The sequence below is a fragment of the Tribolium castaneum genome, chromosome 3 (assembly GCF_031307605.1).
Source record: "Tribolium castaneum strain GA2 chromosome 3, icTriCast1.1, whole genome shotgun sequence".
Lineage (NCBI taxonomy): Eukaryota > Metazoa > Arthropoda > Insecta > Coleoptera > Tenebrionidae > Tribolium > Tribolium castaneum.
In genome coordinates, this window is record NC_087396.1 from 9,065,906 (window position 1) to 9,137,994 (window position 72,089).

The 72,089-nt window shown below is 36.6% G+C and overlaps 1 protein-coding gene, 3 long non-coding RNA genes and 1 other non-coding gene across 5 annotated transcripts; 3 read left to right on the plus strand and 2 right to left on the minus strand.

Annotated features, from left to right (window-relative positions):
* Positions 1-6,573: 6,573 nt before the first annotated feature.
* On the plus strand, positions 6,574-7,851 carry LOC135265765 (uncharacterized). Its single transcript, XM_064355919.1, has one exon. The coding sequence runs from the start codon at positions 6,574-6,576 to the stop codon at positions 7,849-7,851; it is 1,278 nt and encodes a 425-aa protein (XP_064211989.1).
* An 18,017-nt stretch (positions 7,852-25,868) lies between these two features.
* On the minus strand, positions 25,869-30,420 carry LOC135265713 (uncharacterized). The gene is made up of 2 exons (XR_010333515.1): positions 26,736-30,420; positions 25,869-26,681 (listed from the first exon to the last, which is right to left on the minus strand). It is a non-coding gene; the product is annotated as an uncharacterized LOC135265713 (long non-coding RNA).
* Positions 30,421-40,335: 9,915 nt separating this feature from the next.
* Positions 40,336-41,084, plus strand: LOC135265629 (uncharacterized). The gene is made up of 2 exons (XR_010333360.1): positions 40,336-40,840; positions 40,899-41,084. It is a non-coding gene; the product is annotated as an uncharacterized LOC135265629 (long non-coding RNA).
* Positions 41,085-42,680: 1,596 nt separating this feature from the next.
* Positions 42,681-44,415, minus strand: LOC135265702 (uncharacterized). Its single transcript, XR_010333487.1, has 3 exons — positions 44,118-44,415; positions 43,100-43,205; positions 42,681-42,818 (listed from the first exon to the last, which is right to left on the minus strand). It is a non-coding gene; the product is annotated as an uncharacterized LOC135265702 (long non-coding RNA).
* An 8,641-nt stretch (positions 44,416-53,056) lies between these two features.
* On the plus strand, positions 53,057-54,347 carry LOC103314164 (uncharacterized). Its single transcript, XR_010333506.1, has 3 exons — positions 53,057-53,460; positions 53,513-54,036; positions 54,090-54,347. It is a non-coding gene; the product is annotated as an uncharacterized LOC103314164 (transcript).
* Positions 54,348-72,089: the final 17,742 nt, after the last annotated feature.

The following is a 72,089-nucleotide window of genomic DNA, read 5'->3' on the forward strand; positions in this document are numbered from 1 at the left end:
TCACATCGAATTTTGCATAGTTTTAAACGTTTTCGATACATTGTAGCCCGAATTTTTCATCGACGTTCTGCCTTTTTATAATGCTGAATAGTATGCTCGGCTTTTGTTATGAAGGTTTCATAAGAATTGATATCTTCATTAGTACACAAAACAGGGGTTACACAATTTATAGCGTCTTTTGTAGAAATAGATGGATCGGATGAAACTATAAAAAGTAATTTTCAGTTCCAATTACATAACAATATTTTTTGCTATTACTGGAAGAACAAGGAAATTCTAATGGGGGTAAGTTTGTACTGGAAACGAAGGGAAGTTGTACCGAGGGTGTGGCCATATTCAACAATCTATTGTTTGTGCCGAAGTCCTTGCTAATAAAATGAAGACTACACATAGTGTAGTTATTATTATAAACTTTTAGAGGTTCCAAAGTTTCTAAGTGCTTGTTACCCGCCTTTTTAACCCATTCCATAAAACGCCCAGGATATTTAATCGGATTTGGAAATCTATGGCTAGTTCCACCTGGTTTATAACAACTTTGCACGCTACAAATTCTCATAATTCAATAAAATTATTTGTGACTATTACGTCAAAACACAATTCTTTAAATTTTGGCATAAGTCTCCGCGATTTTTATCTTTATAAAACGGTAGCGACCCCTGGCCGCTTGTGGGTGCATTTCTATAGAACTGCGTTCTATAGTTTACTGTCTTGTCTATGAATTTTACTATTACCATACGACATCTACAATATTTAGCAGCACTACTCTTGTTAATGCAACGCGTTGCGAAGGAATTATAGGGACGATAATGTTGTTGGATACAATAAAACAATATATATCACACAGTAAGCGATTAAAAAAATTTGCTAAAGTGACACATGTATAATTTTGTAGTTGTATTGTTATTAATTTTGGATAAAGAAAATCAGATTGCAAAAAAAAACATAAGCGACAACATAGGGAAATAAGTAATTTTTAAGTTGTACAGTTTTGTAAGATTTGAGAAGCACACACTCACATTAGCGACAATAGGGAATGAGAGAACCAAAGGTGTTTAATAAAAATAAATTACGAAATGATCCGACTGGGAAAATAAAGGCCTGTCACGAATTTTACAAAAATTGGGACGAGTGTGGAAAAGCGTCCAAGGCGACGCTTCCATGCGCTTTTTCGGGGCCGCCGTCTAGGTGAGCGTGCAAGCGAAGCGAGTGCAGTATTTACCTATCGTTCAGCAGGTCGCAGAGGGACTGGAAGCATCCGTGACAGCTGCAGCACTGAGCACTTATTCTGGGGAGCCCGCGATATGCTCGCCAACCGCGAAAGTTGTCCGCGAACTGTTCGAACTTCCACTGATTCTGATTCAGTGCTGTGGCTGTGATGTTACCAATTGCAGTCCCATCAGTCTTTCCCAACCTTCTACTAATGTATAACAACATAAATTTTATTGCTATACAAGATAAAAATACTATTACTAAAATACTGGGTAATAACAAATCCCAAATTGAAACTAAAAAGTTCAATTGATTTAGTAAGTCTTTGGTTTAAGATAAGCAATTTTCAATGTTCAATTCAATCATAATTTCAAAAATTGTTTTTATTTTTTTCACAAAAATTAAACAAAATTTTTAAGCAAGCATACCTATGCAAGTGCTTTATTATTATTATCCGTAATTTGCGATGTAATAATAATAACTTCATATAAAAACACAAAAAATTACTTTTTAAACGTATACATATTGACATTATATCTTTTATAATGTTCATTACTGAATTCAAAATCATAACAACATATTTAATTGTTGTGCAAATCTCGTTTAATACGTAGTACTACTGCTTGAAGTAGAGATGTTGAAAGCTTATTTCGTTTTTTAGTTTTAATGTCAGCAATATTGGAAAGTATTCTTTCAACATCAGTATTGCCATGTGGGATACACAGAACAGTCAGAGCCAGATCAGAAATAGTCTTAAAAATGAGTTCATCATTAAAGTTTGTCAGTGTGCCTAAGTGTTTCCAAAATTGAACGATATCCTTTGGCAAAGTGGACTTTTGTTGTTCAGAAAAATAAATTTTTAACAAATTATTTTCTTTTACACAGTCATTACTTTTTCGGCTACACATTTTATATCAATATTTGTATCTGATATCCGATTCACTCTGTAAAACTGCTAGAGGTTTTTTCTGTGATTTCCACAGATATGAATATCTACATTACTACTCGATACGACAGTCGATGTCGTTAAACAATGGTTAAAAAACAATGGTTAAAATTAGAAAATGAAACATGCAAATTATTAATTATTTCATTTTAATAGCGCCTCTTAATAAATGTTACATTGCAAAAAAAAAAACATTGAAAACGAAGAAGTCTGTCATGCAAATTAAAAAAAAATTAAAAGTTTTAATTTTCAACACCTCCGTCGTCACCACTCTTGTCGCTATCCCTACTGTCACCGAGGTTAATAATGAATTTCTTAATTCCATTTGGGGCTATAACTTTTGTTAAATTTCTGTAATAATCGTCATATTGAATGACCTTATTTATCTTTTTTTTTAATCTTCTACAGTGATCTTTGCAACCTCATTTTGTATTAAACTCGACTACTTTTTGATCAAACTTCGGGAATTTGTTGTTTCGTATAATTCTTTGTTTTAATTGACTCCATGTAAGTTCAATTGGGTTAAAAATACAAAAATATGGAGGTAATCTTAAAACAGTATGTCCATATTTTTGTGCTATTTGCTCTATAGCATATTCCTTTGCAAACGTCCTTGTTCGAAGAACTTCTATTAGTTGTTTTTTTAGTGTAGTTATCTTCAAAGTATTGTGATGATCGCGGTATTTAAAATTTTTTTTTATTAACCAGCGCAAAATATTCGGAGTCAGTTTAAACGTTTAGTTCTTTGACAATATTAATTCAACTTCAATTCAAAAGTTGCAACAAATTTTAATTTAACTTATTTATTCCTTTGTTAGCATTAAAATGTTTAGAAAATTATCGTTCCCACGAAACTTTCCAAGAACTGTTAAAAACGTTATAAATCGCCAAATTGGGTGGTCGAAAGGCCATGTGTTTTAACAAGTGGATATGCAAAGATATGGGGGTTGGCGACGGCCTGGCTCTGCACCACAGTCGCCCAGCTAATCCAATGATTTTCTCACAAAAGCATAATTAATTTACTTTCGTTTAAAATAGCCAAAATTTATTGATAAACCTAAAATTAAATCCAAAATTTTGTTTAGAAATTAACTAGTCACGTTTCAAAAAGAAAGGAATTTATGAGCCAATTTAAGGCACGTTGATGATCAGTAAACAACTCGAGAAAGAATCAAAATTTCATCTTATTCAAAAATTCCCGTAACGTTTCGTACCAAAAAGTTGAGTCTTTATGCAGTGTACTCCAGTCATCAAATAAAATTGAATAATTTATTCTATTCGGCGTAATTGTTAACAAATTGTTGCAAAACTTCAAGAACGAATTGGTCGATTGAAATTCATGTCTGTTAACTAGATTAGTATAGCCAAAACGACGTTGGTCAAGTGCCGCTTGAATAGGGGGTGTTGACAAATTCGTTACAGAACAGAGCTTTTTAAAAGAATATCAAATTACAAGCACACATGTGCATTCCTTATAAGAAATTGCAGCGAAATTAACGTTTTCTTTGTTAAATCAACATCAGATCACGAAACCAGTAGTTTAGAAAAACACGCGAAATTTTTCTGAACATTTTGATGTAAAATTTAACCCTAATATTTAAGGCGCAGCCGTCGAAATTCGGATGTATAAATCATTCTATTTAATTAAATTATTGTAAGCAAAAAAATTGCATGACACGATTGCTGCCCGTTACTAACATAATCCTAAGAGGAAAGTAGACAGGAAAATCCCTAAGGAAATTGGAGAAAAACGCGGAAATGTTAAAATAGTACCGGTGTAGTACTGGGGGCGACATCTAACAAGGGGTAGTACGACCAAAATTACAGTTTCCTCACGGGGTTCTTCCTTATATTTTCTGTGTTATTTAAACAAACAAAATTTGTTGTTACACAAAATTCATTTCATTGTGTTCCCAAAAACAACTTCAGACCTGACAACAACCAATTTTGGAGTTTAATTTCTCTTTCAGGATATTTGGGGAAATTCCATAGCGTTCTTGTATTGTATTCAGTTCAGATCGACGATTACCAAATTTAATGTTTAATTATAATGAAATTGTTAATCGGAAAACACCCCAGCTGTTAATTAATAATAATATTTAGAAAGTTAAACAAGGTTTGATCAAATGCCAAGACATCATAAGAGTCAAATTTGCAAAATTTCGCATATGTGGAAACTACTTAACAAGGGTAGTGGGGTAAGCGAGTTAGTGTAGCTTACGCAAGATGAGCCCTTGACTTTAGGAGGGATTGGATTTTTGACGGTCTTTCGAGGTAGTCGATTGTCGTGTTGCCCTTTTAAATTTTTATAAATTTAAAAAACATCTTCGTTTACCTTTTAGTGCGTCTAAATTGTACTAAGTGCATTTAAGCGTAATTTTAAATTAAATTAATTTAAATTCTTGAATTAAGTGATAGCGTTAGTGATTAGTGAGTAAGTTAAAAACGAGACAAGTTTAGTGTTCGTTCGATTAGGTAGTGCTGCGAACTACAACACCTGGGAAGCAGCTAACCCCCTGCGTTAGGAGGATTAAAATTTCTAGGTAGGCCCTCAAAAGGATTAATTAATTTTTTATTCATTTAATATTATAATATTAAATCATTTAAGTCATTTCGAAATAGTGATCATTATCATTCATTTCATAAATTCTCTCGTAACCACCAAGTTATTAAGCATCGGAAATGCCGAAAAGACCAGTAATTATTTAAATTCTTGTGCTTCGTACTACGTCAGCTATATAAATTTTAAATAAATCATTTTCAACTTAAAATAACTCGCAACAAACAATTTCATATTTTTCAATTCAACCATCCCACCTTTAAATTACAATATTAAAAGTTCTTTATATTCTTTGCTTCTAACTTCTAAATCTGTTACGACAAATTTGAGTGAAACGGCATCAAACAAATATTCAACTACAACAAAAGTCTAAATCCAAAACCCACGGTGCTATTCAAACTGTTGTACACAGATAATTTAAGGTTGCATACACCAAAATATTACGAAATAGAAGGATTTGTTGCTAGTTAAGGATAGGTTTAGAGTAGAACGATTTCTCTTCCGCAACGCGTTAGGCGATAAAGCAAAAGAGTGTTTCTCTTTTGCGTCCAGATCAGAAATTACAGGCTCGTGAGTTGGCCATCTTCATGGGAAGAGTCGTAGTCCCCGGGGACGCTCTTCCCCAACTTTAACAAGGTCTAAGACGCGGTGGCAGGTCGTAGTTTCCGCCCGTTGTACTTAGAATGGACGTTGTAATTCCCGTCCCAACGGCAAGTACTTCCACGTACTTGCAGGCTACTACGGACGATCGAGCAGACATAATCATCCGTGATTATCTGTAATAAACTGATATCGCGACATGGCAAAGTTCTGCACAAGTCTTTGTCAAAGCTCGTGGACGGAAAACTTTAGAGAGAAATTACTTCTACATTTATTCAGATTGATTTGTAAAAGCTTGTATGTCCGGGTTTTATTCGAAATTCATTCTAGGTGTTGATCACCTGACTTTTACCGGAGACGGAATTTCGGCACTAGGGCGCAAAATTCAATGCGATGCACGTATCAAAGATTCCGCGAGCATGTTATAATCCGCCTTTGGTACAAGTAATTTAGAAACGCGTTGTCAATTGCCTAGATCCTATGAGTTCGAACAATATCATCTGAAACGTAGGTTAATTTATTTGGACATTATCGAATTAAATTAATTCATGTTAAATATTAACGTCATATCATATCAATAAAACTTTTTCGTATCACTCAGCAACTTCGAAACTATTTACTTGGAATTTCAAACGAATTGTGGTTACGACTCTGAGATATGTTTTGACGACATTACTATACAAAAACAAATAACAATTGGCCAAATTTGATCAAACTTTCATAACCATTGATTATTGTAATCCATCCAACGGAATATTCATTATTCTTGTAATAAATAACTTTGGAGGAAACTTGTGGTTTAAATTTCTTCTCCCATGCGTTTTGACACTACTTTGAATCCGGACTTGCGTTACGGATAAATCCGGAACCCTTTCTGATAAGAATTAAGATCAAATTACGATATCATTATAAGAGTGACTTCGTACATCAAAACAACACAACGTAGGTAAGTGAAATGATCATGTAGCGTATCAATTAACTAGACGAGCCAAACCATTTCGAAAAAAGAAAACAAAAGTAAAATTCAAGATTAATTAAATAAATCAATTAAAATAAGTTGTAAATCATTTAAACATCGATCAACCATCATCAATCACGGTCTCACTACATTTTTATTGGTGCCGTGACCAGGATTCAAAGTCATAAAGTGTCATTTCCGAGGGGAAAATTGCCGTAAATAAGATACTGCTGTGTTATTAAAATTTCTAGGACTCCAATTTATTTGATCGTTCGATACCCGAGATTGAAGGTTGTCGACATGGAAAACAACAGGAACACCGGAAACGCCGGAGCCCCACCGCAAGAAATGCCGACGTGGTTCGTTCGTTGGTTAAACTCCCAACAACCAAGGAATGTGCCAAACTTCGCGGCGCCATCGACGTCGACAGCGGTTCAAAGACCGCAAGCCATCCTTCAGGTACGTCCAAGTACCAGCGCCGCCGCTGATGTCGATGGTTGGCAAGTCACTCCACTACCTAGCGACGGGACGACTTCGCCAGAACCCGACCCGGAAATTCCGGTAGCTCCGGAACCAGCCCCTCTTGCGAGCCCTCTTGTGCAAGAGCCGGGAAGTTCGACCACATCAGCGACTTCGGGAGCAGTGATGGCCTCACCACCTATGCCAATCACAACAGACAATGTGGCCGCAATTTCCGGAGTACTCCGGAGCTTGCTGGATCGCCCACTTCCAGCTCCTGAACGACCATCTTTCGAAGGCCTGAAAAGGCAAAATCCGGTGAAATTCTTACGAGCCATTGAAGAATATGGACGTTTTTTCGGGCTCGACTCGCAGCGTCTTTTGGGAGTCGCCATGGATTGCTTGAAAGGCAATGCCAAACATTGGACGGGAATATTCCAGAAGAAGTGGCGTGGTTACGAGGACTTTCGACGGGACTTTCTCCGGACCTACTGGTCGGCCAAGCGTCAACGGGACATCAGATTTCAAATCGCTACAGGCCGCTATGACGAAACCAGGGGCACGATGCTGTCGCATTTTGCTTATTACGTCGACATGGCGAACATGTTAACAACACCTTTATCGGAGGAAGTGTTGCTGGATGAATTACTGCGTCACTTCCCCGAAAGAATACAGTCGTTGTGGGTATTAGAGAAAATCTGTACCACCACGGATGCCGCCGAATTCCTGGCAGCTCAAGAAATTCCGGGACAAAATCCGGGAGAGAAAACCAACATCGCTCCCAGGGAACGACCCCGCGCAACAGACCACCAGCGGCGTAACGAGCCAAAGCGCCCGCGGCCAAACATTGACCGCCACGAAGTAACTCGTCCTGCGGCTCCTGCAAATCGTGGAAATGGTTTCCCAAAACGCTCAAGTGACGAACAACAATGGCGCAACAACCAACCCAGCACCAGCAACAACCGTTGGCACAATAACAACGGAAACAACAGCAACAATCACTGGCGCAAAAACAACCCCAACGACAACCGCAACAACACAAGTTCGAGAGCGCAGGGTGAAACATCACGAAACTCCAAGAATTCGGGAAACGGGGGCGGAGTACAGGACGGGGCCTAAAGTACTCCGGCCAGCAGCACGGCCCACAAAGCGACAGCAGGAACCAACAATTGAGGACGGGAGAGAAACGTAAACGTTCAACTTCGTCACAGTCAACAGAAGGGGAAAACGATGCTCGACCGCGAGCATCCCAGGTTAAGTTAAATGTTTTTTCTATAATTAAATCCGCTGCCGCAGGTAACAACAACATACAAAGGGTCGTGCCGGAGATTAAGATCCAAATCTCTCAACAACAATCAGTCACCGCGCTTTTGGACACCGGAAGTGAAGTCAGCTGTATTTCCGAAGAAGTTTGGTCCAAGTTGATCGAGACCGGAAACAAACCGCCCACATTACCGGTTACCTCAATCCATCTTCGTGGAGCCATCGGCCAGCGAAGTTGCCAGGTTGTTATTCAGTGTTACCTGGAAATCAAAATCGACGAACATCTCTACCCCGTCGTGGCGCTTGTCGTTAAAAATTTAATCAAGCCAACCATTTTGGGAGCAGACTGGCTAAATGAACAACGCGCGGTCATCGATTTCGATAACAACGAAATCCTTTTGAGAAACGGGGAGAAGCACCACAGTTTTCCGTTTAGAAAAACCACGGAGATACCACCGGAACCGGAGGATTATGTGGAAGATCTTGTTGGTCACATCGAAGTCAATCATTCGGCGCCGATCACGACTTGTAACAAAAAGCAACACTTAGAGTCACCCAGTGCCCTACAAGCCAAGGTGGACCCATTAAAAATTCCTGAGGCCGAGAAACGGAAATTAATACACCTGCTGCAAGAGTACAGATGTATCTTTAGTTTGCGTCCAGGGCTAACACACAAATACACTCACGAAATAAAACTACACGACAAGACTCCCTTCTTGAAACGACCGTACCCAGTACCTTTTGCTCTACGTCCTGCCGTCGACGCCACAATTCAGGAAATGTTAGACTTGGGGGTGATAAAACGTGAGGCGTCACCTTACGCAAGTCCCATGACGGTAGTGAAAAAGAAAGATGGAACGGTGAGAATTTGCCTCGACGCCCGAATGATCAATTCCAAAATGATCGCCGATTGTGAGTCACCACCCGCTGCTGACGAATTATTACGTCGATTTCACGAAATTCGCTACATGTCCACCATTGATTTGAGATCGTCGTACTGGCAAATCCCACTTTCGCCAGAAAGCAGACAGTACACCGCCTTTCTGTACAACGGTCGCAGTTACACATACCAAGTCCTACCTTTCGGGTTAAAAACTGCTGTGGGTTCATTCAGTCGTGCAATGGACGTAGTGTTAGGAACAGAAGTTCGCGAATTCGTCGTGAATTATATCGACGATTTGTTAGTGGCTTCCGAAACGCTAAACGAACATTTGGAACATCTCCGACAAGTTTTCGAAAAATTGAAGCAAGCTAGAATGACGATAAATCTCGAAAAATCCAATTTCATACAAAAGGAAGTGAAATTTCTGGGGCACATTCTCACAATCAACGGTATCAAAGCCGACCCGGAAAAAATCAGCGCCATCCGAAATTTTCCGGTTCCCCAGAAAACTAAACACGTTCGAGCCTTCCTGGGACTTTGTAATTTTTATCGAAAATTTTGTGCTCGATACAGTGCAGCCACACAAGACTTAAACAAACTACTTCGAAAGGGTGAAAAATGGAGATGGGGACGAAATGAACAAGAAGCTTTCGATCGTGTGAAAGATCTGTTCCTCGAAGCTGTGTTGTTACGTTACCCCGACCTGAATAAAATATTCTACGTCCAAACTGACAGTTCTGGTTACGGATTGGGGGCGGAATTGTATCAAATTCAGGAAGACGGTTCGCGAGGTGTGATCGCTTTTGCAAGTCGCTCTTTGAAAGGACCCGAACTCAACTACACGACTACAGAAAAGGAATTACTCGGCGTCATTTTTGCCTTACACAAATTTCGAATCTACATCCAAGTCACAAAAATCATCATCCGAACCGACCACCAAGCTTTGAAATTTCTGAGCCGTTGTCGTTTGCTCAGTGAACGCCTAACTCGATGGACTTTGATACTAGGACAGTACGACTACGAAATCGAGTTGGTAAAAGGAAAGGATAATGTAGTTGCCGACATCCTGTCACGATACCCGTCCGACGGTGAAGCCAGTTATGAATATCCACGTGAACAACCAATAGTTGCAATGTTTGAAGTCAACAACACACCTGAAATTCTCCAACTGATGTCCGATCTCAAACAACACCAATCAGATGATCCTGTTTTGAGTCAAATAATTGCCAACAAACAATCCGGTGCAGCTGCTCCAGATGCGAGAACTCAACGGGTTTGGTCCCAATATAATTTCACAAATAATGTGTTAGTTCACAGATCTCAAAATTCAAACGACGTTTGCCTGGCCATACCTGAGAGTTTGGTAATTAAGCTCGTGGATTACCATCACCAACTCCTGGGCCATTTCGGGGCAACCAAAGTGTACAATTCCATGAAGCGCGAGTACTACTGGCCGAACATGTATCGTACAATTAAGAAACGTCTACGAAGTTGTGACCTTTGTCAGAAGACAAAAAGTTCCAACCGTCCACATCAGGGTCCATTAACGCCAATCCTTTACGACCACATTGGAGACCTAGTTTGCGTCGATTTCTATGGGCCTTTACCAACAGGTCGATTGGGGGCGTCCTATGTATTTGTGGTCATTGACGTCTTCAGCAAGTTTCTCAAACTTTACCCACTGAGAAAAGCCACCGCCAAAATCGCTGCCAAACGTCTCATAGAGGATTTCTCTGGGTACATCAAACCCAAATGTGTGTTAAGCGACCACGGGACACAATTTATTTCGAACACTTGGCAGAATAGTTTGAGAGCTGCCGACATTCAACCAACGCTCTCGTCGATTCGTCACCCAGAATCGAACCCTAGCGAGCGCGTAATGCGGGAGCTGGGGAGAATTTTCCGAGCGTATTGTAGAGAAAACCACACCAGTTGGGTCAACCATTTGAGCAACATCGAAGATTGTTTGAACTACGTGCCACACATCAGTACCGGATTTTCTCCATATGAAATCCTGTACGGCAGAACACCACCAAACCCACTAGATGCAGTCACATCGGGTTTACTGCCTGTACGTCCGCCACTCACGAGAGAAGAAATTCATGAAAAGGCTCGCGAATACTTGAGACATCACGCGAACTTACGGCAGAAAAACCAAAAGGGTGAAGTTACCGTACTGGAAATTGAAGATTGGGTCCTACTGAAGAACAAAGTGACTTCCGATACCAGAACCCACCAATTCGCCAAGTTCATGCCTTTGTACAGTGGTCCGTACAAAATAATCGCCAAGCCTCATCCAAACACATACCAAATCGCCGACCCAGTGACGAACGAAATTAAAGGTGTATACAACATGACAAATTTGAAATTCTACCACCGACGAGACGACTAAAATAAAACCGCAAGAAGTTCATGAGGGCCAATCTCGAGGCGTATCTACCAATTCGAGCGTTTCTGACATTATGGGCGCATCCACCATCTGGTGATTCCACCATTCCGACCACCAACCAGAGGACAGCAAACCTACACGCGGTGTCTTACGCTGCATCTACGAAGCAACGCAAGACAGGGGGCGAATGTGATGATCGCGGTATTTAAAATTTTTTTTTATTAACCAGCGCAAAATATTCGGAGTCAGTTTAAACGTTTAGTTCTTTGACAATATTAATTCAACTTCAATTCAAAAGTTGCAACAAATTTTAATTTAACTTATTTATTCCTTTGTTAGCATTAAAATGTTTAGAAAATTATCGTTCCCACGAAACTTTCCAAGAACTGTTAAAAACGTTATAAATCGCCAAATTGGGTGGTCGAAAGGCCATGTGTTTTAACAAGTGGATATGCAAAGATATGGGGGTTGGCGACGGCCTGGCTCTGCACCACAGTCGCCCAGCTAATCCAATGATTTTCTCACAAAAGCATAATTAATTTACTTTCGTTTAAAATAGCCAAAATTTATTGATAAACCTAAAATTAAATCCAAAATTTTGTTTAGAAATTAACTAGTCACGTTTCAAAAAGAAAGGAATTTATGAGCCAATTTAAGGCACGTTGATGATCAGTAAACAACTCGAGAAAGAATCAAAATTTCATCTTATTCAAAAATTCCCGTAACGTTTCGTACCAAAAAGTTGAGTCTTTATGCAGTGTACTCCAGTCATCAAATAAAATTGAATAATTTATTCTATTCGGCGTAATTGTTAACAAATTGTTGCAAAACTTCAAGAACGAATTGGTCGATTGAAATTCATGTCTGTTAACTAGATTAGTATAGCCAAAACGACGTTGGTCAAGTGCCGCTTGAATAGGGGGTGTTGACAAATTCGTTACAGAACAGAGCTTTTTAAAAGAATATCAAATTACAAGCACACATGTGCATTCCTTATAAGAAATTGCAGCGAAATTAACGTTTTCTTTGTTAAATCAACATCAGATCACGAAACCAGTAGTTTAGAAAAACACGCGAAATTTTTCTGAACATTTTGATGTAAAATTTAACCCTAATATTTAAGGCGCAGCCGTCGAAATTCGGATGTATAAATCATTCTATTTAATTAAATTATTGTAAGCAAAAAAATTGCATGACACGATTGCTGCCCGTTACTAACATAATCCTAAGAGGAAAGTAGACAGGAAAATCCCTAAGGAAATTGGAGAAAAACGCGGAAATGTTAAAATAGTACCGGTGTAGTACTGGGGGCGACATCTAACAAGGGGTAGTACGACCAAAATTACAGTTTCCTCACGGGGTTCTTCCTTATATTTTCTGTGTTATTTAAACAAACAAAATTTGTTGTTACACAAAATTCATTTCATTGTGTTCCCAAAAACAACTTCAGACCTGACAACAACCAATTTTGGAGTTTAATTTCTCTTTCAGGATATTTGGGGAAATTCCATAGCGTTCTTGTATTGTATTCAGTTCAGATCGACGATTACCAAATTTAATGTTTAATTATAATGAAATTGTTAATCGGAAAACACCCCAGCTGTTAATTAATAATAATATTTAGAAAGTTAAACAAGGTTTGATCAAATGCCAAGACATCATAAGAGTCAAATTTGCAAAATTTCGCATATGTGGAAACTACTTAACAAGGGTAGTGGGGTAAGCGAGTTAGTGTAGCTTACGCAAGATGAGCCCTTGACTTTAGGAGGGATTGGATTTTTGACGGTCTTTCGAGGTAGTCGATTGTCGTGTTGCCCTTTTAAATTTTTATAAATTTAAAAAACATCTTCGTTTACCTTTTAGTGCGTCTAAATTGTACTAAGTGCATTTAAGCGTAATTTTAAATTAAATTAATTTAAATTCTTGAATTAAGTGATAGCGTTAGTGATTAGTGAGTAAGTTAAAAACGAGACAAGTTTAGTGTTCGTTCGATTAGGTAGTGCTGCGAACTACAACACCTGGGAAGCAGCTAACCCCCTGCGTTAGGAGGATTAAAATTTCTAGGTAGGCCCTCAAAAGGATTAATTAATTTTTTATTCATTTAATATTATAATATTAAATCATTTAAGTCATTTCGAAATAGTGATCATTATCATTCATTTCATAAATTCTCTCGTAACCACCAAGTTATTAAGCATCGGAAATGCCGAAAAGACCAGTAATTATTTAAATTCTTGTGCTTCGTACTACGTCAGCTATATAAATTTTAAATAAATCATTTTCAACTTAAAATAACTCGCAACAAACAATTTCATATTTTTCAATTCAACCATCCCACCTTTAAATTACAATATTAAAAGTTCTTTATATTCTTTGCTTCTAACTTCTAAATCTGTTACGACAAATTTGAGTGAAACGGCATCAAACAAATATTCAACTACAACAAAAGTCTAAATCCAAAACCCACGGTGCTATTCAAACTGTTGTACACAGATAATTTAAGGTTGCATACACCAAAATATTACGAAATAGAAGGATTTGTTGCTAGTTAAGGATAGGTTTAGAGTAGAACGATTTCTCTTCCGCAACGCGTTAGGCGATAAAGCAAAAGAGTGTTTCTCTTTTGCGTCCAGATCAGAAATTACAGGCTCGTGAGTTGGCCATCTTCATGGGAAGAGTCGTAGTCCCCGGGGACGCTCTTCCCCAACTTTAACAAGGTCTAAGACGCGGTGGCAGGTCGTAGTTTCCGCCCGTTGTACTTAGAATGGACGTTGTAATTCCCGTCCCAACGGCAAGTACTTCCACGTACTTGCAGGCTACTACGGACGATCGAGCAGACATAATCATCCGTGATTATCTGTAATAAACTGATATCGCGACATGGCAAAGTTCTGCACAAGTCTTTGTCAAAGCTCGTGGACGGAAAACTTTAGAGAGAAATTACTTCTACATTTATTCAGATTGATTTGTAAAAGCTTGTATGTCCGGGTTTTATTCGAAATTCATTCTAGGTGTTGATCACCTGACTTTTACCGGAGACGGAATTTCGGCACTAGGGCGCAAAATTCAATGCGATGCACGTATCAAAGATTCCGCGAGCATGTTATAATCCGCCTTTGGTACAAGTAATTTAGAAACGCGTTGTCAATTGCCTAGATCCTATGAGTTCGAACAATATCATCTGAAACGTAGGTTAATTTATTTGGACATTATCGAATTAAATTAATTCATGTTAAATATTAACGTCATATCATATCAATAAAACTTTTTCGTATCACTCAGCAACTTCGAAACTATTTACTTGGAATTTCAAACGAATTGTGGTTACGACTCTGAGATATGTTTTGACGACATTACTATACAAAAACAAATAACAATTGGCCAAATTTGATCAAACTTTCATAACCATTGATTATTGTAATCCATCCAACGGAATATTCATTATTCTTGTAATAAATAACTTTGGAGGAAACTTGTGGTTTAAATTTCTTCTCCCATGCGTTTTGACACTACTTTGAATCCGGACTTGCGTTACGGATAAATCCGGAACCCTTTCTGATAAGAATTAAGATCAAATTACGATATCATTATAAGAGTGACTTCGTACATCAAAACAACACAACGTAGGTAAGTGAAATGATCATGTAGCGTATCAATTAACTAGACGAGCCAAACCATTTCGAAAAAAGAAAACAAAAGTAAAATTCAAGATTAATTAAATAAATCAATTAAAATAAGTTGTAAATCATTTAAACATCGATCAACCATCATCAATCACGGTCTCACTACAGTATAAATCATTTTTATGCAAGAATTCTTGAATTTCTGATTTACGAGAAGTGGCATTGGGTATTTTATTCAATTCAGTCTTCCATTTTTTTGCAACATAATTTAAGAGAAATATTTGGTAAAATGCGACGTTGGCGTTTTTATAGTTTTGAAACAGCTAATAGTTTGGTATGAAACACTCTGCACACCAGGTCCGGTCTATGTTCATACTTTTGTTTGTACGTGTATTTCTGGTACTTTGGGTTGCATGTCATCGTGATGACATCGAATAGATCCGGTTTGCCGTGTCTCGCTACTAAAAGTCATTGTATCAAGATATCGTCTCCTTTGTTTCTCGTGGGCTATTAACTAACAGGCGTTGCCGGTGAAATGGTAATCTTGCCAATTCTTGCATTTTCCCTCACCGCTCTGTTTTCTAGATACGATACCGCCTTATCGCTGCATATTCAGCAACTCTTAGTTGTTTTTGGTTTTGCTTTATCCACCATAAATAGCATTATGACTGCTCTCACCCAGGCATCATCATCATCACCATCATACTATTGAAATAGCTTGCCGTTAGTATGTAAAATAGGAAATTGCTGTCCGACTTGAAGACGGAATCTGTAGAATTCTCTGATTGTGACCCTGGTTTTTCTGTTTGTTCTCATTCGGTTTTCGTTTTCTCCTTGTTTTTGTATGCCTTGAGAAGGTGTCATAGCTTAGGCTTAGGCGTCTTCTAATTGCCTTTGTACGTGTGCAGTAAATTGTAGTTGTATCCCATTTCTCCGTATGGGAAAAAAGTGTGTAAACCCTGGAATCAGCAATCAGTTTTAAATTTTTAATTTTGTGATAACGAAGGGGTGCTTCTTTTGGGTACGGTGTCAAGTTTGCTCAAAATGGGGGTTCGTCTCCGACAAAATACAGCCGCAATATTACTGTGACTTGTCGGAAGGTTATGTGCTCGTAGATAGTTATTTATTCTATCTTTAAACGCTACAACAACGTTATTACTTTTTCATCGTCTTCGTTCGTTGCCTGCAGTCGTCTTTCTTCTAAACACTTCCTTAATTGATTGTTTCGTCTTAATACATGCTCTAGTAAGGCAATTGTGTTTGCTTTCAACCGTTCTCTAATAAATGCGGTCCTTCTTTTCATTGCGTCTGGGGCGTCCAAAAAATATTAGTTGTTACTATTTTTTTGTTGTTTTCGGTTTGTTTGTTAAAGTAGTGGTTCTATGAAACGGTAAATTTGTTCACAGACATTTTTTTCTTTTAATAAATTATACAGATTTTGTTCTCCTGGTTTACTACCTTTACTAAAGTACTTATTTTTATTATTTATGTCTTTGCAATGATCGTGAAAACCCAATATATTTTACGCGTTGAATTTATTAATGAAATAATAGAATTAACATTTAAAGATTTTTATTATCGTACGATACAACTAAGTTTGTGGGTAAATGACTACTGCTGCAAAAACTAACAAAAGCGACCAACAACTTTAGGAATCTTAAAACTCACCATTTCCACGCCTACACTAATACCACTTTTCCGTAACATACATATATGTTTCGAGCCATTTAAAATCTTCTTTCAAATTTTTTATTTTTAAATATGTTGGTAGATTATTATTTCTTCTGTGTTTTACAGCACTAACTATGGCTGTTCTAAATCTCAAAATATTATTTCTTATAAATTTAAGTTTACCATCTACTCTGGACGTTTTGCACAAATCTCGAATTTTATAGCAATATATATTCGTATGACAAAACAAAGACAACAGTACATTGTATATAGAAGAAATTACAAAGCTTTTATGGTAGATAACCAAGTTTTAGCTTCTGGCGACAATGCATGAATTTCATTGAAGTCTCCTTGAAAACTTGTAATTTGGTATTCTTTAACAAGATGTTGAACATTTTCTTCTACATGACCACATTGGCAATATGGATTTTCAGTAGCCTTCCTTTTAAACAACATTTACTTACATCTGGCATAGCCAGTTCTTAGTCTGTTCAATTTCACCCAGACCCACCGTGATTGATCCATTCCAGGTACCCTTTTTGATGGATCTTCTATTAAATCTTTATTGAAAAGTTGAATATTGGACCACATATTGCGACATTCATTAATAACGAAAAAGTTTTCGATGTTAAACGTTTCAAGTCACAAAGGTTTTCTAGATTTTATTCGATTTTCGGGGGCAATCAGGTCAGACCATATTGGATACTCTTGGGGATGTCTTCTATATTTGTTCCACAGTTTCTTGTCTGAAAGTTTTCTTCTGAGTGCAGGTGGATTAATGTTAGACAATACTGGAAGCCATTCGGTGGGGGTTGATTTCAAAGTGCCAGTTATGACTCGCATAGCAGTGTTTAATTGTGCATCAACTTTGCTTGTATGTGAACTGTTCATCCAAACAGCACTGCAATATTCTGCCATTGAAAAAACTAATGTAAGAGTCGTAACACGAAGAGTTTTAGCATTAGCACTCCAAGTCAAACCGGCCAACTTTAATAAAATGTTGTTTTTTGTTTTCCGTTTTTGTCGTAATTTTTCGAGGTGAAACTTGTAGGTGAACGAACAGTCAAGAAAGACACCAAGGTAGACTGGGTGAAAGTTATAAGTTGTTCCTCTAATCGATGAAATTCTTTATGTTGAAAAGTCAGTGCGATATCGTCAGCATACACAAACTTTCTTGAAAGCGTTTCAGGGAGGTCACTCGTGTATACTTGAAGAGTAATGGAGATAATACCACCCTGAGGAATTGTTGAGAGTTTGGCTTTGCTTGATTTTCTACCGACAAAAACTCTAAATTTTTTGTTTGTTAACATGCTCTCGCTAAGACTGACAATTCTCATGCAAGGCTCAACTTTATAAAGTTTGTGTATTAAACCATCCGTCCAAACTGTATCATATGCGGCAGTAAGATCCAAAAGAACAACACCAGTTTTCAAGCGTTTCTCGAAACCAGATTCAATGTGGGTCGTTAAAGTTAAGACTTGGCCACAATGTGGTCGAAATTCAGCTTGTTCAGAGGGAAGAATATCTTCAACAAGAGAAGAAATGCGCTGATAAATCATCTTCTTTCTCTGTTTTTGAACCCTTCGTTTCATGTCCTACTTTGCGGTTTTTTCTAGCTTAACGAAGTTTGACACGTTTACTAGATGGCTAGCTACAGCATTCGGACTGATAGCAGAGACTGCTTTATGTTGTGCGATGTTCGAAGATCCAAGTTTTTGCAACAGCTTCCAACTACTGCGACTACTGTGTGTGAAATTTATATCTTCCATTAAGTTGTTCCATTTTTCTTTCCTCGCCTTATTAAACGAATTTAATACAGCATCGGCATTTTCTGGGTTAAGATTAGAAACGTATGCATTGTAAAAGCTCTTTGTTTCATCACTTCAACAGGGAACATAATTCTTTCTGAATCCTCGGGGAATGAATTTTTTAGCAGCATTCTTGATGCCTTCAACAAATCTGTGGTAATTTATTGAAGTTGGTGGAATCCAACGAAGATCACTATCCATTTGTTTAGCAAACTCATTCCATTTTGCTTTTTGAAAATTTCATCTAGGTTTTAGTTCCATCCATGAAACAAGAGCGTCGTTCTTGTCGTTCTCCGCATAACCCCACAAATTGTGAGGACCATTGAAATCGCCAATGTAAATAGCTGGATGATAATTCAGCACCAGATTTTCGGGCCATTGGTCTTTAGGGGGTTTATAAACGTTAATAATAAAAATCCCAGCAATTTTGACAGTGAGAAGAAAGATGTTGTTTTCCTGTGTCTTGGCGATGGACTGATAGTCTTCGAAATTGGATTTAACATATGTTTCACAATCGTAAGAAGCATTGTTGATGAAATCTATCAAGGTGTAACCAGGAATTTGTCCACGGGGGAAAAGGTCACACTTATTCTTTGAAATTCCTTCTATATTCAATTGACAAACTGTCAAATTTTGAGGAAGTTTCAAAATTTCGGAAGAACTTCGCAATCCAAAAAAACCAGACGATGACCGAGAGGATCTTGTAGATCTGGATCGGTCGTCCAAGTGTCGGTAATTTCTGGGTGGCGAAAAACCACCCCTAACGGACCATAATTAGAGAGACTTGGTCTATGGACTTGGTTACCGAAATACATCAATCAAAGCTCACTCTAATTAATAATTTCTAAGAATGTGATTTCTACACTCTATTTTCTAGACAAAATAATTTGGTCCCTATGGTTTATTTTCCTTAATTTTTTATATAAGCTACTGTCACCGTCGCCTATTATTTTCGTCTATTTTATAATCCGTGCATTTTTAGGGAATACAAAAACCCATCAACAAATATTCCATGGAGGTAGACGTTTTAGTCCAACTTTTCCCGTGTATTAGAATCTCCGTCTTTTTGTTTAAATACTTATAACATTTATGAGAGATTTTTTTTACGCCAGCATATAAGATTGTATAAGCATTATAGTTTGACCATGCCCCATCCACAATCACTGAGATTTGTGGTGTACCATCTACGTCTTCATCATCTTGTGTCTAAAGCATTAAACAAATCAGTGGCGCATAGTCAATTGATATAACATAATTTATAGCACCACATTGTTCTTGGTAAATATCTAATATATACGAAATGTTTCCAAACCAAAAGATTGCTAATTGTTGTCAAAGTTTTAATTTTATACGGGTACTTTAAAATACCATGTGATCAATTCAATTTATAATTAGAGTAGGCTTTATCAGTTTTTTTCTTTTTTTATTTTATCAATCATCACACGAAAACAACAGTTTTTGAATTTTGAATATTATTTTCTCAAACGACGTGTTATTGGCAATTTTTAGAATGGTAACATGTTTTATTAAAAATTAATTCATTGGAACAAAGATTTAAAAAAAATCAAAGTTTGTAAATGTGCCAACACTGAGTACAATTTTCTAGGAAACCGTTTTAAAAATAAGCATGTAAACATTTCTTTACCACACACCATTGAATTGGTGCACCGGTTTTTGAGCCTCCGGTAGAAAATACAGGATATCTCAAAATTGACGCTCGTGTGTTAGGAATTTGACTCGGGAGGTTAATACAAATCGAAAGTTAAGAGTAAAAATATTTCCAATTGTCTTTAGTTTTCGAGTTGTTCATAAAAATGTAATAATAAGCTTTATGCTGTCTTTCCAATTATTTGTGGAACATAATTCGTTCGTTGATGTTGGCGACGTTAAAATTCTTTGGATCACTCTATCTAGTGAGGAGTATTATTAATTTCCTTCGGTTTTGTATGTTTAAAATGATACGATATTACTACATTATTACATTCGAGATTTTATCGATTGTTAAAAGCTCGTTTATAATTTAAAGGTGTTTATGATGGCAATGCCGCTACAGAGACTAGGGCATATGCGGAAAAGTTTTTAAATCGCATTGTAGCGTATTTTGTGACAACAAATTTGGTAAATTCGCTTTTAATGAAATTCATTGTTTAAATTTAAAATTTTAGTTTCGTATCAATAACTCGATAATGAAGGACAATCGGACAATTTTCCACTCTTAACTTTCTATTTGTTTTAGTCTTCTGAAGCAAACCCTAAAAGCACGGGCGTCAATTTTGACACACTCTGTATATACAGTACTCCAAGCGAAATAGTGAAGATTGACTCAACCACTATTTCATTGCAACAATACAGTTGGGAACAGAAAATAATATAAAATGCAAATTAGGGTTTCTTTGAGTAAGGATGCTCGTTGCTGGGACGAGTCGAATTGGTTCCCAAATTCTGTAATCCTCTCTAATTATAGTCGAATTGGTTCCCGTGGATGGTCGAATTGGTTCCCGTCGGCACCATCACTCTTTGTTGAGAAATGTTATTTGGAGGCGGCATTAAATCACCTAAGGTGATAAAAGCTATTAAAATTACACGTTAGTTAATGATGCATTAAATTATTTTAAACATATAAACTGTATCGTCAGACTCAATGTTTCTTTCAACTGTTGTTATTTTAGGTGACATGGTGATATTCATGTCTTCGAAAGGTGACGATGCATAATCAGTTACAAAACTTTCATTTTATTTGCGTTTAGTCTTTCATTTTTTTGTTGGTGGTGAACTTGAAATATCCGAATCGCCACTGACATCCACCCTTCATTTTTCTGGTTATAGAGGTTCATGATACGTCATATTTACTTCACTTAATTCTTTTACCGGCCAAGGTTCCCAGTCTTCTTGCCTAAAATTGGCCTTTCTAATGTTTTTTCTAGTTTTTAATTTGGGCCAAGCAGGCACATACGTCTTCATTATGTTCATTCGACAACCACTGTACTAGTACTGTGAACAATTCACTCGTATCGTCTTCTCTTATGAACTCCACAACAATCCACTGAAAGCAACTTCCAACATTTTTTTGCACTTTTTTCGGAAACACTTGGCAAAAGATGATACCAAACACTCAAATTTGAAATATCCTGCCACTTGTAGTAGCTAGTATTGGGTACATTACCATAAGATCATATAAAAAAAAATTAATTTAATGAATGAAAACATCTCAGCGACTGATAATTATTTTTACAGAAATTAACGCTGTACGCTGTACAACATAAGGGTCAGAATGAAGAAATTGCAATAAACTGTAATGTATACTAATTGTAAAAGTAATGTTTAACGGTATACCGCTGAGGAGGACGTAAGAATTTACAAGTAGTAATGATTACGGATTTGATGACTACAACACCTGCTATTCAATAAAAAACAAAATGTGTTTCCGCCGCGCCAACATAAGTCTCCGACTTTAATTTTTAATTTTTTAAATTCACAACACAAACTTGACCATTTATAATTACTAATTTGCTAAATGTTACTCATAAGTGTTAATTTTCAAATGTTTTCTTTTTTATGTGATAGTTTAATTCTGAAAATGCACCATTTGCATATTTTGTTTTATGAAATTGGACACTTATTTTGGAACAGAGGAATACTTAAAGTCCAATAACAAATTATTCTTTTTTTTTTTTCATTAAAATTCATTAAAACTCGCTGCGCTCGTGCAGCAAACAAAGTACTCTTATGGGAAATTGCACTTTCCAAACTCGTTACATAAATAACTATTACACAAGCGGCACGTGCAATAAGCTTTCCTTTAGCTCAAATTCCAAACAGGTACAAATTAATTGCATACTATTTTATTTAAACAAGTATTTTTGATCAGTAAAAATTATAAATGCACAGTAAATATAAAAGTGATCAGAAAGTCCTATCAAGTAGGCGTATCACTTCAGAACGTGTGTCCGGTGTCGTGTATTAGTTCAGCCTGCTCTCAAAATTTAAATTGAAATTACCTCAAACTGTTAAATGCCGTAAATTCGTGACAGAAATAACACCCGAACAGTAAATGGTGTCTATGAGGTAAAACTGATTCCAGCAATAATTTAATTTGCTTAATTTTTTTGACATTTTTCTTTTAACATTTGGCTTGAGTTCTGCAGACATACGTCCTTTAATTTCTAAGCTTACTTGATAGAAGGACTTTCCGATCGCTTTGTAGTAAATGCATAGTAAAAATAATAAATGCACAGTAAATAATAGCATCTCAAAACTAGAGAGTGTAGAAATTCCACATTACGAGTTTTATTTTTTCGAGTTTAATCGTTCGAGGGGTATGTTTCCTTTTAAATTGCTGGGGCGAAGCTGTAGCCTGTAGGCTAGCTACTGAGCGTTTATTATTTAACTGAAATAGATACTGTGCATATACGTTTTTTTACTGGGCAAATTTTAATAAAATACTGTCCGTGGTTTACTTGTAATTTAATTTTTTTACTGTGCAAAAATGTATTAAATAACGATCATTTTTTATTTTTTACTGATCAAAATCGAACTTATTACTGATCCCTTTATTAATACCCATTCCAAACTACTGACACCACCTTTCAGCAACATTTTTTAAGGTCAACCTACTTTATGAATGATTTATATAACATGTAATTCCGTTCAAATTTCATTCGCTATTCGTTCGACGTTTAAGAACGCAAAATGAATAACAAAATCATTAGATATACCGAAATATTTTTTAAACTCTGAACTTTGCGAATGAGTTGACACTGCAATAATTTCTAGTCAAAGAATCAACTACCTAGTTGATTAACACGTGTACCTACGTGTTAATCCATATTTTAAAAAATTAAACTTATATGGACAAAGAACATGCAAAGTCGATGTTTTCTTGTTCATTACGAGTATTTCTAGTTAACAAATCACATAATTTAATCTATAGTTTTAAATCTGTAGTTTTAAAAATTTCACCTAGGGACTTTGTTGAAAGTAAAAAGAATGCCCAGGTTAAATAAAAATTGAGTAAGAAATCTTTATTAAAAAACAGTCGTTATCATTGTTAGAGGTGGTTCCATATCATTTTATTACGACGCCTATGGGCAATTTTTTTCAATAGTAAACTTATTATCCGTTCACGATTGTTTTAAATTCTCAGCAGGCGTAGATATATTTTTGTTGGGTTGGCCTCAGGTCCTGTCCGGTACTGTCTTTATGACGTTGTCTTGTCAAAAATTCGCTGTGTTGTCAGTTCTACTGCTTATTAATTTAAAATGTCGAAAATAATTTCTGTTGATAATAAAGTGTGTATCAAAAGATGGTTTGAAGGATGCAAGAAAGACAGACCCGACTTTTTTAACTAATAATAATGAGTAGAATAACAATAAAAACGTATTCAATTATTTATTTAAAAAACGAAGCAAACTGACAACAGTCCTTGGTTGTCATCAAAATAAATTTCTTATGACAACTCACAGTACGGCCAAATAAAATGTCAGATTTTCATAGAGAGTCCGAATTTAAAACAATCGTGAACGGTGTATATGTTTAATGCCAAAATTCAGTCATTATTGACAATGTCAGTTCGCCACCAGATTTGGAATAAGCTCTATAAATTGTTGAATTCTTGTAAGAAAAGCTGTCACAGCGGGAGAAATTTTAAAAATTAGATTTAGTTATAATCCCGAAACTTTCACTTTTCGACAAAAATGACTAAAAGGATTACATGTTGCAGGTATAATTTTGAACCTATAAGTAGTATTGTTTATTTGTTTTTCCCGATTAGTCTGTCGAGTCTTCTATGTGTAGTAATCGTGTCTGTTTAGTGATGTGATTATTGAGTTTTCAAGATGGGTGCTTGTGAACTAGCTGGTTACTCGCTAATCTAAACGAAAAAATGAAAAAAAAAATTGAAATGCAGGTAAGTTTTTATAAATATTTTTTTTTTGATACACACTCCTTAAAATTGTTTCTTTGGGAACTGTTTTCACTCCGCAAAATGTCATTTTAAAAGGAACTCTGATTTTAATGGACAAGTACTTAAAGTCGTCATAGCAACACTTTGCAGACTAATTTATTTATTACTTGACAAAACAATAATGATTGTTTCAATACATCTTTCGTTACTGTACAGATATTTGAATACAGATTTTGAAATTTGAAAGTAAGAAAGATTAACATTCATCGCTTTTCATTGAACAAGCACGACGCCTGCTATTGTCAATCGATTCGTAATCGATTGCTATATTGAATGCCCCTAATTTTGCAATTTTGTTGTTTTAGAGAGCTGGGTACCAAAAAAGTTTGTATGCAACTCTTTCGTCGCCTCGTTCTTAATCTGATTCGTCCGCTAAAACTCTGTTTTGCGGACTTGTTATATAAATAACTATTTATTAAATAAATTAAATAATACTTCTTGTTGAATTTTCTTGGCATGGAAATTAACTAATACAAAGTTTAAAAACCCGACACACCTGAGGGTGAATAAAATTATTGATCATTGAAGTGTAGAAGATAATAAAATAAAATTAAAACGTAACCATAATTATATGTTTCAAATTCAAGGATTATTGGGAATTACAAATTGAAATTATTGTAATTTTTTTATTTACACATTTTTATGAAATCACCGAAAGAGATAAAAAAAAATTGGGATACTGAAATCAAAGAAAAATTGGAAAGAAGTTTCCCTGCTTATTTGTCAGAACTATTAGATCTTAAGTTTGCAAGAAATATGCCTTTACGAGACATTAATTATATTAATTATATTACGTGTAAACATACCTACCTGCTTGTAACTTTTAATTTCAGTTAAGTATTTTTACTCAGTTCTTGTGATGATTATGGTATTTTGTTGACGCATATGCGTAACCAATAATTGTTTTAGTTGGTTTTTCAAAATCTTTTTTTTTCACTGAACACTTGTTCATTAAATAAAAATGGACAAATATTTTCATGTGGATGAATTCATTTATGTCGAAATGACAGATAATCATCTGATCATTAGAACTCATTAATGGACGCATAGAATGGACGATTCCTGTTGTAACAACACAGGTCACTACGAAAACTGATACATAGAACTATGCTAATGTTACAGGCGGATATTTAATTGAATTTATTAGATTTTTTACAATGCACTTGTAATATAAAACGTCGTATATCACACGTGATCGAAATGCTATTATAAAGCTCGTAAGAAGTGTTCCACTCGCATATAATGATGGATTTCTATCACTCATAAATATACTATTATTCCACCAGTGAATAATATATAGGTCATTTTCTATGCTTCATAAGTGTGGATAAAACTCCAATTATAATGTGATTGTGGATAATAGTATATTATTACACGAGCAAGTAAAGAAGGTTTTTATCCACAAAAATGAAGTTTGCTGCACGAGCCGAAGGCGAGTGCATGTAATCATTTGAGTGGATAAAAACCTTTACTTGCGAGTATAATACTATACTTTATCTACGATCAAATAACCAAAAAAAAAAAACACGAATTAAAATAAATTCTTAGTTGATCAATTTTAATTCTTTTGAACATTAAACTATAATTTTATCTACGATTAAATAACCAAAAAGAAAAATACATTTTTAGTTGGTTAATTTTAATACTTTTGGATATGAATATATTAGTTAGTTACATTGTTATTTTTATTATAAATGTTAATGGTAAAGTTAGAACAATTATTGAAAGTAAAAGGAGGATCCTTGCCAAGATTAATTTCGCAATTATTCTTGGTTACAGCTGTGGTACTGTCAACTTTTGTAGTAGTACATTGAACATTACTTACAGATGTGCTTGTACACGGTCTGTTAACTTCTCTTAAAATTGTATTACCTATTTGAAGTTTATTGTTTAAGTTGTTATCTATGTACCCCTCAGCCACGCTTGTTGACCGCCATGCCCCATGTCGCTTGAGGGTGGTAATATCAGCACCTCCATCAACCAAAAGTGTGGCAGATGATCTCCGTAGGCAATGACCTGTATATAACTGAGGATTTTGAAGATTCAAAAAAGTAGCAACACTCTTCGGCATGGCAGCTAGCTTGTTAATACCTATTTTTTGCAATGTACACTTATTATTTTGAAAATTCAAGAAAAAATATGAACATTGTATATTGGTTGGACGAAGATTCATATATTTTTTGCAAATATAGTAATATTCTCCCGTTACTGTAAAACTCCTAGAAACTTTTGTTTTGGTATCGGGAATTTTGACAAGCAAAGCTCGATCTAAATCTTCGATGTGCTCTAGTTTCATTGCATGCAATTCTTGAGATCTGCAGGCACCCATTATACCCATTATTACAGCCACCTTGAAGAAATGCAGGTATTTAATAATTTGTATATAACAGTTTGTGTTTTTTACCTTCGTTACAAGATATTTTTCATCTGGTGCTTTCTCGATAAACTCCTTTATATTTTCAGAAGATAAAGTTTTCGATTTTTTAGGTTTGTATGTCCCAGATTTGCGCTTCAAAAATGCTTGAAGTTTTTTATAGTTCTCAATATGTATATCGTGACGAATGACTAACGTACTTTTAAGCATTGAGTAGTAACTCCAAAGAGAAGAAGATGAATACTTTTCTGCAAGCATCACAAAATAACTTAATATAATATTTTCAGAAAAAGAAGTTGTATTTTTTTCTGCGCGCCATTTTAAAAACCTTTCATAAACACACTCATATTTGTGCCGCGATTTTTGTGGTAGAAGATTTTCTATTGCACTCGTTGCGATATTGCGAATGTCAGGTGGCGTGCAGGTCATTTCATTCTCTTCTTCCAACATTTTAAATAACTTTCTGTCACAAAAAACTGCTTGAACAATCACAGATTTCACTACTAGTTCCGACTAAATAATTAGCTGTTTGTTTTTGTTGTCAGCTGATTTGGCTTGTTTGGTTATATTGCTGCGGTTACGGCACACAATTGCCAACATAAAAGTGGTGGAAAAGATAAAATTCCAATATTTTCAATTTTGATTGGTCCCAATCCCAATGGATAAAAAATTCTGTCAATTTTACCCATGGGTGAAAACCAATCAGAGACTTCTTTTAATTTGTCGATGGATAAAATGAAAATTTACAGTGGAACTTTCACATCAGTAATGGTTATATTATTTGATGATCGTAGATAAAGTAATTTATTTATTAAATAAATTGTAAGCGACTAAATTCGTATGGGCAGTTCAATTACAAGAGAGAAAAAAAATGAGAGCGGCGAGCTTGGGGTGGTTCCTACCTTTTGGCGTCTTTGGAAAATTCTTCGCCGGCCGGCTTGTACTTTTGGAGAGAACCCACGAAGCGGAACGAACTACTCTTTTTAAAAACTAAGAACTCAACACCTCTTCAAGGTCACGCGCGCGCCACTACTTAAAACTAAAAAACCACCCTTTGCGAATCGCGCATGACCGCGGGAGAAATTCAAAATAAAACAAACAAAAATTCTCTGAGCCCAAAAAATAAATTAAACTAAATTCTAACATACCGCCCACCTAAAAGGCTCCGCGTTTTACGAAACCGTAGGAACAGGTAAAGGGCAAAGCTTTACCACTGGGCGCTTGAACGTACCCTGGGAGGTACGTACTGTGGCAACTCTGACGACCCCATCTGCACCAGGATGCACCGCGACGATTCTTCCTAACTGCCATCTTAAAGAGATAGGCATTCATTTTTAACAATCACTAAAGTATCAGGAACGATTGGTTTTGAAGAAGTATTCCACTTACTTCGTTGCTGAAGAGTGTGTAAATATTCCTGATGCCATCGTGACCAGAAATCTTGGTGCAAACGTTGGACTAATTGTCAGCGCGTTAATTGATTTATTTTCAATGACGATAAGTCTAAATCAGGAGGTGCGCTAAGAGGTTCTAACGTCAAGAAATGGCCAGGGGTTAAAACTGAGAGGTCGTTAGGATCAGCGCTAACCGGGCAAAGAGGACGCGAATTAAGTACTGACTCAATTTGAGTTAGAACCGTATACAATTCTTCGAATGTGAGGATTTGCTCTCCTATAAGACGATGTAAATGGGTTTTAACCGACTTAATGCCGGCCTCCCAAATCCCTCCAAAGTGAGGGGCTGATGGGGGGTTAAAATGCCACCGAAGACGTTCACGTTCTGCGGCTGATTTCATATGACGATTAAGCTCGCGATAGGCACCAACGAAATTAGTACCGCAATCTGAATAAATATAAGAACAACGTCCTCGACGAGCCACGAATCGCCGTAAAGCGGCCAAAAACGCTTCTGTGGATAAATCCGACACTAATTCGATATGAATAGCTTTAGTACTAAAGCATAGAAATACACAAATATAGGCCTTCTGCGACTTTGAGCCTCGAGTTCTACCTAAAGTGATCTTAAAAGGACCACCATAATCCACTCCAACACACGAAAAAGGCTTGATTTGAGAAATACGCAGCGACGGTAAATCTCCCATTGGAGGTTGAGGAGAACGAGGGTTCAAACGCCAACAGCGTAAACAACGAGAAATTATTTTCGAAATAAGTTTTTTAGCCTCCAATATCCAAAATCTCTGAGACAATAGGAAATGGAGGGTTTGAGTGCCGGGGTGAAAATACCGAATGTGCATATCCTCAACAATTAGCTCGGTTAAACGATGTCCACGAGGAAGTAACATCGGATGTTTAGCATCGAAAGAAAGACCAGAGTGTTTGAGGCGACCACCTACACGTAAAATCCCTTGAGGATCTACAAAGGGCGCCAATTTTCTGAAGGGTTTGGAACAAGATTCCAGATTTTTAACTTCCGAGGCGAATACTTGTTGTTGGACATGTTTAACGAGCAGGGTCAATGCGTAGTTTATTTCATCCTCACTTAAGGCCTCAAAATTTCGAGTTTTAGTTTTAAGATTTTTGACAAACCGTAGCCACACTGCGATAATGCGTAATATTTTTCGAAGAGAAGAGAAGGTACTCAATATGCGATCAAAAAAACTTTCTTCTGTTTGAAGAATTAAGACAACCTTGCGTTGTTCTTCTACCATTATCGAGTCATTTTCCAAATCTGGTATCTACGATTTACCTACGACCAAATCAAAATTGCGTAACCAAGTGGGCCCCGCCCACCATAGCGGGTGCTGCAGGAGATGCATTGGACTTAAACCACGAGACGCGCAATCGGCGGGGTTGTCATCCGACGAAACGTGATGCCAAGTAGCAGTGGGTGCTAACGATTGAATGAGAGCAACCCTATTGCTAACAAATACCTTCCAAAGGTGAGGAGACGATTGAATCCACGAAAGGGCTATGGTAGAGTCGGACCACGCGTAAACTTGGTCAATCTCTATGACACCTTTAAACGTGGTAAGGGTGTAATCTATTAACTTGGCCAATAAAACTGCCGCACATAACTCTAGACGCGGAATGGAAATTTTCTTCAACGGCGCTACCTTTGACTTTGCACAAATGAGACGAATTTCTATTGCATGGGTAACTGAGACGCTTCGCAAATAGACCACTGCGGCGTAACCAGACTCACTAGCGTCGCCGAACTTTTTCTACGATAATTTTTCTGGGAATTTGCAAAGTCGCTAATTGGGGAAGTTCCGAACAAAATTGCGTCCAACTCGAAATAATGTCGTCAGGAGGCGAGTCATCCCAAGACAACTTCAACGTCCATAGATACTGAATCAAACGTTTTGCGTAAAAAGTTAAAGGAGCCAAAAACCCAATAGGGTCGAATATGCGAGCCAATTCAGACAAAAGCGATCGTTTTGAGCACGGACGATTGAACGGTTGAATACTATAAGAAAAACTATCGTTACGCGGGTTTCATTGCAGTCCCAAAACTTTAACGAAAAAGTCTGATTCACTATTGAACGCAAGAGCTTGATCTAATTGATGTGAAAGAAGAATTTTATTTAAAACGGTAGGGTCATTGCTAGACCACTTTCTTAATTCGAAACCTGCAGTACTGAGCAAGTTAATTAGTTCATCCCGCAAATTATGAGCTTCAGCAATCGAAGAGCAACCTGTAATAATGTCATCGATATAAACATCGTTAACCAGGACTTCGGAAGCGAGAGGAAATCGAGTTTTTTCCAAAGATGCAAGTTCGCCTAATGTGCGAATTGCCAAAAAGGGAGAAGACGACACTCCGTAGGTAACGGTATTTAACTGATATTCCTGAACGGGTTCCTGTGGGGAGTTTCTCCACAAAATTTTCTGAAATTTGCGATGTTCAGGAAGAATCAAAATTTGACGATACATCTGTCGTATATCTGCGGTGAACACGATGGGATGAACTCTAAAGCGTGAAAGAATAGTCAAAATGTCCTTTTGAAGTTTTGGACCTACAAATAAACTATCATTGAGAGATTTGCCTTCTGACGAAGGACAGGAGGCATCGAAAACTACGCGAAGTTTTGTGCTAGGACTATCAGCCTTTATAACACAGTGGTGGGGAATATAATATCCATCCGACGAATTTCCATTTGTAAGGAGCTGCATGTGGCCAAGATCTAAATATTCGTTCATAAAGGCCTTATAGTCTTCGTAAAGCAAGGGGTTTTTAATGAGACGACGCTCGATTGACTGAAGTCTCCGAAATGCGTTAGCGAACGAACCGGGAAAAATAGGATCGTCTTCTTTAAACAACATGGGAACGACAAATCGACCAGAATTATTTCGATAAAATAGCGACGCAAAGTTATTTTCTGCTAATTTATCTTCGGGTGGCAAAGTAGCATCCAAAGGTAAATTAGGCTCTTCAATTTCCCAAAATTGTTTGACGATGTTTTCGAGAGGTATTGTGTCGAATGATTCGATTGTTGCGCAAAAACTATGAAGGTGTGGTGAAGAGCTGTGCTTCTTATGCGTATTTGACCGAAATTGACCCATAAGAATCCAACCAAATTTTGTGTTCATAGCAGTGGGAACGTCCGAATTTCCGAGAAGGCGACCAGATTCTAAGATAAGAGGAAAAATATCCGCTCCCAATAACATGTCAATACCACGAGAAAGATTAAATTGACTGTCCGCTAATGTCAAATTAATTAGGTTGGTCCAACCGGAAGTTGAGAATGATACGCTTGGCATATCATCGCAAATTTTGTCAAGAAGAATTGCGTTAATTGAAAAACGAATAGATGGCTCATTTTTCGATCGAAGAGTGCATGAAACCTCTTTTGAGGCCTTATCATTCATGCCTCCCAAGCCTTTAATTATAAAGGTCGAGGTTTTGCGTGATAATCCTAAGCGCTCTGCACAATTTTTTGTAATGAAATTCGCTTGACTAGCGCTATCTAAGAGGAACTTCTTGGAACTGTCCTAACGAATCCTGGACTTCAACTACAGCGGTAGACAACAATACAGACTGCGACGGAATCAAATTAGTGAGCGAATTAATGCGAATAGGCGAATCTAGCGATTTAGGGGAAGTATCTATTGGAGCGATTGGATTTTCCGAAATTGTTGCGGGTTTGGACTGAGTTGAGAGCGTATTCGAACTAACAAAATGCAAAAGAGAGTGATGGCGTTGATGACAGTCTCGACAAGTCGACGACGAGTTGCAATTGCGCAATAAATGTTTAGCACCAAGACAATTAAGACACCACTGTTTCGACTTTACTATTTCATAACGAGATTGTGGTGATTTTGCGAGAAATGTGGGACATTTATAGATGAGATGATCGCGATTACATAAGGCACATTTGGAGTTTTCCGAATTTACAAGGAATACCGAACCTTGTCGAGGTTTAGCAGGAGAAGAAACAATTTTTGGAACCTTTTGCGTTAATTTCGACGTATTTGGAGTGACATTTTGAGAAACATTGTCCGAGGCTTGCGACATTAAAAGCAAAAATTCACTTAGCGATTTAAAAGTTGGGACAGCGGTTGGCGAATCTTGACCGAGTTCGAAACGACTAACTAACGACGAGCAAAGCCTTTTCAACAACATATTAAATAACACAAAATCCCAACTTTCGACTGGAAATTGTAACATTTTTAATGCCGCCAAATTTTCCTCAAATGTGGACAACAATGTTCTAAGTTGCGACGATGTATAATTCTCTGTCAACGAAGGGACATTTTCGATTTGGTTCCAATAGTGCGTCGCAAGCAATCTCTTGTTGTCGTATCTTTTAACGAGAGCATCGTATGCGATTTGATAATTAGTGCCTACCATAGGAATACGACTAACAATTGATAGTGGCTCCTCACTAAGAGACGAAATTAAATAACTGAATTTTTCCACGTCTGACAAGGACCCATTCTTATGAATTGTTGAGTTGAACATGTCCAAAAATGTTTTCCACGTTTTTAATTCTCCGCTAAATTTATACAACTCCAACCGAGGCAATTGAATGTGATCTTTATTTGTGGTTTCAGACTGATTTGACTGCGAACGTTCAACCTTTGAATTAAAAACGCGCTCGAACACCATATGAACAAAATAATAATCATTATCAAATGCAGCCTGAATTTCTTTTTCTTGGGTTAACTCCTCATCACTGTTTACCAACGTACCAATTATTGTGTTATGATATTGATAAAAATCCCCGTATATGCGTTCAATAAATTTATAGCGAGCTTTAAATTCAGGATAAGAACTTTCGTAAAGCACTTCTTGACGATCAGCCACCTCCGCTACCTTTTTTAACTCGTTCATTTGCGTAATAGCGGTCTCCCGAAGAGCACTACATTTTTTTATGGATTTAGGGGCCATATTCAAATCCTGGATTTCAAATACGAAATAAAAATAAATCGATTTAACAATTCGAAACAACAACGAAAAGAGCGAGAAAAAGCGATAACCCGAAAGCAAAAACCCAGCGATAAAGCGAGATAACCAATACCTGTTCTAGGACGCGACAAATTGAACCGAAAAACTGTAATTACGAAACGACGAAACAAGCTCAGAGAATTTACCCATACGAATTTGCGAATTGAAACGAATTTAAACTAACAACAATGGTTCCGAATGCACTTTGCATCCGGCTCGAAGGACCAAAAAAAATGTAAGCGGCTAAATTCGTATGGGCCGTTCAATTACAAGAGAAAAAAAAATGAGAGCGGCGAGCTTGGGGTGGTTCTTACCTTTTGGCGTCTTTGGAAAATTCTTCGCCGGCCGGCTTGGTCTTTTGGAGAAAAAACCACGAAGCGAAGCGAAACTACCTGATGCGCTTTTCAAAACCAAGAACTCAACAACTTCTTCAAGGTCACACGCGCGCCACCACTTAAAACTAAAAAACCACCCTTTGCGAATCGCGCATGACCGCGGGAGAAATTCAAAATAAATAAACAAAAATTCTCTGAGCTCAAACTAAATTAAACTAAATTCTAACACAGTGTTATCCCCACCATTTTTGTGTAACACTGGAAGATAGAAATTGTAAAATGGGCATTACGGATTGAATTTTTTTTGATGGCAACCGCATTACATTTGGTAACACGTTTATGACTATCTAAAATGCTGTTTTAAATGGTAAATAGAATAATTAGACCTAATTTCGATATGAGTACAATGTAAAGCATGCACGACATTTGGAAAAGCAGCAATGCGATAAAAATCAGCATTGGTTCTAATTTTCTTTTACGCAGTGCAAGGAAGTTTTATAAATCCCTTCGGAAAGAGAAGCAGTTGCACGGGAAATTTTTGGGATAATTCTTCCCGCCGTTGTGGGATGCATATGTCAATATGGCTCCCAGTAGCCAGGTATCGGAGACAAGTCAGCAGCTGATTAATTGGTGATACGCAGTTATTGCTAAAAATGTGTCAATTTTGCTGAACATGTATTTAAATCTTTATTTAGAATTATATTACATCTGTACTGGAAATTCTAGTACGTTTTCCAACATCAGCAAAATAAACATGACAATTTCGTTCGTCAAACGGAACCTTTTAAAAAACGTGTAATCTGGCAAATTATTAATCAGGTCGTTTCTAATATTTATGGCTCTTGATACACTAAACTCTATCAATTCCATTTCGTCGATTTCATCGAACAACTCAACGTTAAATGTTAAATCCATAATAACTCTTGTGATTAAAAAGTTCGAAATTCACTCAAAATTGTCACTCACAACACTTTTTGACGCTAAACTGTAGTTAAGCGGCACCCAAGGTATGGTTTAGTTTAAACCAAGCTTTAGACTACTTTAAGTTGCACTTATTTAAGGTGCAGTTCATTTGACATATTTAAGCAGAGCTTATGTTTTAAGCCACACCGGTGCAATTAGGCCTTAGTGGCAAATGAGCCATTTGGCTTTGGAAACATTGACCATTTGCAGACAAAACATGTAGCCACCACTCTGCTTAAGAGTTCCGTGTATGTGGCGACAAGAGTGTCGTAAATTAGGAATTTAATATAACACCAGAGAAAAAATCCAACGGGTTAAAGCCGGACCTCCTGCAGGCTAACTGCGACAAGTCCTCTGCTCCCCGGAACTTACAGGATGTCCCAGAAAAAGTGTAGGAGCCGTTTACCACAAATTCCTATGTGAGTTCTAACAACAAAATTGAAAGAATAAATATTCAGGGCCTAATAGTTTTAAATTGTGAAAGTTTTAAATTGACCAATTATGAATAAGATGCAAATTAAATTTGTAGGTGTAGTTTAAAGAATTTTGCTGTTTCTTGGTAACAAAAAAAAATTAAAATTGTATTTATTTGTTTGGTCAACTTTACAAACTGTCTAGAAAATTTTCACTAATGTCACATGAAGTAATGGCTTGTCATAGTCAATAAATCAAAAAGAAACGTTATTTCTAAGAATGTTTGCGCCCTATTGGTACAGTGAGATGCATGAGAAGCTTATGAAGCAGCACTGGAAGGATTTCGGGAGTATGCTAGACGTTTCCTTCAAAGAAATCAGCTTTAAGCAAATAATCACTAATTTTACCTTTGGTAGAGAGAACTGTGTATTTAATAGGAACTTTTTTTGAACTACAAGAACAAGATAACTAAAGGAATTGCTCAAAATGCCTTCCTTCCATTTCGATGCAAAGCGCGGCGCGTCTAATGAAACTTCGTGAAGTATTTTGGAGCATTTGCGGTGTAATAGTTGCTAATGCCTCAACTAGCCACCCATCTAATTCTTTGACACTTTCAACTGGCTCAGAGTAAATGTAGTCTGTCAAATGGCCCCAGAAAAAAAAATCAAGAGGCGTTAAATCGGGGGATCTTGCTGGCCAATTTATGCCCCCCCGCTTCCTATTCATTGGTTAGGATACATATTGTTTAAAATATTTCTCACATTTAAAGCAAAATGTGGGGGGGCACCATCATGTTGGTATCATTGAGGTAATTGTTGCAGTGGTATATCATCTATCAGTTCCTGCAAATTGTTTTGCAGCATATCTGCATACATTTCCGCATTCAGCGTACGTGAATAAATAAAAGTTTACTTTTCCAAAAAACAAATTAAATGTAATAACTTGTTCTCACTATACGATCTAAAATTCCGGCCCATAAATTTATGCTAAATTTGTACTGAAAAGAATTTGGTCTAATGACATGAGGATTTTGATCTGCCCAAAAATGGTTATTATGAATGTTAAAAACTCCTTCCCGTGTGAAAGTTGATTCATCAGTAAACATTATGGTTTTAACAAAATTTTGATTTTCCGCATGTTGCCTCAATAACCATTGGCAAAATTCCACTCTTGCCGCATAATCTTGTGGGTGCAGGTGCTGCACACGCCTATAATGGTAAGGGTGTTGCCTATTTTCTTTGAGAATTCGTTGGATTGAATTCCTAGATACGCCATGAAGACTAGAAACTGTGCGGATGCTAGTGGTTGGATCTTGGAAAAAAGCCTCCATCATTTGCTCCTCAATTTCTGGCGTTCTGGCTCGTCGTCGCGCTCCAACAAGACCCTTTTTTTGGGGCAACAAAGATCCTGTCCGTTTTGTCCTTTCTACCAAACGTAGGAAGGCATTTGCGGAGGGTTGTATTCTTTGAGGAAAGCGCCTGGAATATTCCCTGGCTGCTTCATTGCGTTGCGATTGCATTGCCCATAAATGATTAGCATCTCACAATACTCATCGGGAGCAAACGTTCTTAATTCTTAGTATTAAGATCAGACAAACCCCTAGGACAAACCTTACTTTATGTGACAGTTTTCTAGACAGTTTGTAAAGTTGACCAAACAAATAAATGCAATTTTATTTTTTTTGTTACCCAGAAACAACGAAATTCTTTAAATTATACCTACACAAAATTAATTTGCATTTTATTCACAATTGGTTAATTTAAAACTTTTCTAATTTTTAATAATAATAATAATAATAATATTTATTTTCAACAGGTGAAACATTCAATTACAGAAAATAAACTTAAACTTAATGATCGTGCTGCATTCAAAAACTAATAATTTAAATAAACTAAAACAAACTAATAATAATACTATAATAATAAATTAAGAAACAAGAACTAAAATTAAATTTTACCTAGCCACTAAAGTAACTAATTATATGATTTTTAATGTAATTAAATGAATGAAAATGAATATCACAACTACTGCTAATTTTGTTAAAATTACTACACATTACATATAAAGGTGATTTTAATAGAACATTCGTATTACAACTGCAACTGTAAAAAGTCATGGGATGCCGTGAGTTAATTCTAGGAACCAGAAAAATTATCTTATTAACAAGAACAATACAGTCAATCTTGTTGTTTAGTAATTTATGTAAAAATGCAATACTTGAGATAATTCTCCTAATTTCTAGAGAATTGATATTAAATGTCCTTAAAAGAACTAGTTGGTCACATCCCCTATCGGGGTAATTTTTAAAAGAAATATACCATAGCAGCTTCAAAAATTTTCTTTGGACTGATTCAATACTATTTATGTGTGTGGCATATATAGGTGACCAAATAATTGCACATTATTCTAACTTGGAGCGTACAAGGGCAAAAAATAAGACTTTTAAGGCTCTTAAATTAGTAAACTCTCTACAGTTGCGATAAATAAATCCTAAAGTTTTATACGCGCTATTAACAATATTTGTAATATGATTCACAAATAAAAGTTTGTTATCAAAGGTAACTCCTAGATCTTTAAATGTGTCTGTTCTTTGTAAAATGTGACCACTAACATTATAACTATACATGATCGGAATTTTCCTATTTGTGTAAGACATAATAAAGCATTTAGATATATTTAGGTTTAGCCTATTAGCTTCGCACCACTGGAGGAGATTGTTGATGTTATTCTGCAAGACTTGACAATCATTATCGGTTTTTATGATATTATAAAGCTTAAGGTCATCAGCAAATAGATGACTGTTACAAGTTACTGCTGCAGTAATATCGTTTATAAATAATAGAAAAAGTAAAGGACCTAAATTTGAGCCTTGCGGCACTCCGGAAGTTGGTACGAAGCTAGAAGATAAACAATTCCTGTATCTAACAAAGTATTCACGATTAACAAGATAGGAATTTAAGATATTAAGTAGGAGACTACTGAAACCTATGTGCCGTAATTTATCGAGAAGTATAAAATAATCCATTTGGTCAAACGCCTTCTGAAAGTCCGTGTACACTACGTCGACTTGCCCATTTACATCTAGCTCTACAGCGACATCTTGAGTGAAATGTAACAAATTTGTCACGGTAGACCGTTTCTCCATAAAACCATGCTGAGTAGGCGTTATAATGTGTTTGATGTTTGGGTAAATTCTTCTGTATAATACAGTCTCAAAAATTTTGGCAAAGTTAGATAGCAGTGCGATGGGTCTATAGTTATGAACATCAGAAATATCACCTTTTTTAAATACCGGGCAAATAATAGATTTTTTCCAAACTGCAGGAAAAGTAGAGGTTTTAACAATAAGATTGAATAAATAAAAAAGAGGTTTGACAAAAATATGAGCACAGTCTTTGACGAGGAAACTCGGAATGCCATCAACACCAGAGGTAAACGAATCTTTTGACCGTACTAACGCTTGGAAAATTTCTTCTTCAGTAATGTTATCTATAGAGACCGTGATGTTATTAATCGGTGAAGAAGCATCGTTTTTGTTTACAGTCTGCTGGGACTGAATATACACACTACTGAAATAGTTACTGAAAGCATTAACTATGGAGAGCGGGTCATGTAATTCTTGATTATTGTACTTCATAAGACCTGGGATCCTGGTTGCACTTTTCTTTTGTTGAACAAATTTCCAGAAATTTTTAGGGTTATTTGTTAAAGATTCTTGAGTTTCACGGATATACGTTTTGTGGGCAGAAGATATTAGTGATTTGGAGCAAGAACGATAGTGTTTGAAGAGGTTAAGAATATCATCCCTTTTAGTTTTTTTGTACTTCTTGAAGTAAAAATTTTTTTTACGGAGACAGTTGATAATCTCACCATTAAACCATGGAGGATAGTGATATTTGCCGTTTTTTTGAGATGAATACTTCGGCACATGTAATGCAAAGATGTTGTTTAGTGTGTCATAAAACAGGGAACATGCTTTTTCGATATCACTATAATTATTTAAAAAAGACCAGTCAATAGAATAAAGGGATTGATACAGTAGAATAAAATTTGCCTTTCTAAAATTAAACGTATCAGAACTGCATAGCGGGAAATTTGTTAACGTTTTATTTTGTAGAAGAAGCTCGATGTGCAACGCCGGATGAAAATTATCTTCTAGAACAAGTGGAGACATAGATCTACTTAGAAGACACCTGAAGTTAGAAAAAACAAGATCTAGTGGAATGGAATTATTGTAACTGTTAGAAATAGTATTAAGCTGATTAACATTTAGCATATTGCTAAATGTAGAGAGAATAGAAGCAAATCTATTGTTGAGATCAAAAATAAACGAAGGAGTATTAAAATCACCTAATATTATGTAGTTGTGGTTAATGTCAGCGCATATATTAGTGAATGTATCAAAAAACATTTGAAAATCGTGAAATGGCACTGAAGGGGGTATATATAGAACAAAAACCGTTAGTTTTGAGTTATTGTTAAATGTTAGGGAAACCCCAACTAAGTCAATGGAAGGAACAGTGTTGATGACTGTTAAGTCAAGTTTGGATGAAACGATATTATTATTTACAAGTATTGTCACTCCACCTCCCCTTTTAACATTTAAAGCGGAAAAATTTCTATCACACCGAAAGACGGGAAAATTATTGGGAAACAGCTCAGTACTATATATATCCTTAGATAACCAAGTTTCACTTACAGCAACAATGTCATAACACGAAGACGACATGTATTGGAAAACCTCATTTGTTTTGGTTCTTAATCCTCGAACATTTTGATATAAACAAGAAATGCAATTGGGTGAACTTAATGGTTTAAAGAAATAATTTTGGGAGATCCATTAACATATTTAATTTTGAAATTACTTTCGCCTTTGTTAGTGCGGTCGTTTAATTCCTGTTGAATTTGTTTGTAGTAAGCAATTTGTCTAGGTGTTTTGTCCATAGATAGTGAAATATTGCGATAATTAGCGTGATTTTTCAGTTCTTTATCATTGAAAACTACGGCTTTAACTTCATCCTCATTATTAAGAACCACTTTAACTGCTCGTGGACGCACACCTTCTCCAGAATAACGTCCTAATCTATGAACCTGAATATTATCTGTTTGTAAATCTGGCTTGATGGTATGTAAAAGAGTGCTGATAAAATCTTTCTCTTGAATTATACATTGATCCTTATTGGTGACCTCTTTGGGTTGCTCACTTACACCGTATACAATGATGTTACGTTTCCTTTTTTCACGCTCACTAACTTCTTGTAAGATCTCCTCAAAATTAGTACTATCCAACTTAGTTGCACCCACTTAATAAGGTACGCTTTTAAGAGTTTTAATGTTTTTATTCGGAATTTGGTGTAATAAACGTACCAAATAGAACAAATAATCAGGTAACGACTAATGACTTTTTTGTGAACTTTTGATGAATTAATCAATCAAAAATGCTACCAGAATAGTTTAAATTTGTTGTAGGTTAAGAGACTGAACTAAACCCTTTTGTTAAACATTTTCAATTTAGAGGCCCAAATTATCCAAAGGATGATGTATGATATATGGTGTCACAACTCCCTTTAATTCCCCATATAAAAATGTCAACTGAACGCAATGCTAGCAACATGGCAAGGTCGGGAACTTTTTTGAACATTGTTCAGCAGATGGAGCTGTTCTACAAATTTTTGACTATTTTTCAAATTTACGTCATAATGACACATATTAAATTCTGTGGTCTAAGGCTGTTTACGGTGTTTACGACTATCTACGAACCTGTGCCAGGAATTATATTAGTTAATGAATCACAAGTATGGTCTTTAAAGGAAAATTCATTTATTTAGCAGTAAAATGTTTTCACTACAATAATCTCTTGAGTAGAGACATCAGCTATCATAAACATAAATAAATTCATATCGGAGGCCCGAAAACAACTGTGAACGCATTATAAGGTGATTGATGTCTGTACAAACGGTAGTTGCACTTGAGTTTTCGAAAGTGTTAGAATACAGCAACGCCAAAAACAACAAGGTAATTATATCGCTTAACACCATAGACAAAATGATTTTGAACTATGTACTATTTGCAGTTGTGTAGAAAAAGCATCAATCCATCGAGTAATCTTTGTAATCAAACCCATTTGGATGTAGGAACCAGCCTTGTTTCAATGATTTTAACTGAAATTCCGCATAACATAAGAAATGAGAGTAATTAATAAAGTTATTAATATTTTTAATCAAAACTACAGATGAGAAGTATAATACACAATTAGCAATATCAGTCTTTTAATTAATTACAGTAGGGTGTGAGTCTCCTAGGTATGTAAGTGTGTGAAATTGTATTTGGGAGCCACTTTTTGCAAAAATTTTACATACACAAGTACCACTGAAAACACAAACCATCACAAAATATCAGTTTGATGTGCCCGTCACTCAGTTAAAGACCGGTAATAGTATCACTATCTTCCCTTTTTCAGTAAATTGAATCTTATCTGCCAAAATGCTACTGTCACTGAAATCAAATTTGAAGCATTTTTGAAGTTCAAAATGTGATCGGTAATAAGGATACCTTTAAATCAAATTCAAAAAGCGCTATCTAACGACCATTGTATGAAATGGTTCCCGACCTCGTCAGTTCGTTCCAGTTTAAAACAAATGAAGGGAGTTGGAGCACCATACTTCTAACACCACCATCCAAAGTTAAAGTTGACAAGTGTGTGACAGTACTTGACAGCGCTTTGAGTGCAGATGCACTTTCGTTGCTACGGATATCGTCTGCTCAAAATTTATACTTTTTTGATTTTGGTCAGGTGCAAGCCTCTATTGAAATTAAAATAACTATTAAACGGTCCATTTTAACGGTGTAGAAGGTTATAACTTTTTTATTCGAAACTGATTACTCTATCGATTTAAGCAATAAAAAAGTAGTGTTAAGAGGGCAAAAACAAAAAAACACAAAAAATGTGATCCGGAAATGCTGCAACCGGAAACTGGGTGGATGTAACCGGTTTTCATAATTACTAGAATAAAAGGCATATTCTCTTTAGTAAGTCTTCCAAGTTTTGTAATATTTGGTCAAATGATTCCAAAGTTATGGTGCAAAAACGTCTTTCCTTACCCCTACTTCCCAGGGCTGTAAAATTCTTATCAGTTTCGATAGGACACGACTTATAATCTCAATTAGCATCATTTTATAGGTCCTTTTTGAGGTTCATTTTTTATCTCACAAATATGAATAACCCTGTAGAATTGTATGTTGTTATAAGGGATACTTAGCAAATCCACTCCTTAGTCGCGGCTTACTTGGGCATATACCCATGTCACAGTTACACACTGTTTTGTTAATTTAACAAAATAAACAGTTTGTTATGTGACTTTTGTCCAACTCCCGTTAGGGGACACCTCTCTACAACGGACATTTCTAGAGTCCCCATCGGTGTCCGTTGTGGAGGGGTTTTCCTGACAATAGCGCGTATTCTGTAACTTTTTTAACGGGCTATTAAGATTTAACACTGGTTAAAATCAGAAATCTAGAAATTTTATTGGTTATTGCTATAGTAACAACGATTAACGGCCTTTAAATTTTAACGGTTTCATTACAGAATACGCGCTAATGGCCGTAAAGTACATGAGACTTATCTACTGCCTAGCGCGGGCCTTGTGGACTTTACTACCCTTCTCTGGGCCAATAAGATGCGTAAGTGAGAATAGTACGCTCTGACTAGCCCAGTCGTTGTAGTTAACCCAGGCTATATAAAGAATATCACTGCGTCTTTTGTGTGAATTATGCAGTAGCAATGACTTTTCCAGCAATCCAGCAATACGACTGTTAATGTTGCCACTCTGAAGTTAAATTGCAAGGAGTGCTCAGAATGGTTTTATTTTACTTTTGCGTTATTTCATAGCGATAATGTATCGACATTGTCTTTAAATAGTTTGGTAGCTATGACGAAAAAATATTACTATTTGTGAGTGATGCCACTGCTTACATGATAAAGGCCGGAAAGACCCTAAAAAATTATTTTTTCAATTAGTTGCATATCTCATGGGTACCACACGCGTTGCATACACCCGACCAGGAATCACAGGTACACAACAGGCTTGATCCCGGATCGAGTGCATCTGTCCCACTTGAGTTAAACAGACGCAAGTGTCCGGCGCGCAAATGGCCCTCATGGATTTATGGACCAAACGTTCACATTATGAAACTGACCCTTAGGGTCGGTTTTCTTGCGAGTTAAACGTTATTGCTATTAGATATTAGATAGTTGTTATGAAGTTCTGTACTTACATAATAAAGTAAAGAAGGTCGGGAAGGCAAAATGGATGCACGAAGTCTATACCAGTATTGCCTCCGTGTCATAGCACTCCAGCTTCCATACAGGTTTCTTGCGCACCTGGTTATTGTACGTTTGCGTTATTAGAATTATTAGTCGGTTTGTAGAAGTATCATTCATTAGTTGAATCCGCAGTTACATGCGTGATTAACCGATTCCATATCCACATTGAACAACTTTAAGTTGTCCATTCGCGTTGTTACTTTTTAACTACGTGGGAAACTGTAATGGAGCTTTTTATCAACCGGCCCTTGGTGTTTCATGTTGCGTATTATTATCGTTTGAACAAATAATCTAGTATTCGTTTTAGTGTTCTGTGATTTCTTACTTTATCTACGAATACCGTGTTGAATTTGGACTACCTTACGTTATTGAAAGTGTCGCGTGATGACACCTTCAGTAAAATACGTTTAACTCGGATTACATTTAAACTCGCTTTCTGTCAACCGACCCGCAAACTCATACAAACTTAGCTTATCCACAGCGAGTCTATAGGTCTTATGAAAACTATAGGACCCGTAACACAATTAGATTGCATTTCCTACAGTTACCCTTATATTCAACGCGACACTGGTCGGTCTGTTCTGTATTCTATGTTGATGCCACAATTAATGTAAAATCAGCCGGAACTACAGCAGTATTTCTATTTTCAAAATTACTTGGACAAACGTCACTTTAAAACGTCAAATAAAAATTTTGGACAATATTGATCTATTTAGTCGCGGATTTTGTTTATATTGTTTGGCTGTGGATAAAACTTTGTATTGCATACAGGTGTTACATGTGTTTTATCCGCTTAATTAAAACCTTTGTGCGGATACAACACATTCTAAGACCCTTATACAATAAATAAATAGTATCATAGACTAGTATGATCCGTTTGTCTAAACACACAATTGTCAATGTGACAGTCGGGTACATTAGTTGTTCTTATTGCCATTAAACGGAAAATAGTGAAATGAGATTACGTACCTGGCTTTGGGCTGAGCAATATACAACTAGAGTTCATAAATTTCTGTACTTCAAGCCATACAAGGCAATTTTTTTCTGATTGTGCCACTGTCACTGGGTTTTTAAAAAAACGGATAATAGCGATGCTGTCACTTGACTTTTTAAGAACGATTATTAAAATACATAGTGAAAATTTGTTCCAAATGTTCGGGTGTAAATTGCGTTCTGCGCTACGTGAAGACATCTGCAAATGAAGAAAAAGATCTTTTCACGTCGGCACTACTTAAAAGGCAGTGGCGGCTCATGCCGTGATTCGCAAGGTAGGCGATAACGATGAAGTCACTAATTAGGTATTTACTGATATGAATGTTATCAGATAGCAAATTTCCACACCACCCTGAGTTGGGGTATTGCCGGGGCTCGTTATCATTTTTTTTTGTAAGTGATTCGCTAGTAGTCCTATTCTCACTTAATAATCGAAATAAAAACTTCAACGCAAAATAGATTCCAATATTAAACACAAGAAAACAAAAAAAACTTCAATTATAAAATAACGAATACGAATAACATAGAAAACAGTAAAATAAAAAAATCTTCCAAACTTTCTAGAAAGCGGAGAAGACACGAAATTAATTTTTGTATATAAAACTAATTCGTCTTTCCTTGTTTCCACAAAAAATTGTTATGGTTTCATCATAAAAATTCTCTTTTTTAATAGTCGCAAAGCGATTCTTTTTCGATGGAAAGCAAGGCAAGTGAGGACAGTCTATTTTGAGCCACTGCATTCCGGCGGAAACTTTTTATCCATTTCAGGCAAGAAAAGTTTCTTTTCACATTAGCTGTAGTGGCCGGATTTGTGGCAATTAAAATAAACAATGTACAAGCTTCTGAAAATATTTCACTCAATTCATTTTCAGCAAATATGTGTAATATTTCTGGAACTTAAGGTGAGGAATACTGTATTAACAAAATATCTATTAAATCACGAGGAAAATTTTTAGAAAAACTTTTGAATTTAGAACTGTCCGCCAAAGAAAAATATTTTAAATACGCTTAAATCTAACTTCTAATTGCATTGTAATGTTGTCGAGAATTTCGAAGTATAACGCTCGATATAGTGCATCCTGATCTCCTTTGGTAGAGGATAATTTTGCTCTTTTTGGTGGGTTTGGTTCTTTAGATGATAATTTAGAATGTGCACTTGTCAAGAAAAATGTTAAATTATCATCATTTCTCATATTCTTTATTCTTAGTGAAGCATTATCGATTTCTTTTTGACAATAACTTATATCTAAACATTTACGTTGCAGAATTGAAAAAAGCAAATCAGTAATGTTGAAAATTTCATTGTATACATTAGTCAAAAAAGCGAATTCAAAATTATTAAAATGTTTTAAATAGCCCTGTGCGCCATTTATTGATTCAGCTCCAGAACTTTTATCTTCTATTATCTTTGAAAATACGCTTATTCGCTTATTAAATTATTCCATGCCGAATGAACAATACTTACAAATTTTGGTCTCGAGGACCATCGAGTTTCACAACTTTTAGGAATCCTCTTGCCAACAATTGAATCTAAAATAAATGTCGGTTTAGCAGGCAAAAAATATGCGACAACTCTGAATGCATTTTGAACCATTTTGTAGAACTAAATTCAAACGATGAGCGCACCAGTGGGTAAAAAGAGCATTTGGAGCATCATTTTTTATTTTCATTTGCAACCCGTTTAAAGATCCAGCTATGACACTTGCCCTGTCATAACATTGCGCTACTAATTTTCTTTTAAAATCGTATGGCGATATTACATTTGTAATAAGAGTTTATAGAGTACTAGCAGTCCTGTCGTGACTAATATCAAAAAAACCTAAAAACCTTTCTTTTATTTAGTTGTGTTTGTTTACAAACCGTATAGACAATGCACACTGTGATTTTTCCAAAATATGAGTAGCTATCTGCTTGAATAGCAAAGAATTCTGTAGGTATCATTTCCTCTTTAATTACATTTCTTACAAAATCTGCAATACACTCAATCAAATCTAAAACTTCCCCAATTTTTTTTATTTGTGCTTGAGTTTCCAAGTCACGTTTAATGAAAAGGTTAAAAATTTCTCTAAAATTACCACTGTTTAGAGAATTATGAGTCTCATCTCAACCCCGAAAAGCGAGTTCTTGCTTCCCTAATGTAACTGTTACCTCGATCAAGTATGAGAGCAGAATTCTATTTTTCCTAACATCCTCATTATACAGTTTGACAGATAAAGCATCATGGGCTTCCAATGCATCCTCAATTGTTGTAAAATTTTTTTCGAGACGTTTCAAACTTAAACTGTTTTGCTAAAGATCTTTGAAAGCCTCAGGTTTTTTTACAGCATCCGACAATTTTTTTAAATCAGAGTATCCTTGACAAACCCATATATTGTGCCGAAAATTTGTTAAAAGTAAACAAGGCCAACAGAATAACTTATTTTTGAAAATACTACCGCACAACTATTGATGATTTTCGTACCAAGTGCATTTAAACGATCGTGAAAACGATTGACTACGTTTTTTGTCACTTGACGAAATTGAAAGCTTAGGTAAAGGGCGTCCCATCAAAATAGTTTCATAACGTTCCTCATTTCGGCGCTGAGAAACGGGCTTTTCTAGGAGACCACAGACTAAATCATGTGGCACATCCATTAATATGGATTAATATCCAAATAAAAAACCTTACCTAGCAGCTCCCTACCACCTGCTTCCCTAGACAAAACAGAAAAAGAGTGCGAAATGCATTAATTTGAAGAAATTAAATTATTAGGGAGTGTGATTCTCCAACGACAATCGGAGGCGGCCGAAGTTGTCGCTTATATGAATCTATCCATATGCGATAGGCACCTTACAATTCCGGGTGATTTTTCGACATAGATAATATGCACAAGCGAGAGGTATCGATATGGTTGTCTCTTATTTTAGGCGCACCGTAGATTCGCCTTATTTCGGCATTACAAAAGTCCTCATAGAGGCGCTCATATACCTCGACTTAATAAAATCGCAGTTTATGATTAAATTTTTTTTTAGAAACTGTTTTACTATCTGAGTATCGGAATGGGTATAAAATAAATGGCAAATTATAATTTGTTACAAATAAATAGTTGAATTTACTCCGGGTAGGCGGCGCCTACCTTGCCTATCCGGAGGAGCCGCCACTGCTTAAAGGCATAAATTTGAAATACCTACTTAGGGATTCGTACTTTCTACGGACAATTCGGTCAGTGTAGTTTTGATAGGCGATTTGGTTTACTGCATCTATGTCTGGATTTTGGTTAAACCGATCCCGCGACCGGCGGGAGATAAGTCTTCTTGGGCCACCGGTCCCTGTGGTACCAGTTTGCGCATCACTGGTCGGATGTTCGCAGCAGAAAGCGCTACCAGCTGGACTCTTGCAAGTCCGGCGCTGCTGAACCAGCTCGGGTACGTGGGGTCGCCATTCCCAAAGATCGAAAAGCCCCCTGCATTCCCACCCTATTTACGCTGTCTTTCCATCATCCGCATTTGAAACACCCTTCTCCCATATTCTCAACACTTCAGAAACCATTCACCATTGGTGAGGACTCGAGACACATCAATCACTCCTTCATCATCCACAGTGACATCTACACTTTCCAAATCTCGCAGCTCTGCATACCTTTCACAGTCAACAAGGATATGGTTCCACTTCTCGACATCCGCACCGCAGGCACACTTCTGGGACTCGGAGAGCCCTCTAACATACAAAAGCCTATTCAAACTCCCATATCCCGTTAGCAAAAACAATTCGGTCATTGAGAACTCTAGCGGGATCGCATCCCTGAGCATCCTGACATCGCAAACAAACTGATAAGTAACACGCCCCTTCTCACTTGGATCCCACTCGCCCTGCCATTCATCCCATAGATCTTCTACGATTCTAACCTACATACTCTTTTAGACTCTCACCCACCCTTCTCACATCTAAATCATTATTACTTCCAAATTGTAACCCCTTCTTGTCCTGAAAAGCAGGCTGCCTTCTCCGAGCTTCCATCCACCATGGCAGTTCGCCCATTAGAACCCTCATGGTGGCAAGTAACACCGTTCTACAAACTCTCACACACAGCAATCTGGCGACACCTATCTAATGTAGCAATGCCATACTTATACTTAAGTACATTGCCCCAGATCCCTACTCCATACATTACACACGCAATGTTCACACCCAGATAGATACTCTTAACTATATTTGCTTTAAAACCCCATACTTTTCCCACAACATGACGAAGCTTGCCAGCCAGTCCTTCAACCTTTCTTCTTACACGATCGAGGTGAGCACCAAAGCGCATCTTTTTCTCAAAGACAATACTCAGATACTTTACTTCCTTGACCAGTTTAACACAGCGACCATTAACTCTAATACATGGATTTCGGTTTCCAGACAGTGCTCCCTTCAAAAACATTGCAACAGTCTTTTCCACAGAAACTTCAACACCCGTACGATTACCCCATTCAGAGACCACCTGCAGCCACCTCGTACTTTGCTGCTCTAAACTCAGTCTACTATTCCCCTTAGCAATGATCAACAAATCATCGACATAAGCCGTTACCTGACATTTCATCATTGATAACAACAAATTATTTAAACCCAAGTTCCATAGGATCGGCCCGCAAACCGATTCCTGGGGACAGCTCCTACCAACGCCTAGGTTCATCCACGACCCTCCTATCTTTAAAATAGTCTTTCCAGACATTAAACTCCGGACATCGAAGTTGTTCCAGAAGACAATCTACAACATAACTCCACTTCATATTATCAAAAGCTCCCTTGAAATCTATGAAAATGCCAAGCACATACCTGGATACAGAACCTTCCACAATCCTTGGGCTTCTGGCCCAAGCAACCTCTGTCAACCTACCCGAAGTAAAGTCATACTGCATATCATCCCACTTTCCCTCCACCAATCCCATCAACCTTTGAACGAGGATTCTCTCAAAGACTTTACCGACCACTGGCAGCAAACAGATCGCTCGGTATGAACCGGGATCCATCGCCACTCTGACCACCAAGCTAGCAACCTTCCAACACAAAGGAAAACCCTGCTCTTCCAAACACTTAGACAACACAGCATAAACAGAGTCAGCACCAGCACACCTGGCTGCCCTCAACATTTCCGGCGTCATCCCATCCGGCCCCGGAGTCTTACTCCAGTGGCTTCACAATGATCTCTAAATCTATAGGATGCTCCTTTTCACCAGGAGGGAAGAACCGTCTACACAGTACCGCCATGCACGGTCGCCACCCCTTGACAGGGGCACCATCACACTTCAAGCTGTGCACATAATTCCTTCTTATAATACATATGCAATATACTGGACCCCATGGCTTTCTTGCGTCTGTATCAGCAATAAAACGCCGCCTGTACTCCGGCCCCAAGATCAGCGGACACGTCTTCATCACCTCGCCGCACGGCCCTCTGCCATCCGTTTTACCTCCGCTCTAAATGCCACCAGCTCTGCAGTTCACCAGCCCAGGTATTGATCGTTGGTTTCGCAGATGCACGCTTGCATAACATCAACTCTGTTTTCCGCGCACAAACCTTCTACTATGTCGGGAAACAAGCCGGCAAACTCAATACCGTACTCTCTCCAATCTGCCCCTCGATCCTGCACGGCCTCCCTTACTAAACCACAAAGGCGATTCCGCATTTGCATCCATCCCACACAATAGCGGCCTGCCGGCACATGGTGGAGCCACTCTCTCCAGGTACTGCGCATATAAATGGATTTCTCCTCCGAACGCACAGTACACCGAGCAGACAACCACCGCACCAAAGTTCCCTCTAAGCTCAATACACATGTCCCATTCATTACTCAGCTCATCCATTTTTGCCGTATAACACCTTCCATCCGCGACCGCAATGGCAGCATTCGCACCAGCATTTGCAAAAACACACACTCCCATTGGCACATCCGCCACTCTTACAGCCCCTACGTACGGCTCCTGCTGCCATTTTCCTCTTCCATTCTTCTAGACAAATGCGCCATTGCCGCCCTCGACCGTTGACAATTTTGCTGGAAGACTAAGAACATTAGTGCCAGCAAAGTGCCAGCAAATCATCGCCCTTAGACGTACCAGTGTTCTTTTATAATCAGGGCACATCTTCGATGAGGCGCCGTGATTAGCTGGAAATCTCGCCTTTTTACAATTTGCGCATTCCGCTTGCTCAGCTTTACAAGCCGCACTTAAATGTCCTTTGCCGCTCTTAGAACAGAACACAGGCGCTTGGTACGTTCTTCCACCATGACCGTATGATAAGCATCTATAACATTGCATGGGCTTTTCAAAAAGCCTCGCCTTATATGATTGAAAACCAATGAAAATTTGCCCTTCTTTCCTAATAAAATTTGCCGCCTTGCCAGTGACTTCCAGGATCACGTTTCTTTTGGGGACACCCTTTTCTTTAGGAACACCACTCACTCTGTTCTTGAACTCGTCAGCCGTGTCACCCCTGTCAGATTCCTCTTAAAAAAATCTGTCATAAATTCTTCATCAGACAGCCCTGAGGATACATCGTACACCAGAATCTTAGGTCCCATTTTCCTGGCTTCACTTGCCACAAGTCCCAAATCCCCGAATTGGGCACACCCTTTCAATCGCTCAGCCTCCTGTTACGATAGGGTTTCGACCAAAACCCCACCGTTCCTCATCATCCGTACCGCTGCCCTAACCCTAACTGCTACCTCAGAACTGACATTTCGAAGAAACTTATCTTTAACTTGCTCTGCAGTGAACACCTTACCTTCCCGCGCTTTAAATACGACTTTTGCCTCCGGCGTCACCGTCTGTGGCGCCCGCGCAACCTGCAGGGGCACCCCAGCAACGCCCGCTACAGCCACCTGCGAATATGTGGGCCTAGCAGAAGCCGCAGGCTCCTCCCGACCCCTCACACTCAAGACCCCTCTCAAATGTGCATTTACTAATAACACGTCCGTGAGGAGGCTTTCCATCCTAGCGGCTCGAGCCATTACGAATTCAATTGCATTTTTACTTACCCCGTTTTTCCAGCGCAGATATACTCCCGCAGCTCGTCGTTAACTTGTCGCATCCGTCCTTATATACTTACTTCCTGACAGCTTTCGTCATCTGTGTCCTCATCTTCCCTTCTTCTCTTCGGCCTACCGTCGCTCGTACTCGCAGTCGGAAGATCTGGCAGAGACTCGGTCTCCATATCCCCTGACTTTGGTCCACTCTTTCGTACCATTTTTCCTAAGGGAGGAGGTGGGAGCCCCCGATGAAACCTTTTCACAATCCTTCGTACACCGTCTTAAAAAACTGCACAAAAATTTGAAGAAATAACTGTTAAATACACGAAAACTCCCGGAGACCCAAATGCCGGGTCAGAATAAAAAAATTCAAAAACGCAAATTTTTTTTTCGGGGGTGAAGCTCCTGGTGGTGTGGTCAGGATTTCGCTCCGAATCTAGCTAGTTTTAGCCTCCTCGGCTAGGTTTTTTTTGTCGCGTTCAAGGTACTTTTTGTACAGTGGTTTTTCGCAGCGGTGGCGTATTTGGTGTTTGGTAAGGCCAACAGCCGCGACGATTTCCGCCATGAATTTGGCGGAAATGTCTCTTGCCTCTATCCGGGCGATTTTCTCGAAGATTTCGGTCTCAGGAGCTGGCAGTTTGGCGACCAGCGCTTTCTCATATGGTTCGGTGTGGACTCTTCTCTCGTGTTATCTTGTACCAAGGATGGTGGTAAAGGTCATGTGGCAGAATCTGCACTTCGATTTGTCTCTTATCCCGCATTCTCTGGTGTGTAGAACCAGGCTTGACTTCCTAGCAAATTGCTTCGACTGTGATGGTTCGTGGGAACTAGATATGGACTCGCCGTTCTTAGCTCTTTTAGAGGTTACAGTTAATTTAGCGGCCGTCCTGAGAGCATAGTCCAAAGGATGATAACATTAATAATCCAAGAAACGTGAAGTGTAAATGGCATCTCGTTAATGATTTTTCATGAAATGTCATCAGTTCCATGACAACAATGTTATACTGATCTCATTACATTATTATTTCCAAATCTTTGTAATATTAATATCAGTATTTATGATTTCAAAGTGTACCAATAAAAAAACAACGTAAAGTATTCGTGGATAACTGGTCTATAAAACACTTGCTCGTGTTTAAAAAAAACGCTTATACTTTAATATACAATTTTTTTACATCGTACGAGGTGTCTATCGTTCTGGTCGAAAAAATTTTGAAAATTCGATCATGACTTTGTGACTTTTATCCAGCTCAAAGTCCATTAGTGGTCCGGGTGGTGGGGAAAGTGACTTTTAGATCTAATCGAGATTTCATTTTTATATATCAGGGGAGCATGGCCTAAACATCTTAGGACCGATTCGATCAATCTAAAATCTTTCGATGCTTAGATCTAAGGCCGTTTGCTGGGACACGCGCACAGGTCAAACGCAATTACGTATGTGCACCGAATGTGTGCGAAATGAAAGCTAAGACATATTCAGAATTTATTTTGAGGGTCTAAAAGTTGGAAAAAATGTTTGGATGAAGGTGAATTTTGGGGTTGGTAAAAGTTTATGTTCTTTTTCATTTTTGAGGAGGTTGGAGAGCGAGGGAAAGGTTTTGGTGTTGATTTTTTAATTTTGCAGGTTAAAATATATTGATAACTTTTTTTGTCCCAACAGCTTTTAGGTAAGTATTTCCCAGTTATCTACAGCGTGTGAGAAACGGACTTTCCCGCACTGCGGTGTTTTTTACATTGCACCTCGCTGTGCTCATCCAGCAAACAAAGTGCTCATGTGGGAAATTGCACTTTCCAAACTCGTTATTACAGCTGAAGGTCTCGGTTACCGGGTTAAATAAAAAATACGGGACCTGACCGATCCGCCGCTTATGACTGCCGGTTTACTAGAGTATTAGGCGCGCGCACGTGACGGCACTAACCAAGCTTGGAGGAAAAACATTGGAACACGTGTTAACTATGCTACTGTGTTGTACGGAGTTATACGCTGTGGTTATACGTGTTTTGTTCTAAAGTTTGAAGTATTATGGAGTTATCTGAATACGCACAAGGTTTAGAAACAATTGTTAGAAATCGATACATCGATAAGGTTAATGTTATTGGGGTAGATCCATATTTAATTCATCCCCAAACTTGTTCTCAAGATGTGGAGAATTTTCCCAAAATAGAATTCCCTGACATCGTTATGTACTTAGTGGATACAAAAAGTGCTTATACTATGCAACAATTAAAAGGATACAAGGGATTGGATGCATATAAATATGCTACTTGTGGCTGGGTTAAACAGGTGGCTGTGAAGGTCTTTGGGTCTTATGTCGTAGTCTTGGGAAAGGTAAATCTGATCATTATTGTATATCGGTTATTTAAGCATTATTTGAATTTAGGTACTTCATTCCCAACGATTAAATGAACCTATGTTGCAACCATGGATCATTGCTGAAAAAGAGGGCAATATATGCTCTGCCCATTGCACGTGCATCGCAGGTTTGGGGGAGGTATGTACTCACGTTGGGGCCCTTCTTTTTACTGTGGAATTAAACGTCCGGGATTTGGAAGAGACTACAGTAACAGGAAAGAAGGCCTATTGGATGCCTCCTTCAGGAAAACCTGCTCAACCACAAAGAGTCTCAAATATAGATTTTTCGGTACCAAAAAAAAGATTGCCCCGGGACGAACCACTCACTGTTCGTGATAAAGGTCAAGAAAACATTCCATCATTATCCCGAACAGAGAGACAAGAACTTTTAAATTTATTTGCGTCCACTTCGCAAGGATCCGCAGCGCATTTAATTACTAATCCATTTGCCCAAAGTAAAAAAGAAGAGAGGGACCAAAAAAAGAAGCATTGGATTACAACTTTATTCAGTGAAGATCACATTCATAAAAGCTTGTGAGCTGCAGGAATTAGGTAAGTTTAAATGGACTTTGTAATACATTACATTGAGTATTTACGTGTTTCAGGTGCGTCTTTGGATTTTTCTATACCAGTTGCTGATTGTAAGGAGATTCACAATACGATTAAAGAACAAGCGAAGTGTAAAGATTGGTTTTACTATAGAGCTGGAAGGATTACAGCGTCCAAATTCAAAAGTTGTTGCCGAACAAATATCGCGAATCCCTCTTTACCTTTACTCAAGTCTGTGTGTTATCCAATGACATACAGTTTTAAAACAAGAGCAGTGGATTATGGATGCACCCACGAAAGACGTGCAATTCAAGATTTTATAAATGAAATGTCGAAAACCCATGAAAACGTTTGTTACGAAAAAATGGGATTTTTTATAAGCCCTAAGTGGCCGTGTTTTGGAGCATCGCCAGATGGTATTATTGAATGTAACTGTTGTGGGATTTCATTATTAGAAGTAAAGTGCCCATACTGTAGACCTCAAAGTCAAACTTATCTTCTGGACATAACGCAGGCGATCTTGAACTCAAACCTGAATTTGATTAATCAACCTATAAAAAAACAATTGTTAGATTTATTTTCACGTCTCTAAAAACATTTTACCCGGTTTTAGTTATTTTATTCTTTATAATGGCAAGTCACCTCCCGTGGGTGAACTTTTAAGTGCCTGTGGCATTTACTTTCGCTTTAAAAGACACATTGTACTCAAGTTTGGTTATTTTATTCCAAATAATAACAACACTCACTCCGTGAGGGTGAAATTTTAAAAAACGGTGTGTAAGTTTTATTTTACGCCCCAAACGACATTATATCCGAATCTGGTTGTTTTACATCAGATATTATCATAACTCACTCCCTAGGGGTGAAATCTAAAAAATCGACAAAAAGTGTTGTATTCGCACCTAGACGTACAACATATCAATATTTACTGAATTTTAAGTTTTTTTTTTATTTTGTATATTTTCACGCCTAACTCAGAAATACGTAATAAAACTTATCAAATACAACAACTTTTCTATAAAACATTTTGCAAAATTCTTCTTCATAATTTCCACTGTTTTCCTCCTTTCTTTTGTGCATACAAGCCAGTCAGTGTTTAATAATTATCCGGGTTTTAAAGTGGTTGCTATATGTAAGTGGAATCGAGGTAATAATAATATTAGTATTAGCACATAACTTAATTTTCTCCAATAAATCCTTGAATTTAGGATATTGTTTTAACCTGTCATTTAACAGTCCCCGGCATAATAATAATAATAATAATAATAATTAATAACAATGAAATCGTTTTTGGTAAAGTCTTGTCAGAGAGTGGGAACACTGCGAATGAGTTCACTGAAGCATACCCCTGGTTTAAAAAAAAAAGTTATTATACAAGGGTTTTACAGTTAATACGGAATGATTTAATGTGGGACTTGGCTGTTTCGCCAGAAAAAATAAAAATTTTGTTGCAGTTTTTTTTATCATTATTATTTTTAGTTTGAGGAACAATACCACTATTGCTAGTTGGAGACCAAGAAAGATTCCCGATAGTGGAATTAATATCGATATATTTTCAATTTGTTTGTCACATCATCTTTCAGATTATCATTTAGTAACATTATGTTGTGCATTTCCTCTTTAGTTACCGTAATAGAATCGTCTACGTCAATGTTGCAACAGATTATTTTATTTCCACTGACAAATCGTTTGTTTTTTACTTTCGGTAAACAACTTTTATGGAATATTTTATGGCACTGAGTGCAAGTAAAATAACGTTCAGCTGTTTTTTTACAGCAATCAAATGTAACCAGAACGGACTCACCCGCCATTGACTTATCAATTTAATATCTTAATATTAAAAGAAAAAGCAGAAGGTACACTAAAAAACACAATTAAAGCAACTAAAAACGATAACCAGTGAGACAATCACCTACACAGTTATTGACTTGTACATTCGTAAAACACTGATTGTGATCGTTCCGACACTGGATTTCATAATAATTATTACGATCTATTATTATGTTTTAAAAAGACTATTTAAAGGTCTTTTAGATGAAGAAATAAAACAATTGTGTATTCTATTTAAAATTTTTAAGTTATTCAACTTACAACAAACCTCTTCATTTTTTTTTATCTTCTTGAATTCAATAAGCAAATAAGAATAATACATCCTTTAAGTTTGAACTTCCTTTTTTAAGGTGGTGAGAGTTATACTTTTCTGAAATTTTTAGTTTTTATGTAATGATTTAAAAAAGCATGCTTTTGTCAAAAAAATCAAGTTATTTCAAAAACTACGCAGAATCGTCAACTCTACTAATGTTTGCATCGCCAAAAATGGGGCAGATGACATGTCATAGGTCACCATATTTAACCTATACTCTTCCACCGGTTGACCCGAATTAAACCGCCACAGAATGCGCTAATAATCCCGGTCTTTCATAAATCGCCGTTCCAATACATACAACCGACGTTTGGGACCGATCGCGACTTTTCAAACGTAGACTGGTTGTCTCTAAACGGAAAAGCCACCACGAACCGACCGAAACTATTCCAATGGCAATTTTCTACAAAAATTTTCACACACAAAGCGACCTCTGGTGAACACACATTGACTTGTGGGGGTTCCTCGACCTCCCAAAACGCCCAAATCACCGCTCCAAGCGAAGATCGCGGTAAAGTTATACAAAGCGATGACACCGGAGACGTTGCTAAGTGAATTTTACCGATTAGAAGCCACCCGAACATCGCTTCGAAAGCTACCGGCTCAAAACGTTTGCCTTTTCTCCTCCTTCCCGTACAAATTGCGCTAAATACGTCCGCCCCGAGCAAAAGATCTATCCGAGGAGAAGTGCTTTTGGTACCATCAATGCTTCCACCTGAATTGCGGATGCAGTACCAAAATGTGGTTGTACCGTAGATTTTACCGGACTATTGGAATTACAAATCATTCCATTCAATTCTTCTAAAGGAGTTCAACATTTGGTTTTACTTAATTGGAGACGTTGCTGGCATCGATCTGTAATGAACGATGTCTGACTTCCACTATCAAGAAGTGCCCAAATTATATGAATTTGCTTGGTATTGTAGTGAGACCGTGATTGATGATGGTTGATCGATGTTTAAATGATTTACAACTTATTTAATTTATTTAATTAATTTTGAATTTTACTTATGTGTTTTTTTTTAAATGATTTGGCTCGTCTAGTTAATTGATCCGCTACATGATCATTTCACTTACCTACGTTGTGTTGTTTTGATGTACGAAGTCACTCTTATAGTGATATCGCAATTTGATCTTAATTCTTATCAGAAAGGTTTCAGGATTTATCCGTAACGCAAGTCCGGATTCAAAGTAGTGTCAAAACGCATGGGAGAAGAAATTTAAACCACAAGTTTCCTCCAAAGTTATTTATTACAAGAAGAATGAATGTTCCGTTGGATGGATTACAATAATCAATGGTTATGAAAGTTTGATCAAATTTGGCCAATTGTTATTTGTGTTTGTATAGTAATGTCGTCAAAACATACCTCAGAGTCGTAACCACAATTCGTTTGAAATTCCAAGTAAATAGTTTCGAAGTTGCTGAGTGATACGAATAAGTTTTATTGATATGATATGACGTTAATATTTAACATGAATTAATTTAATTCGATAATGTCCAAATAAATTAACCTACGTTTCAGATGATATTGTTCGAACTCATAGGATCCAGGCAATTGACAACGCGTTTCTAAATTACTTGTACCAAAGGCGGATTATAACATGCTCGCGGAATCTTTGATACGTGCATCGCATTGAATTTTGCGCCCTAGTGCCGAAATTCCGTTCCCGGTAAAAGTCAGGTGATCAACACCTAGAACAAATTCCGAACAAAACCCGGACACACAAGCTCTTACAAATCAATCTGAATAAATGTAGAAGTAATTTCTCTTTACGGGTTTCACGTACACGAGCTTTGACAAAGACTTGTCCAGAACTTTGCCATTTCGCGATATCAGTTTATTACAGATAACCACGGATGATTATGTCTGCTCGATCGTCCGTAGTAGCCTGCAAGTACGTGGAAGTACTTGCCGTTGGGACGGGAATTTCAACGTCCATTCTAAGTACAACGGGCGGAAACTACGACCTGCCACCGCGTCTTAGACCTTGTTAAAGTTGGGGAAGAGCGTCCCCGAGGACTACGACTCTTCCCATGAAGATGGCCAACTCACGAGCCTGTAATTTCTGATCTGGACACAAAAGAGAAACACTCTTTTGCTTTATCGCCTAACGCGTTGCGGAAGAGAAATCGTTCTACTCTAAACCTATCCTTAACTAGCAACAAATCCTTCTATTTCGTAATATTTTGGTGTATGCAACCTTAAATTATCTGTGTACAACAGTTTGAATAGCACCGTGGGTTTTGGATTTAGACTTTTGTTGTAGTTGAATATTTGTTTGATGCCGTTTCACTCAAATTTGTCGTAACAGATTTATGAGTTAGAAGCAAAGAATATAAAGAACTTTTAATATTGTAATTTAAAGGTGTGATGGTTGAATTGAAAAATATGAAATTGTTTGTTGCGAGTTATTTTAAGTTGAAAACGATTTATTTAAAATTTATATAGCTGACGTAGTACGAAGCACAAGAATTTAAATAATTACTGGTCTTTTCGGCATTTCCGATGCTTAATAACTTGGTGGTTACGAGAGAATTTATGAAATGAATGATAACGATCACTATTTCGAAATGACTTAAACGATTTAATATTATAATATTAAATGAATAAAAATTAATTAATCCTTTTGAGGGCCTACCTAGAAATTTTAATCCTCCTAACGCAGGGGGTTAGCTGCTTCCCAGGTGTTGTAGTTCGCAGCACTACCTAATCGAACGAACACTAAACTTGTCTCGTTTTTAACTTACTCACTAATCACTAACGCTATCACTTAATTCAAGAATTTAAATTAATTTAATTTAAATTACGATTAAATGCACTTAGTACAATTTAGACGCACTAAAAGGCAAACGAAGATGTTTTTAAATTTATAAAAATTTAAAGGACAACACGACAATCGACTACCTCCAAAGAAAGTCCAAAATCTAATCCCTCCCAAAGTCCAGGGCTCATCTTGCGTAAGCTACACTAACTCGCTTACCCCACTACCCTTGTTAAGTAGTTTCCACATATGCGAAGTTTTGCAAATTTGACTCTTATGATGTCTTGGCATTTGATCAAACCTTGTTTAACTTTCTAAATATTATTTTTAATTTACAGCTGGGGTGTTTTCCGATTTACAATTTCATTATAATTAAACATTAAATTTGGTAATCGTCGATCTGAACTGAATACAATACAAGAACGCTATGGAATTTCCCCAAATATCCTGAAAGAGAAATTAAACTCCAAAATTGGTTGTTGTCAGGTCTGAAGTTGTTTTTGGGAACACAATGAAATGAATTTTGTGTAACAACAAATTTTGTTTGTTTAAATAACACAGAAAATATAGGGAAGAACCCCGTGAGGAAACTGTAATTTTGGTCGTTTACCCCTTGTTAGATGTCGCCCCCAGTACTACAACGGTACTATTTTAACATTTCCGCGTTTTTCTCCAATTTCCTTAAGGATTTTCCTGTCTACTTTCCTCTTAGGATTATGTTAGTAACGGGCAGCAACCGTGTCATGCAATTTTTTTGCTTACAATAATTTAATTAAATAGAATGATTTATACATCCGAATTTCGACGGCTGCGCCTTAAATATTAGGGTTAAATTTTACATCAAAATGTTCTGAAAAATTACGCGTGTTTTTCTAAACTACTGGTTTCGTGATCTGATTTTGATTTAACAAAGATCGTTAAATACGTTAAATCGTTAATTACGCTGCAATTTCTTATAAGGAATGCACATGTGTGCTTGTAATTTGATATTCTTTTAAAAGCTCTGTTCTGTAACGAATTTGTCAACACCCCCTATTCAAGCGGCACTTGACCAGCGTCGTCTTGGCTATACTAATCTAGTTAACAGACATGAATTTCAATCGACCAATTCGTTCTTGGAGTTTTGCAACAATTTGTTAACAATTACGCCAAATAAAATGAATTATTCAATTTTATTCGATGACTGAAGTACACTGCATAAAGACTTTTTGGTACGAAACGTTACGGGAATTTTGAATAAGATGAAATTTTGATTCTTTCTCGAGTTGTTTACTGATCATCAACGTGTCTTAAATTGGCCCATAAATTCCTTTCTTTTTGAAACGTGACTAGTTAATTTCTAAACAAAATATTGGATTTAATTTTAGGTTTATCAATAAATTTTGGCTATTTTAAACAAAAGTAAATTAATTTTGCTTTTGTGAGAAAATCATTGGATTAGCTGGGCGACTGTGGTGCAGAGCCAGGCCGTCGCCAACCCCCATATCTTTGCATATCCACTTGTTAAAACACATGGCCTTTCGACCACCCAATTTGGCGATTTATAACGTTTTTAACAGTTCTTGGAAAGTTTCGTGGGAACGATAATTTTCTAAACATTTTAATGCTAACAAAGGAATAAATAAGTTAAATTAAAATTTGTGAAAACTTTTGAATTGAAGTTGAATTAATATTGTCAAAGAACTAAACGTTTAAACTGACTCCGAATATTTTGCGCTGGTTAATAAAATAAAATTTTAAATACCGCGATCATCACAGTATGATCTAAAATTTTAATTTTGTGTCGCCAGCAACGTGGACGTTGAGGTGGGAGCAGTCGTGGTTAGCGCATGTCATAACGCGTTTTCTTCGGTGGGCGGCGATACGCCAGAGTCCGCGGATTATTCAGCGCTTTCAAAATAAAAAAATAAAACATAAAATGGTGCTGAGCGCTGGAGTTACAAACTTATTTTGTTAACTTCTTCAGTTTTCATTATTTTTTAATGTTTTCATGTTTCACACTGTTATTGCGTAAAAGAAAGGCTATTTAATTGAATCCAAAACAACACAAAAAAAAACTTACCGAGTGGTCCGTCAAAGTGCAGATCGATGTAAGAAGGAAGAAGTAAGGAAAGAGGAAGAATAGGAAGAAAGAGAACCTTGACGGCACGGCACAATTAAATTAACAATTAATAAATCCACTGAGAAATGCGGCGTGTTGCTGCCACCCGATCGCTTCTCGACTACTACTTATCTCTTAGTAAAATATTACAAAAAACCCCTAAATGAAAAGACGCGCTAACACACACTAAGTAATCGATCCCTAACACAACGATGAATGAACTGTTTTTAAATGTCCCATCAGACTTTAGCAGTTTTTTTAATTTAAAAAAAATAAAGTTCATCAAATAAAATCACAGTTTGTAGATGTGCCAACGCTGGGAACTATTTCCTAGGAAACCGTTTCAATAATAATTTATTTTTTTATTGTTGATCAAATTCTATTGCGATCACGACTGTTAGACAACGTTGCCACATATCATTTATTTAAAACTCGTTATTTATCAATAACTTTAATGCAAAGACTTTTTTTACTATTTTTACCGTTATATGTAAGCAATTCTTTACCATATTCCAATGAGTTGGTGCGCCGGTTTTTGAGCACCCGTTATACCTGTACCTGTGTGTGAATATGACTGCTACAATATAGCTTTGATTTAAATTCTGTAAATGAATTATGACTATTATAAACGAAAACGTTGCAAAAAAGGAAAAATAAAAATTTATTTAAATTTTAGGATGCTATTTATAGTAATTAGTAATAAGATTAACCAAAAATTTAGGTACTGCTTAAAATACACTAAGGAAGAGAGCGAAAATGTATTTCAAGATTAAAGTAATTCGAATAAAATTGCAAATTACTTTGCATTAACAAACGTCAAATTAACTGCTCATTAAAATTTAATTACAAATAAATATTCTGTAATAAATTTTAGAATTTCACTTTGTAAACAATGTAAACTTTAAAGATATTATCTTTATCGCATTTAATATTAAAAAAAACATAAAACAGGTCATCCTGAAATGATACTATTCGATCAAAAGTAAATTAATTTTATTGTTAACAAATTAACTCAAGATTTAGGTACTGATCAAAAAAATATTTTAAGAAGCAAAACAGTTATTTTCTATTTACATTAACAAACAGAATCGGTGTTACTTTTTCTACACTTAGACGATTTCTTCGTTCATTTTGTAATAAAGATATTTTTATTTGGGGCGTTAATTACATTTCAATAATAATTGAAATCACAAGTCAGGAAGTTCTTTCGTCAGGCCGTTCCAGCGGATAGACCAAACAGCTCAGACTTCATTCTGTAATGAAGTAAAAAGGGTTGTTGAGTATTTATGTCAACAACTACAAGACTTAACATTAAAGGTAAAATAACATTAACTTAAGAACAACTCTTAGGAACCATGTATAACCAGATCTCTCACACTGAACTGTACAAATCGTGCAATGGTCAGCCCGCTAAACCCCACCTGGTTAGCCTCCACGCCGACCTGATCTTGCAGCTCCTTCAATACTCAATCGTGCAATAGGGTGGAATCCACCATCCCTTGATTAGTATTGGATAACCTCCACCAGATTGTGCAATAGGTCAACTTTGCAGTCTCCCTAATCCTGGTCTTCGGATGGCAGTCACTACCCTGACTCCATCCGGGACACACCTCATAACATTACAACCAGATCGTGCAATAGATTGGAATCCACCAATCTGACCCTGGTCTAATGATAACTCAACTCTACCAGATTGTGCAATAGGGGTTGGACGTAACCATCCCTAATCCTGGTTTATAACAACACGTGATCGGAGTTCATGATACATGGCATAGTACTCGTTCTAGATTTACTACATTACTAATATTGACTACAAATACTCTGTGAGAACCACACTCTCCAAATTTATGCCTTCGTTCTGCTTTTGTCAGGATTGAAGTTCATATAATTCATAGATATAATTTGTTTATTATAATTTTTATATAGTTACGCACAAACTAATGTGATTCACAAACACAAACACATCATTGGTTAATAAATTTAGTACATGAAATCATGAATCTTAATTTAACAAATTATTTTTATTACAATTTAAAATTAGACCAGTTTTAGAAAACATTCGTTCACAAGGAACTGCCGTGGCGACAGCACCAAATTTTTCTTTGACAACTTCGGCTAAATTAGGAAATTGAATCCGTGTTCTTGACACAACTTTATTAGAGGGTTTTCATGTCTTATTAACAGTGGTTCTTCTAAATATATTTGCATTTCTACTGGAGCCCTAGATTCACTGGTTATAATATTCACTGAAGGACGGGAAGAAACCAATTGATCGAAGGTCTTCCAAACTGAAAATTCTTCCTGTTCTTCTGATTCTTCCGTCACGCAAGAGGTAGAAGCAACTCCAGAAGAATGCTCTTTCTCGTTCAATTTTTTAACAACATATCCAATCACTAATTCTTTGGCCCTTTGTGCTGTGTCTTATTGATAAATCCCACGTTTCTAAAACGCGGAACTAAAAAAGTTGACACAATTAAGGGACTATTTTGGATTCTTCTAATCAATCTTCTACTTTCGAAGTTAAATTTGTCACTGTTCAACATTTTGTTATACACTTCACTTAATCCATGCGTTAAAACTATCACTAAAGAAGTAGTAACATATTTCTCTCCAGATATTTGATTGGTCACAGACTCCAATGGTTCTAAAATATTAGTAATTTCACGGAGATATTGCCATTCTTCGAAAGAAATTTAAGATAAATTTTTATCTGTCAACGCCAGAGAGGTTCTCAGGGGTTACTCCAATTCTATAAATCGTTGTAATATATAAAACGTGGTGTTCCAACAGGTTGGCACTTCTTTTATTAATTTCTTTGGTTTCCTGTCCTGTTGCTTCTGCACTTGCACACGTTTTGAAGTGGCTTTTGGGCTTCTTTTAAAATATGCTACGATGGTTTAAATTTTGTTTATAGTGGTTTCTATCGTTTTTAAAGCGTCTGTCGCAATTAAATTCAAACTATGAGCGTAGTTGCAATGTTGCAAATTCAAGCTGTTCTTAACGGATTTTTTGATGTTAGCAGCATTATCAATTACTACTAATGAAATTGATTGTCAATCAATTTCCCAATCTGTTAAGACTTTCCTAAATTGAGAAACCAGATTTGCACTTGCGTGACTGCCCTCAAACACGAAGCAGTCACGAGAGAAATAATATTAAAATGATCGTCAATAAAATGAGTTGTAATTGCCATGACACTCTCGATGTTACGAGAAGTCCAGCAGTCTGTCGTAATCATAACTATTTTAGCTTGCTGCACAAGAGTATTGGTTAAAATAAATGTTTCTTCAAAGTCAGCAGGAAGAAGACTGTTACTTTATTAGTTTTACAACTCGGAATCACATACGCAGGGTTTAATGCAGTCACAAATTTGCGAAAACCTTAGTCTTCAACGATTGAAAATGGTTGAAAATCGTTTGTTATAAGCCCTAATAAATGTTGGTCTTTTTTCGTGCAGAAAAAGTCATTTTTTGGAATATATATAGTTTGTAATAGCTTGTTATTTAGAATTTTTAGAAGGAAAAGGTGCAGCCTCCTGCGTTTTTTGTGAAATGCAGTTACTCGAAGCATTTGATTCATTATCATCTTCCAGAGATGTAGAACTTGATATTGAAGGCACAAGGCAGTGATGAGTGATGACACTACAGGTGAGTGAGGTGACTGACTTGTTGGAGTAAATTGGTGTTTTCTTTCAAGATGCTTTTTTAAATTTCTTACGGATGACTTATATGAAAATTTTTAACTGCATATGTTGCATTTTGCTTTGTTGTTTTCTTCAACGGTAAAAAAATTCCAAATTTCTGATTTTTTTCTCTTTTCCAATTTTAAAACTGTACAAACAATTGAATGTATTTTTTAAAACAAAATTACTTATTTATAACTAATCTGATAATCAATAATTCAATAATCACAAATCCACAAACTTAAACTTATCTTTAGCGTAAACGGAATAAAATAGTCAAAACACAAACAGGCTTGATGAAATCAAGACAATGACTATTTAAATAATTCCTGATTGCCTGATTTCTGTATGTACAACAAACTGTAAACAAAGTTGATTGGGGGAAGAGAAGGTGAGACGGATAATAAAAAATCAGCAGTGTAGCGTGCGATCGCTGAAACTAGTTTCACTAAGAATTATTGTTTTAGCACATTTTCAAGAATAAGGGGAGCAAGCCGGCATGTTTTTATTTTAGTTTTAGAACTAATTATCAAATTATATAGAAATCGTCTCCGCTCATTATTTTTTTAAGTAATAATTTTCAAAAGTATTATTGCTCTTAACAATTCAGTGTGTGCTGTTAAAATTTAGCCCGATAAGTCGTTTTTTAGTCATTTCAAAGAAAATTGAATTTTTTTAAACTAATTGCAAATGTTTTTAATTGTTTAAATGTTTTTAATGTTTTTAAACATAATTACATCCTATTTGAAGTAGCTTTATTCCAAATGTTACCTATAGTGTAATAAGAAAACGTTTTTACATCAAGATACGTTGTGAAACTAGCAGTGACTAAAGGAGCAGCTATTTGTAACTGTTACTAAACCGTCACAGTGACAACCTGTCACTGTTCCACAAAAATAGCCGTAGTTCCCATCACTAGTTTAAACTCAACCAAACTCAACTTTAATTTTTTAGTAAGTTGAAATAGTTCTTATGGAGATGTATTGCGAAAATCAGGGCACTAGACCAGGAAGTGATCACCGTTACAAAGAACACAATGGTTGGACCCTTTCTTGGCCTTGCTGACAAGTGCCTGCACAGGACGCCCAAATGGCTCGAGACGCTTAAAATTGTCCGGTTTCGGTTGGTGCGACACCAGCGTCAAAGATTTTTGCGCGACCGTATTGTTGATGCTCGTCGCTTCCAATGCCCGACATTGCCTATAAACAAATTCTTTTAACGCGGAAAAGCTCGGGAAATCAACGTTGCTGTTCTCAATTTCGAATCGTTTGCGAGTATCATTGTCTAATTTTTGCAATAACAAATTAAACAGCGTAAAATCCCACAAATCAATCTCTTCCCCTAGATGTGATTTAATTTGATCTAACGCCGCCAAATTTTCCGAAAATGCGTTCACCAGAGAACGCAACGCTTGTGGCGAGTCGCCTGACGGTTTGCTAGCATTAAATATGGTCTGCCGATAGGTGGTTGCCAATAACCGTTTGTTATTGTATCTCCTTACCAACGATTCATAGGCGGTATTATAGTTGGCATTCGTAAGGGGTAACGATTTTACTATTGATCAGGGCTCATTGGCCAAATGTGTGATTAATAAATGGAATTTTTCATTATTCGAAAAGTACCGAGGCTTCGAATAAATCTTGGAATGTAGCCCAGACTCTTTAGACTCCCACCAAATTTGACTAAGTTAATTGGCGCCAATTTAATGTTTGCACCCGACGACGACGACTGATTTACGGTAGCCAACGATCTTGAGATTGAATCCAAATCGCGTCTGATTTTGGACGTTTGCGACTTCATTTTTAAAGCGTGGATCGCTTCTGCAGGAACTCAGCAGTTACTCGTCGACCAAACATTTAGACAAAACGGCCGCGCAATGCTCGTACACACCCGTCGCCAATTCGTACACGCTCACCGCCGTCTCCTGATCCACCTCATTCGTCAACGCTTTCTCAAAACCTTGTAATCTAATTAACAATTGTTTTCCCTTTATCAGGGCTCATGATTTATCAGGACGAGTCGAATTAGTTCCCAAATTCTGTAATCCTTTCTAATTATAGTCGAATTGGTTCCCGGGGTTGGTCGAATTGGTTCCCTTCGGTCAGGTAGATCAGATAAACAGATTAAAGTATTATGATAACAGAAATGGCATTTGTAAGTGTATGAACAAATTTACAAGTTCCAAAACGTTCAAAAACAAATCGTATTTTAACAATTTAAAGGCTGTGGATAAATATTTCTTCGAGTATTCAAGTACTTCCAAAACGATGGAGAAGGCGCATAGTACTTAATGGGTACTATGTCGAAAAATGTTAAAATTATATTTGGAATTTGTCTCCATTTTGATGCTTTAATAGTATTAATAGACATATTAACGAACGCAACGTCATCATGTGAGATGTCTTAATAGTCATTACTTGACGAAACATTTTACGAAATTTACAGGAGAGCTTTGGGCTTAAAAAATTACATTCTCCTTTTTTTAAATAACCAGTTAGCCATGAATAAATGAAATTTGTTGTTGGATTTTGTGCCAAGAAAATAATTATTTGAACATTTCTACCAGCTTTAAAACTAAACTATTAACATATATTTGGCTTAATCCGTTTTACCTACCTGCTCATGCGGGAGCCAATTCGACCATCACCCAGGAACCAATTCGACCATCACCTTTTAGAGTATTATTCTTATAGAGAATTATTGAGAACCAATTCGACCACGTCCACCACAGCTACGAATTAGAAACATTAGCAGTTGTTGAATCATTAAAACGTTTTCGTATTTATTTGATAGGGTCACACTTCAAAATTATTACTGACTGCTCAGCCGTTCGCTATACTTTTGGAAAACGCGACTTAATTCCGCGAATCGTACGCTGGTGGTTACAAGTGCAAGAGTACGACTTTGAAATTGAACACCGCCCCGGTGAAACGATGAGACATGTTGACGCCCTAAGTCGAAACGCAATAAGCACTATGCAGATTTCAACCGAAGATTGGTTTTTAACGATACAACTTCAAGATGACATAATTAGACAAATAGTTGAACAGCTAAAAAATAAATCGAGTAAAGATCTTGAACGCTAGTTTGTTTTCAAAAATAATCGTTTTTACAAGAAAACACTTACTGGAGAACGTTTGGTGATACCTAAAAGCGCTAGATTTAACATTTTGCAAAAATATTACGATGAGATTGGTCATCCAGGTGTAACGCGTTGTTCCAAAATCATAAAGAATAGCTTTTGGATCGTCGGAATGACGCGTTGTATTCGCAAATACGAATACGCAAATTTTCTGTAAACCGACTCTAAGAAGGTGATCTCATGAAGGTCTTATTTCATTCTTATTGTAAGATAAAATTGATCTCCGGGGGTGGATGTCCAACGCGGGACCCGGCGAGATAGTTCAAATTACCCCGCCAAATTTTAATTCAAGGGAATACTTGAATTTGTTGGAAGACGTAATGTTGCCCTCGGTAACTGCGTTATATCCAATTGAAGAAATGGATGGACCAATTGTTTTTGTCCAAGACAATTGCCCTTTACATAGGGCAAACATAATAGAAGACTGGTTTGCCGACCACCCTCAATTCCAATTATTACGTTGGCCTGCACGGTCACCGGATTTAAATCCGATTGAAAATTTATGGGGGGCCATGGTGAGGGAATGGCACACGATTGCCCAGGAAGAAGCGCACGTAAGGACAGTGGAATTATTGAGGGAAAACGTTCTGAATGTATGGAATCGATTGAGAAGAACAGATATTTGTCAGAACTTGGTTGGCAGTATGAGAAGAAGAATGCAGGAATGCATAGATAATAATGGCTATTATACCAAATATTAAACTTTGTATAAATAAATATTTATTCTTGATTTGTTTAGATTTTTTTTCTATAAAATTTAGCTCTGGAATTTTTTTAAATTGTTTTTTGACAGCCACATAAAATTTTAATTTAATCCTTTTTTATGCACTATTTTCAATATGCCTTTAGTGGCAATCAAATTTAAATTCGAGATTAATTTTGTTTCACAAAGCGAATTAAATGACAATTATTAAGTGGAACAAAAATAATTAGTGGTGACTTTAAGGGCCGGTTTACTGAACGTTTAAAAGACCTGATATGGGCAGGTTTAATTCGAGGTTAACTTGACGTTTGTCAATACAAAAAATGGCAACTTAATTCGAATTAGCTTTATCCTGAATTAAATTTTAATTCATTGTTAAGTTAATTCGCGACTAAAAAATGAATCAGATGGATTCAATTTGATAACGTGATCAGTTAATCAGATGTTTGATTGTAATTAATTAATTTATCATTTATTTGCACTATTTTCAAATATGCCTTTAGAGGCAATCAAATTTAAAATTCAAAATTAATTTTGTTTCGCAATGCGAATTAAATGACAATTGAAATTGGAATTAAAAATAGCGGTGACTTCAATTACTAAAAGCATTATAAAGTCAAATCACATTTTAAGCAGTTGAAAAGTAAAATTATTTCGTGATGAATTTAAAAAGTATTGAATATGAGAAAAGTTTTAAAATTTTGCAAAGAATCCCAACATCGAACATGCGCGCAACTTTTTCACAAATTTCCTTCTTTCTCAGCTCCGCATTTTGATTTGTGATTTCTTCGCTGTACCTTACAATTGCCAATTTTTCTCTTTGTGTTAATGAGAGATCCGTTCCTTTTTTGCGCGAAGCCATTTTAAAGAATTGCAGGGCAGAAAAATAATCCAATTTCAAATGTGACGCGCGCTGTCAACTGCTTTGACAGCAACTTTTGTTAAGTTGTTGCTAACTTTGATTTTTAAATTTACTATGAACACCAATGCCAACATGACGGCAGTTTGACAATTGTTTATTAAAAAAAATACTTTACCTAATAAACATATGAATTTTATGTGTTCCTTTAAACTCACTGTATAGTGAAGAGACAGTAGCATATTTACGTATGGGCTAAATGGGCTATAGTCCAGGGCGGCAGAATTTTAGGGGCAGCAAAAATATTTTAAAAAATACCTGTTGTAACGGATCACTAGTAGCACTCGAGAATTAAACTCACATTTCAAAACAACACGACTTATTCACAATAAACTGCTATAGTTTAATTGGACTTTCGGGCCTAACTGCCTAGCTCGCCATCGTACCCACAATGCCCCAGGTACTGTTTGTCACTTTTCGCGCTCGTCAATACTGCCAACCGTTCGGTCCGAAATAAGTCCGTTTCACTTTAGTCGATTTTTTTATAATCAACTGTCTAAGAGTCGTCAGGTTGGCATTATCATAAATAGTAATTTTTTTGAATTAAGGTTGGTGTAATTTTTTACTTAGCAAATTAAATTTTCAAATTTTTCAAGTTGGTTCCAATTTAAGACACGTGCAACAACACATTTAGTTATTTTAGACCACCTTTAGACTATCGAATTAACGATAAACACTAACGTCCAATTTTCAAAAATGTCAAATCTGGTGTTCAAAATATCAAAGGCAGAATACAGCCAGTTTGACAAGTGGTTAGACATGAACTTTTAGGGTGATATAGTCTGGTCTTTATCAGAATTTTGACACTGCCAGTTGATGATATAAAAAAATGAACTATAGTAAATAGGCGGGTTGTATTTTTTAATCAATTGAATCGACGTTTAGTTTTCGTCGTATTTTTTTTACTTTCTAAATTCTTAATTGTTTGGTTAATGAGCTTTAAGAAGTTTTTTATACAGGGTGTCTCAGCTAAGACTTTCGAACCTGATATTTCAAATATTTGTCAACGGATTTAAAATGCAGATATTTTAGAAGATAAAGATTAAAATCCAATTAATGCAACAACTCAAGTCTTAATTTTTACAAGCTTTTTTAAAATGTTAAGCCTTTTAAGACTTATAGTTAGAAAAAACTCGTCCGTGGAAGACGTCTGTTTCACGAGAAAAATGAGAAACAAACTGTTAAACGTGGGTACAGATGCAAAAGCGTAGATCTCTAAGAGACAAATAAGCACTAGCATTGACTTTTGGTCAATCCTACTCGCAGAAACGTAATTGTCACGCAAGGGACATTTCACAATTATCTCTCACCCATACAAAGCTAAAAAACCATATTTTTTACTTACTTTTGGTACTGGATGCTTTAATTCTTCCAAAAAGGACTAAAAGACTGAACAACAACTGAAAAATTCTAGACACTTGAACATTTATAGGACTTTGGAAATATTTCGTACACTGCTGATTGGATTCTCTTCCAAAGCTTGAATTACAGCCCCAACTATTGCTTCGTTTCCAGTGATGTGCTTTGTCCTCATTCGATTTAGTTCAGGTACGCTTTCTGTGTCTTCAAATTATTAACGATTCTTTGAACTTTAAATTTCATAAATAACATTTCACAAAAAGTCCAACGGACGAATATTGATTCCTTTTTGCAACAACACAGAAAATTCAGCCACTGTTGTTGGTTTTTAAAGTAATTTCACCAAACTAAAACAATTTTACTTTTCTGACAGCGCACACACTTGTGACAGTTTTTTTCAGTGGTACACAAAATGCCGCATAGAAATTCTTCATCAATTGTTTCAAAAGGTGACTGCCCAAACTACTATCAAAATTTGGTTAAAGTTTTTAACAACAATTTTTTTCTTGGATCAGCCGAGTGATTTGGTTAATTTTTTGTGTGGCCATTTATTTTTCGGGGTTTAATGATCCAACGATAATTTTTTGTCCCTAATTGAAAGACCACCTCTTAAAATATGTGTATTTTAAATTTCATAACAATCCGTTGACAAATAACTGAGATATTAAGCTCGAAAGTCTGTAGTTTCAATTCGTATTATTGAAAATTTACGAAGAATATTAGTAGAAAATGTGTGCGACGCTGCACTGGCCCTTAGGGCCATTTTTTTATTCCGGCCCTGAAAACCTTTGATATCTGATTGCTGTTTGTTACCTTTTAATTTACTTGGACTTTTTGCGGAAACTGATGTGTGAAGTTGATTGTTAATTTGCATATTCTGGATAAGGAAAGATGAAACAAAAAATTTTTTTCATTGGACAATATTGAATCGATTTTTGCAATATTTTGGATATCGCAACCTTTGATAAGTTGAGTTGTTGCTGTTAGCTTGTGGATTGTTCATCTAACAAACTAAATGATCTGGCATTGACATTTACATCGTCTGCTACGATTTTTTATAAAAAAACGCGGTTTTTATTTGAAAACATGAAAACGGTACAAGCGCAGAGCGCAAATTTAACCAGTTTAGAGCCCTCCTAAGGAACTACAAGATGACTATTCATTCGACAGTCTACATTAATCTGTTGACGCAAGATTGCACTTGGAAAGTTTTTACATTTTGGGTGAAAACAACAGGGTTCTTA

Bases quoted from the DNA above. Each gene is read 5' to 3' on its own strand.
- LOC135265765 (XM_064355919.1), top strand. From the start codon at position 6,574: ATGGAAAACAACAGGAACACCGGAAACGCCGGAGCCCCACCGCAAGAA.